Source organism: Chamaea fasciata, unplaced genomic scaffold, assembly GCF_029207755.1.
Source record: "Chamaea fasciata isolate MVZ Bird 193981 ecotype frontalis unplaced genomic scaffold, bChaFas1.0.hap1 SCAF_1, whole genome shotgun sequence".
Classification (NCBI taxonomy): Eukaryota; Metazoa; Chordata; class Aves; order Passeriformes; family Sylviidae; genus Chamaea; species Chamaea fasciata.
The window spans coordinates 68,388,457-68,460,545 of record NW_027094086.1 but is presented as its reverse complement, the minus strand read 5'-3'; the positions used below and the strand labels follow the sequence as shown (position 1 = coordinate 68,460,545).

At 35.9% G+C, this 72,089-nt stretch overlaps 1 protein-coding gene and 1 long non-coding RNA gene across 6 annotated transcripts in view; one reads left to right on the top strand and one right to left on the bottom strand.

Moving 5' to 3' along the window:
* LOC136302401 (uncharacterized) overlaps window positions 1-2,485 on the bottom strand; it is an 11,075-nt gene extending 8,590 nt beyond the window's left edge. Inside the window, exons 1-2 of the long non-coding RNA XR_010724055.1 lie at window positions 2,236-2,485; window positions 1-98 (exon numbers count right to left, since the gene is read on the bottom strand). The exon at window positions 1-98 is cut by the window's left edge and continues 24 nt beyond it. This is a non-coding gene — a long non-coding RNA (uncharacterized lncRNA). The remainder of the gene's footprint in view (window positions 99-2,235) is intronic.
* Window positions 2,486-20,536: 18,051 nt separating this feature from the next.
* On the top strand, window positions 20,537-46,891 carry VSTM2A (V-set and transmembrane domain containing 2A). Of its 5 annotated transcripts, none has more exons than XR_010721414.1 (6): window positions 20,537-21,049; window positions 23,339-23,505; window positions 24,411-24,461; window positions 27,803-28,139; window positions 43,944-44,081; window positions 44,204-44,287. XR_010721414.1 is itself a non-coding variant. In XM_066185543.1 (6 exons), the coding sequence occupies exons 2-6, from the start codon at window positions 21,019-21,021 to the stop codon at window positions 44,290-44,292; spliced, it is 675 nt and encodes a 224-aa protein (XP_066041640.1). In that variant the 5' UTR covers window positions 20,537-20,657; window positions 21,017-21,018; the 3' UTR covers window positions 44,293-46,891. The 5 variants fall into 5 exon arrangements, 4 of the variants coding, with proteins under 4 accessions (XP_066041640.1, XP_066041616.1, XP_066041626.1 ...); XM_066185543.1 differs by lacking the exon at window positions 43,944-44,081 and having other exon boundaries at window positions 20,537-20,657; window positions 21,017-21,049; window positions 44,204-46,891; XM_066185519.1 differs by lacking the exon at window positions 43,944-44,081 and having other exon boundaries at window positions 44,204-46,891.
* Window positions 46,892-72,089: the final 25,198 nt, after the last annotated feature.

Here is a 72,089-nt window from a genome sequence, read left to right as displayed (position 1 = left end):
TTAGCTGCTGACGATGTTTGTTGAATCATTTGCTATATTACTTCAGGGTTTGAGTGTGATCCTCTCTTTTATGGCAAAGCTGGGTGTGTTAATATACCCTGCAGTGATGTTAAAAGGTTTAAAGTGGTGATGCTGTCAAACTAGCTGTGTCACCACATTCAAAGCTTTAAAGCACAGTTACAGCTTGAAAAAATGGTTATAAACCCCCCATATTCCTACCCAGTAGATCTATTTCCCTGTCCTGGGTTGAAGTATATTCTATCACCATCTTCATGAACTGTTGAAACCAGGTGAGGCAGTGCTCCCTGCCTCCTCCACTCTGGCTTATCTTCTGTTAATGGGCCATCAGCACCTTTGCCACACAGCTCACAGATAACCCCCTCCTGGACTACCTCCTGTTAATGGGCCCATCAGGCCTTATCACATGACTCACCATCCCATTGTGGGATGCTCCGCCCAGAGGGAGAAACTAAGCATTCCAGCCTGGATATAAGCTGAGACTCTGAACACCAGAGGGGCGCTTACCCACTGGATTCCCAGAGGACCCGAGCTACCAGACCTTTCTACAGGATCACTGCTTCAGGAAGACCACCTCATCTGGACTGCTTCCATCACTACGCTCAGGTTGTATTCTGACTCTGTCAGTGGTCTTTTGTATTATTGCATCGATTTTATTTTACTTTCTTTCCTTTTTTTTCCTATTAAATTGTATCTCTGACTTGGAGCCTCTCATTTGTTTTGCCTTCAAACTACTACATTCCCATAAGTACATGATGTATATCTGCTTACTTTCCTGAATAAAACAAAGGTGTTGTAGTATTAGCACTGCAAAACCAAGACAGTTCTGAAAGACTGCATGGGATTTCACTCTGGTGCATATTTCACCATCGAACATGACAGATGAATTCCAGCTGAAGAATATTTATTACTGATGATGATGTAGAAGAGAGGAAGAGCAGAATCCTGGCTTAATTTGAACAGTTGGCAGTCATAAAAATTAATCTTTGGACTTTCTCTCACACACACACACAAACCTTAAACAAATCAAAATAAACAAAACCCCCCCAAAATCAAAAAAGCAATTAGGCAATCATTAAGAGACAATATTTATCCCACTAATTTTCGTCTTGAATGTCCAATTTATTCAGAAGAATAAAAGTGGGGAGCTCAAGTCCTCTGTCAGTCAATTACAAAAGGTAGTTGTCTGCCTCTGAGAAATAGGGAATGTGTGAGTTTTGTAAATGTGAGATTTCAAGTTAGATATTGATAATAATTTAAAATGTGGGATATGGATTTATACCAACATTACTCTTCATCGCTTCAACAGTCTTTTTCTGAAGTACCAACACTCTTATGAATATACACAGGGGAAATCTCTTTATCATAACCTTCCTTACCAAGAGGACTGACACTTTTTCTATGTACTTAATGACATTAATTTCTGAAGCTTTTTTTTTTTTAGTTAGTAGCACGTATTATTTCAATAACTAACTATCTACTTACCTACCTACCTACTTGTAACTGCAATCCTTTCTTAGTACCTGTATCAAGCAAAATGACTATGCCATAATAGTTTTACTGGAGTTAAGACCATTTACTACTCTTGCCTGTTTGTTCCTGCATGTTTAACACTACAGCCAGCTAAAGAGTGATACAGGATATGGATGCTGTGCATGTTCATATGCAGCTATTTCTGAAACTCTGGGCAACACTGTGCAATGCAAGTCTCAATACACATTTGTGTAGGTTCCTCAAATCTGGGACTTCAATGTGCTACACATTGGCTTTTGTTCATTTTGAACTAAACCCACAATCTTTGTACCTCTGTACCTTAAAAGAACCTTGATGTATTTCATTATCAGGAACTGTGTCAAATTAGTGGCTCACTGTAGCTAAAAAAATCTTAAGTTTTATGTATATAATCCAGTTTGCAACTCTCCTTAATGTGAAAAAGTGCAGAAAGTTTTTCTTGGACTGATGCAATCCACAGCTGAGACCCAAGGACTTTGTTAATTAAGCTACTTCATTTCTAACCAGTACCACTAATTGTGATATGAATGAGATTAGATAAGAAAGCAACATAAGACAATGACTCTTCCTTTTCTCTTTATACTCAGAAAAGAGATAAAATTGAAAAAAAGTTGCTTAGTATAAACTTCTGTCTTAAGAACTTACATGTCAAATTTCAAGTTCAGAAGAAATAAAGCACACAAAAAAAGGCTGGAGACAACAAACCTTAGGAAGAAACCAATGTGTATCCTTAATCAGCATCAGTTGCTTTATCTTACTGCTTCCATGAAGGTGTAATTCCAGCATCTGGAATTCAGGCTGTTCCCAGTTTAAGGCAAATTTGGTGGTCTTTGGAGGGTTTTTGGGATCAGATCTATCTCCCAGACATCAGTTCTCACAGTGATCGCAAGATCCTGGCAATAATGTTTTCTCACTATAACCAATAAATTTGCTGTGCTGCAGGAGGAGGTTTGTGAATATGGATCACAGAATTTGCACAGGTGCTTGGGTGAGAAATGACCTTTTATTGCTTTCAACGCTAAATACAAAATTCATTTATTTCAGCTGACACTAAATACAAAATTCATTTCTTTCAGCTGTGCTTTCTTCCATCAATTCTTCACACATGCAAATCCAATAACCCCTTACCCCTTTCCTACAAAAAAAAAAAATCAATCTGTTTCTCCTAAAGGATATAAAATAAAAAGGACTGTTCATTTCTGTTTTAAAATAATCAGAAGGTTTTAAAGGATAAGGACTTAAAAAGCATGAAGATTAAAAGAAAAAAAAGACACTGAAGCAAAAGCTAGAATCATTCACAAAATTAAGATGGAACTATATGTTTTCATAATGAATACCAGAAAAAAATATGGTTGATGACTATTTAATGATTTTTATTTCTTCTTGTTCTTTACTTTTTTTTTCTTTCTTTCTTTTTCTTTTCTTTTTTTTTTTTTTTTTTTTTTTTTTTTGGTAGGCATCTGACTTTTCTAGTCCCATTTTATAGATAAGCAATACAAAATATGATAAATGAGGAAATGAGGAAAATTAACTGGTTTATCTCTGGAAACATGTTAGCTCACACGTGACCAAAAGTCCAATAAAATTAAAAAAAAATCCAAAATGTAAAGGCTATTTTTTACTCTCCTAATTGGCTATTTCAGGGCAATACAGAATCCTGTGGGTCTGAATATGTGTTAGTCATATGAAAAAAATCAGATATAATGTTCAGAGAATTCAATTTGGAAAAAAAAAAAAAGATTAAAATTTTTTCCAGCAACTTGACGTACCTGAGAAATTTATCCTAAATCTATGTATACACACTTCTCACATTACATCACACTTTTCTCTCTGAGATCTTTTTTCCGGTTTCTGATTCACTTGCCCAAAGTATCCGTTTTTGTATGGCACCATCCTTTGGGTGAAAAGGCATGATTGTTTTGCTATGGGTGTCCTAATTTCTCTTTTGAAGTATATTCTGAGGCTACAGAAGGGCTTGTCTAGAAAACATCAAGCAATGTATAGAAAATATCAGGAGAACATTTCCCTTTCTTTTTCAGTGGCTCTGAAACTAATGAAGTGCACCCATCAAAAATTTTTGACAGATGGTTGGTGACACCAGGTGACTGGGAATCTACCAACTCCAGCAGCAACCTAATAAGTTGTTGTTGGTAAAATTGGCTTTTAGGAGCTTGAACCTCAATTAAAGAAAATCTTGTCTTTGGATAGAATTAACAAGAATAAAAAAAGTGAGGTCAAATTTTTCTTAAAAATAATTGTGAGCACAGTTAACTTCATTTTTATATTAGCTTGTAGGCATATTCAACATATATGCCATCTTAAAAACACCCCCAGCACCAGAAAAGAAAAGCAAATGACAGACATGCAGAAAAATCACCTCTGCAGTGTTAATTCAGTGTGGTGTTTTTTTATTACTTGGTCAATCCTTATACATGGCTAGTCTTCCTCTGTAAAAGGACAGGTTCCATTCAGGGAAGTAATGAGATGCTCATTTTTTTTTTTTAAATTTTCTTTTTCTGTAAAGTATGGCCTTAGGTCTTGTTTGCAAAACATTATTTAAACTCTCCTTTGAAGCCATTTGTTTAGACTTCTCTGTGGTGGCCATGACTGTATTTCATGAATGGCAATGCCTTTAGTTTTACAACTGCCTATAAAGTATGACTGCAATATTATCCTCATTTTACCCTGGGTACCTAAAGCACCAAGATTAAGAACCACTGATTTGGGGAACTCACTGTCTGGGCTGACTCAGACTTGAGTGCTCTACCTGCTCACCCTGCCCAAATCTCACCTCCCAAAGACTGCAGCCTCCACATCAGTCCATCAACACCAAATGCTTTGCCATTTGGGGAACTCCTACCACCAAGTATCAAAGGCAGGTCTTAGAGAAATGGGAAAGGTCATTAGTAAGCACTCTAAAAAGTGTATTTTAAGCAGCTTGCCTAGCATCAGGCAAAAATTCTGCAGCAGTATCAGGGACAGAAATAGAAATCAGCTTTTCAATGACCTCATCAGGAGGTAACCTTTGTAGCCTTGCCTCATGCATGGTACAAGTTCCAGCTTCTGTAAGAGAGAGGCAGGGGGCCCTGAGGAAGTAGCCTCCCTCATGCTCCAAGACATTTCATTCTGAATTTCCAGTCTGTCCTCTCTGAGATTGAAGTTGGGTCCTGTGGTATCAAAGGCTCAGAGATGTGTCATTAAGCAAGTTATGGAAACTTTGCTGGAACAGACCAAAGGTCACTCAGTACATGCCTAACAATGGTTAATAAAGGTTAGTTAAAGAAAACCCACAAGAAACAGTTGAAAATGGACTGACATAACTTTCTACCTTGCAAAAAAAAGAAGCCTAAGGTTTCTCCCACCCCCTTCCTTTCTCCCTTCTCTCTTTTTTTTTTTTTTTTTTTTAATGGCAGAAGTTGTGTCCGGGCCAGTGCATTTAATAGTCACCAATTCATGACGTAAAGCTGCCTAATTAATTTCTAAACACTTTTGTCTCCTGCACAATTTCTTACAGCAACAATCTTCATTAACTGAGAACTATAATAAATATATTTATCTAGAATAGCCTACAGACCTGTTTAGCACATTGTCCTTGTGGAGTACAACTGAACATTTGAAACCCTTGGGTTCAGAAGAGAAACTATCCCAAATCCTGCACATTAAAGTATGACTGCTTTAACCCAAATGTAAAAATCAAGATAGTGATTGTCATGTGTAACCTAAGACAGTGAATGACTCAGGTAAGCTGTTTGAATGTACAGACTGTTCTGACAGCCCAACTCCCATTACAGGGAGGAGTTTCTCTGATATACACTGTCTACAGGAATAACTTGAATAATGTCTTTTACATTTCCAAGCTAATACAAACACAAGATGTTCACAAATATTCAAGGGGCATTATAGAGTTGAAAGCAGATTATATCAAGAAAGCTTTGCTGATATTGCTTAATACACCTGAATGCCCAGTATGAATAGTCCCTCTTGCTTTCTCCCCTTGCATAAATATACATATTTACATACAGAAATATGTATATTTATACAATATGCATATTTATACATACAAAGAGTGAATTTGTCTCTGAAACAAAACTGGAATATATTAAAAATTCTTTAAAAATAGTATGTATTTTTAAGTGTCATCTGCAGATACACTAGATACCATTTCACCATATGATGAAAGGTTGAGAGCTTCACCTTAAATTTCTTTTATGGAGTCCATGGAGGTTGCTAAAACACCAAATAACTTGGGAATATTCAACTCATATGATTAGGAAGGTTCTGCTATGTAACCTTGAAACAATTATACCTTGCTGGTAGATCAGAGTAGTAGCCATACACCAAAACTTTAAAGGTATCAGTTCAATGAACCATAATTCAAGGAAATTATAAATGATTGTCCTTAGTCAGGTAGTTATAAAAAGGAAAAGCAATTACACATCACCCCCAAAAGCTTTGTTTTAAAATTTCAGACACTGCTAAGTCCACTATAATTATCCCAACTTATAAGCAGCAAAATGTTTAGTGGGACAACTTAGGGAAGGAGAATCTCTGAGAGAAATTATGCAGTTAATTGCTCAAGGTATAATTTACTAAATATTGTTGTAGATTCCTTGTGTCAGGCTGCAATAAAAGGAAGATGTTACTAAATTAGTTTATACTGGTTAATTAACTCCTAGATAATAACTAACTATACTTTTATGCAATGCAAATACAATATTTTAAGCCTGACACCTGAGGTTAGACATCCAAAGCCTCATAGTACCAGCTGCTATAAAGATCTTTAGCTTATAAATGGCTGAAAGCAGACAGTCACATTTGAACATTGCTTTGTCACAACACTGCTGTACTGATTCAACAATTAATACAATCTGCTACTTCATTCTGATTGGCCTCTGTATATCTGACATACTTGCTAAAAAATTTCCTGAAAAATGAAAGTAAGGATGAAAAATGAAAACTAGGATGTATGTGGGTTATTATAAATACTGCCTAAGAGTACAGAGGAGCATAGTGCCTAGTTATTTATTTGAGTGGCACATATTTACTTGAGAGTGCAGGACATTCTTCAATAATGCATATCACCTCAAGCTAGGAAAATGTGACTGACTAAAGGCAGGGATGCAAATGATGCTGTGCAAGCTTTTTTTTTTTTGTTTCTTCAGTCCTTTATTTGCAGTGGGGAGGGGGGCAGAGGGAGATGGGTGGAAAGAATTTATAAGAAAAGGCTTGGTATGCTACATTTGCTGTCTGGACTTGCTCCTGCTGTTTGCCCTTAAAGTGTTCTTACTTGGCTGGTGCTCTAAAAATAAATAAATAAAAATAAGTTTAAAAAGCACCACATTTTCAAAGAATTTGTTTTGTGAAAAGCCTTGACAGATTTTTAGAACTAGCTATGGAAAAGCAACAGGAAGAAAATCACACCTGCACCCTGGCCTCAAAGAGAATCCAAACCAGATATAGTTAATAGTTGAAAAAGTCAGTTTTGCTTTTTTTTTATTTGGGCATCCATTTGCCTGTTCATTATCCTTTCAAAATTTGGAAGAAATAGGTCCCTGATAAAACGAATTTTTGATATCATGAAGGTCCCAGTACATTTTTAATACTAAGTCTCTACAAGATACAAACTGAAGCAACTGACTGAAGCTGACAGGCCTAAGGATATCACTTAATGTTTTTGCATGTTGTTCCTCTGACTTGTGGCATTCCCAGGAAGGGCAGTACCATGCCAGAAAACCTCAGTTAGACTCAGACATTCCAACAACACCATCAGAGGAACTGGGCACAAAAAGGAATTACACAGTGCAACAGCAAGCAGGCCGTTTTAGTGAGTGACCACTGACAAGTTAGACGTAGGGCAAATTCATTAGCTTTCATCTGTGAATTCCAGAATTCTTTGGACAGAGTTATCATATTTAACTCAAATCTGGATACATATTTAACTCAAATCTGGATACAGGATTTCTGATTCTATGCAGCACTCCCAATGCAGAGAAAGTCAATGCCAGAACAGGGATCAGAGCTGAGCTCCTCTGAATTTGTGCCTGAAAGGATTTAACCAGTTGGCTGAACTGTGGGGTTTTGTCAAAACATGTCAAAACATTATAAAACTTCATTTTGACATGCAGATAGTTCACTGGAGGGAAGAAATTCACACTTTTGGTTGGTGTTTCCTGATACTTGCTGGGCATTTCAGACCAATTTAGGAAAGGATAATGGTGGGGTGGAGGCTGGCCCTTTATTTTATTTGTTGGTCAGTGATAGATTGGTATGATTTCACAAAAGCCCTCACTAGTCACAGTGTTAAAGTCATCCAGCTCTCTGCCCTGGATCCTTCATGTGAGCTGCTGGTAGAAGGCATTTATCTGCAAGCATCACTTTGTAGTTTTCCAGGACAAGAATGGAGCCATCTTTTTGTGTAAAGCAAGGGTAGTTGCTGCTGCTGGGCAACTTTTAACTTCCTTATTGCTCTTTGCAGTACTTGCTAAATGAGACCAGTTCAGAAGAAAAGTCCATTATTTTGTGCTTTCACAGTCCTGTACAATTTACTAAATGCTCCCCAGGGGTCAACTTGTGCAGCAGTGCTGTGCATTATGTGGTAACTGCCATGGCAGTACTTACACCGGCACTGGAGAGAATTACACCTGAAATGCTCCCTTTGGTTTTATAGTACAGAGCAGAGCCCTCTGCAATGCATCCAACTTTACACTACAAAGAGGTAGAATGATTCACTGTCCTACTTCAGATTCAAGAGAAAGCAGACTTTTGCCTTGCTGTTAAGGAAAAAAAAAAAAAAAAAGCTTTTAGGCATCTCCTGTTCCAGCTGTAAAGATGTGGCAGGCAATGTAAATTGAGCATTCTTGGCAGGTTGCTTCTTCCTAATGTTTATGGGTGAGGTTGTCAGACATGAACAGCAGGGTCAGCCAACTTCTTTCCCACAATAAGTGACACATATTTTTACTTGTAGAGATCTAAGTGATTTTTTGCTCTGGCCACCTTATCTCTGTTTTTGTTTACCAAGCAAAATTTTAAATGTATTTTTAAATTATATTTCAAATTATCTTCAATCAGATGGGTGTCAAGGTGCAAAAGACATTTTATTTTATTTTTTTCTGCTTCAAGTACTATGCCAACAATTAAGATTTTCTTAGCACTACTTTGTAATAATACAAACCAGCCACCACCAAACATATTTACTGCTTGAGTATGTAATTGAAAACAATTAAAAACAATTAAAACAATTAAAACGATTCACTAGATGGGAATTTCTGAAGGAGCCTGTATAGAGATGTGAAATCAAAGTTCATTTCTTTTCTCCAACCTGAAATTGTTTCTTCAGCTTCTTCTGAAATTATAGAATCAGACTACTACGAGTGTGAGACACACCTTGAATTCATGGTGAAACACCAATGATATGACATCTCTCCTAGCACCAGGAGACAAAGCTTTTTAAAGTTTAAAGACATAACTTTTTCTTCCAAAACCCTACACAAATCTTTCTGAAGAAAATAATAATTTTTTTTTTCTCTAAGAGAGACATCAGGGAGAGTCACTTGATCTCAGTAACAGATGAATAATTTCCCCAAAGCTTTCCTCTGTTACCAAAACTTGATATCATGCATTTCTAGAGAAACAACAGAAAAAAATTCTGCAATTTTTTTGCAGAAAATATTATTTCCATAAGGATTTTGTTTGATTTTTCATATATTTCTGTATCTACATATCATCTTATGTTTTTTCATCCTTTTAAGGGATATATTAGTATAGACAAATGTTAATGTGTTTCTCTTGGGCATTTATTTTATGGAAGAATGGACAGAACCATGGAAATCTTATGAGTGCATTGGTTGCCTAATCATATGTGCCTTATGCCTAAACAGCACCTTTGGATATCCTAGCTCATGTCTAGCTGCACTTTCAAACAGATTTAGGATCACCCACTCTGTTGTGAAACTGCCAACCTTATGCCCACACCTGGGATAATCTTGGAAACCTAATAATATCAGTACTGACACCTTTAGGATATGCAGCTGGGCTGCTCTCCTATTTCAGAGAAGTGTTAAAGACCCAAGTACTGCCAGTAAAACATGACTTAAGAGTTGTTACTCTCATAACCCTTGTACCTAGAGAGCAGTGGCAGAAACAAGGATGAAGTTTGAAATACCTTCTGGTTCTCCTTTTAAAATACATCTCACGTAGTCAGAGGAAAGCCCATTGCAACACAACCTAGGTCCCAGAATTAGAGAATTATATTGGACAGACATCTTTTCACTCTTCCAAATGCTGTATTAATTAAATTCCCTTGTAATCTTCTGGAGTGGCAGCAAAAAGCTGCTGTTGTGGCAACCCTAGAGCTGTCTCTCATGAACAGGCTCATCCTGAAAAATTCAGTTTAGGTCCATCTAAATAGCTCAGATACTTGGCTTTAATTGGTATTGCAGTTTTCAGAGTAATTGTGACATTTTATTTGTATGACTACAGAGAAAATATAAATATTTCAACAGAGGGATGGAGCCAGTTTCCATTTGGATCAATTAATATTCTCAAGTTTTTCTTCTGAAATTGTATCAAGCCCTTATTAAATAAAATTTTATTTTAGATAAATGGATTATGGAATAGTAGTATTCTACAAAAGGTAGAAGTGGCCTTTTTTGTTAAAATGTCTGTATCTGCAGTTTTCTTCCATTTTGAACAGATGCATTAGCTTCACATTTCTGTTTTGTACTTAATGTCATAATATGATATAAAAACCCCCAACTCTGGTTTCTCATTATGCTGAGCTTTACTAGCATAATTATTCTTCAGGCTTCACTTAATTATATGCCACACCATGTGTTACTTTTCATCATCCTAAGTGGTACCACCTTACTGCTAGGAATATAATAAACAATGAAAGGCAACACTCTTTTGTTTGGTTACACAGCATACTGTGTCTGAATTCAGTCTCCTCTCATAGATCCCCCCTTCCATCTTCTGAATTATATCCTTTAGAAGGTTTCAAAGAAGGGCGCTTACAGTCATACTTGCTCAAAAATGTTAGGTTTGTGTGTAGGTTTGTTTGTATTTCCCATATCCCAGATATCCCCCAGTTATTCAGAAAGAAATTTAGAAATATTTATAGATTAAAAAAAAAAAAAAAAAGAAAAAAGAAAAAAAAAGAAGAAAAGAATGAAAAAAGAAAAAGAGAAAATTTGAGAGAAACTACAGAGATTCAGAAGTTTTATTTCAGGTCATTCTTTTCTTACCCTGTCAAAATGAAAAGCAAGTAATCAAGGTGAAAAATAAAGCACTGGAAAAACTACTTATCTGCAAATGGTATTTCTTAGATACCTAATATTGTGTTTACCTTAAAGGATGGAAATAGTTTAGAATAAATGAAAAAAAAACCCAAACAAACAAGAGAGTAATTAAAAAGATACCAATGTTCTTGATCCAGTTAAATTGAATCACAGAATCAATTAGGTTGGAAAAGAACTCTACAATCATAGTCTAATCTAAGACCTAACACCTTCAAGTCAACTAAACCATGGCAATAAGTGACCTGTCCAATCTTTCCTTAAGCACCTCCAGTGTATCCAATGTTTGAAGAGAGTTCTAATCAAGCCCTTTACATGCCCAAAGTTTTTTTGTTATAATCCAAAAACACAGAACATTCTGACCACACAAATGTTAAACATCGGCAGTTTGACTAACCAACCCAGAAATGCTACTTTTAAATAAGTGTGTTTTCTCCTGAGAATAATTTTGAAGAGTTTGATTTTAAGAAACTTAGTGTCCAAGTAAGTGAGACAAATGGAATTTTTATATAGTTTATCAAAACTGTCATCCAGAAAAACTGTGAACCCTTTGCCGCTGAAGTAAAAAAAGTCTCCCATTAGTTAAATCAGCTTTTTTGTCAAACTGAGAATGAGGAGATATTAGGAATGTCAAAAAGACAGAAAGCTATTTTAATAGATTAGCTCAAATAAAGTTCATTTTGTTTTATTTTGGGGCCTATTTTCTCTCACAATATTACAAGTCATGATTCTAAAACATAACCTCTCCAAAAACAAAAAAAAGGAAACCAACCAACCAAAAAACAAAAGCTCAAATTAAATCTTACTGATAAATCATCCTGAAAAACAAAGTAACCTGTCAATCATTTCCAATCAACAAATCATAACATTTAATCACAAGCATATTCACACTTCAACATGGATCCACTTCTGTCTTTAAGCTTCTAATTAATAATTGTGTTGTCAAAATGCAGAATCATGAATAGTCCTTAAGGCTTTTCCTGTACAGAAGATGATGAATACTTGTACTTAGCCAATCAAAAGTTTATTAAGTTGTTAAAGAATATTTGTCTTTAAAGTAGAATCATTTAATTATAAAATTGTTACAATTGGAAAAAGCCTTTAAGATCATCGAGTCCAACCATTAACCCAGCCCTGCCAAGTCTACTAAACCATGTCCCCAAGTAGGTTCAAACATTCAAAAGTGCAGGTTTTTGCCATTTTAATATAATTTTGAATGCTAAAGAAAGCAAATATCTAATTAATGATTATTGAAAAAGGCACTTCTCTCTAGGCTGTGGACTATTGTTCCATGGATCCTACTTAGTACAATGGATTTATTGCACCAGGGTGGATACTATGGGGCAAATTATGTCACCCACACTGATGCTTCATATCAAGGATGTAATTTTCTTTGCAGAGTGTAGATGCATAAAAAACCAGTGGAACAAATTCTTACTGATTCATTGGATAATGAAGAGGAGAGAGAGAGAGAGAGAGAGAGAAATGAAAACCAGGTTGTTTCTAAGGTGAGTATGTCAAATACTCAACAATTTCTTTCTGCTAAAGCTCAGATGAAAATCAGTCTTTGGTGGGTTTCTGCTTAGCATCTACTTTGAAAGAAAATCTTTCTCATTTTGCAATGCTCTCTGGAGCTTCCAGTTCCCTCTTGGCTTCTCAGTCCTGCATCATGAAGGATCTCCCAGTTATGAAATTTACTTGAAAACTATTGTCTCATAGGCAGGCAAATGCGGTAAAATAATGCCCAGAGGCAAATGCTGACACTCTTGCTTTTTGCCTCTCAAGAAAATTCCTTTCAGAGGCTGAAACTGCTATGGTAGCTGTTTCATTGATCTATATAAAAATTAAAGCAAAAAAAAATTACCTGTAGTTAAAGTGATGAAAGTGAATTTATTTACTGAAAAAAATTGAATAATTTTGTATGCAGATAACTGAAGCTTTGCCAAAGTTTTTCATCATTTCCTCTCTGAAGTTTTCCAATGTGTTGAAAAGGCATTATAGTAGGCATTTTGCATTGTCATTGGCTTACCTCAAAGGGATATGCAATATCCATTGTTGAAAAATATAGCTATTTTATTTTGAAATTCTTACATTTGCTCTCATCAGCTGCATAATGAAAGATTACAGTTTTATTAAATCAGAGATCTCTCCCTTTTCAAGCTAAATGTACTTCTCTACACTAGTTTATGAAGCATTCTTTTGTTTCTTTGTTGTTTTTAAAATTAACAAAATTGCATAAAGTCATTTGGGGAATAGCTAAAAGGAATTGAATCCTTTAGCTGAAAAGATTTGCACATGCTTCACGTTTTCCTGGATAAATAATCAGGAATAGTGATCTTGTCCTGGATGATCACAGACTGATAAAGATCCAGTGGTACTTTTCACAGACTGTCTTGGCTGGAAGTTGCACTGACTGTCTCAGTTTCCAGTTTCCCAGCTTGCCGGAAAAAGTTGCAGTAATCTGTTCCTATCCTCATCTTTCTCATTCCTTAAAGAACTGTCCACAAGAGGGCTAGGCAGAGCATAGATTAAAAACACAAATCCTTAAAAATTTAATGAAGACAGCAATGTCATAATTTAATCTTGATGTCATAATTTAATCTTGATATGAACTGGGATTTTTCTGAAATTCAACAGTTATTGTAGAGAGAAGTTCATAAGACTGTAATATGGTTAAATTTGTACAACTTGTGGATGTTCAGAAAGCTTAACTGACAACTGAAAATTACAGCATAGCAAAAATGACTGCAGAGCTGCATTGTTCATAAAGACTTATTTGACTAATATTTTGTTTCAAAACCAAACAATCAGATAACAGATACTATGAAACAACAGAAGTATTTTCAAGTGCTAAATAAGGAACTTGCAAGAAAACAGTTTTTCCCTAAGGCTACTCTCTACCTTCATGATTTATTGTAAACTTTCAAAATTGGAAGCAAAAAAGAAAAAAAAAAAGGCAAAAAAACCCCCAAACCAAAACAAACCAACCAACCAAACAAAAAAACAAAAAACCCCACAAAAACAAAGACAAAAACAAGAAAAAAAAATTAAAACAAAAAACCAACCATCCAAAAAAAGAGCAGAAAACCAAACCATAAAACAATCCAAAAAACCAAAACCACCAGAAAATATCCCCAATGTAACATCTATTCTGCTTTCTTTGCTGGTTTTCCAGTGTGTCCTTATACCTAACATGCCTGTGCTGGTGAAGACAGAGGAAAAAAAGAGAAATTAACAATGTGAAAATTATAAATTCACCAGGATTTATATCCATTTGTTTTACCTTTAAGAAAATTAAACATGCTATTTGAGCCCTATAAGAACACTTTTTCCTTCATCAAAATGACAGGTCTTAACAAATCAAGCAAATTTTGGAGCCAACTCTATACACAAAAGAAAATATAATTCTTTCATGGACAGAATGTTGTTTGCTTTAGCACTATCCAAAGAAGGGAATTATGTTTTCTGTCTGGCCAGCCTGATAATTGTCTCCAGCCATCTCCTTTTTTTTTTTTTTTTTTTTGATAGGTGAGGACATCCCTCACCAACAGCATTCTAAATAGCATGGACAAAACAGCCAAGTTACTATCCTGCTCTCCAGTGTGCCTTCCTTCCAAGAAACCCCCCCAACTTCTATTTTGTTTGGGACCAACACCCTCAGTGGTACTTATAGCCAAAAAAAGGGGAAATCAAACTGAAATTTCAGTGAAGATTGAATTCAGAAAAATTGCAGTCAATATGCATAAATCAGGCAGTATAAAATCCTACCATAATATTTCTACATCTATTTTGTTTGGTTTGTTTGGTGTGTTAAAAAGTTCTGATCATATGATTCTAAGCAACTTAGGAACTCCAGGTTTCAAAAACTTTTTAAAGTCAAAATGGATGTATCATCAATGAATGATGATCATATCAAAATGGATGTATCTGCAAAGATACTTCTACATAATTCTGTGTATGAACCAACTGGGCAAAAAAAACCCTAAAACAAACCCGTTTATAAAAAGGAAGAGGTTTATAAGAAAAGTAAAAAAGCATCAAGGTTTTCTCTATAAAAATCTTAGTTTCACATATTTTCCATAAACTCAGGCTACAGACTATGCTTAATCGGCTTTTTTTTTTTGTTTTTTCTCTCATATAAAAGAAAAATCAGGAAAAAGCCTTTGGATTCATGCCTAAAGTCTCATTTTAAGGTTCTGTGAGCTTTTCTCCCAGCTGCCTAATGGGAGAGAGAGACAATGGTAAAGAGAGAGAGCTATAAAATGTTCTACCATACATAAAAAAGCTGTATTGAAAGACTATTTTTAAAGTTTGAAATCAAGTACTCAAGAGACAGCAAAGCAAGAATTCCTCCCTTCATATCCAAAATCGTGTAGTCTTTAAATATACCATGACACAGGGATTTTTTCTAGATCCTCCCCCACCTCATATTGAGTATGGGAAAAATGGAGTTAAATTAATTAACTAGTGAAATAGTTAATTAAGCAGGTTTTCAACATTTTGCTATTTTTTATTTTTCAGTGTGTGTTGCTAGGCCTCACCCATGCACACCACTCTTACACTGAACTGAAGACAGAATTATTCATCCCCTTCTGGGCTTCCCTATGGTGCTCATCATGCAAAGCTCTGAGAGCTTCCCGAAGGTTAATTCAACTTAACAAAACCTCTCCGAAGTGACAAGGTAATATATTCCACTTTACAGACAGGCAGCAGATACACAAAGACAACAATCAATGCTGAGCTACCCAGGGTCCAGGCCATAGGATTTTGCCACATTTTATAATAATCTGCATCTTCAATCACAGCATCCATTCACCTTAATTGCAACTGTGACTTCTCAGTGCTTCTTCACCTGAGCCATCAGAGTCCTGAGGTGGGCCTTAAGAAATGAAATGCACACTGTTATTGACCCTATGTGAAACATCTGGTGTAAGGGACTGTGGAGAGTCCCTCAGGAACTCCAGTGGTCAGAGACAGACTCTTTTTCTAGGGCGAATTCACTGCCTGGAGAGAGAGGAAGGAATTCATTCTCGACCAATGCATGTAAAGCATAGGTACCACATATGACAGCATTCCCTACCTTCCAGGCCTAAGCAAGAATTTGTTCTTAAACTAGCAGAACTTTGTCTAATGAGTGAAGTATGAATCCAGGTTAAAAATAGTGGGGATTCACCAGAAGTAGATCGTAACTGCCTGGAATGAAAGGAATGGATTAAGATAAAGGAGAAACTTCATTATGATATTTTTTAACTTTCAACCTTTTAATTGATGGTTCATTTTGTTGCAGAATCTTTCTTTTCTCTTACCTTTTTCCTGTTTCTCCAGATACTAATTGAAGGGGGGTTGTGCAGCTAGTCCCTTTTCATGTCTGTTTGCTCTGTGAAAATGTCATATATGTGCTAAGTCAGCATTCAGGGCTCTGAGGAATTCTGGCACCATGAATGAACACAGACTTTTAAGGGATGTGAGCTGCTATTGAGCAAATGAAACCCATATTTATTTACATTTTTGATAATGGCTAAATTTGCAGGAATTTTCACAAGATTGAAATGTCCAAACACAATTATCAACTCTGTAAAATATCATACTTCTGATCTGAAGACTAATAGTGTAAGAGTATTTAAAAGAAAAGATCTTAAAAGTAAAATAGAACTAATTTCTAACGTTTTTATAATCCTCTCCTCTTCCACTGCTGGTTTCACAGATGATTGATATACATTTGAATAAGTGGAGAAAATCCAAAGGTAACAATGACCACTTGAAACCCTGAAAGGCAGATCAAGCATAGAAACATTACAACCCAAATGTATAGTTTCACAAAGTATGGATCTACAAACTATGAGTATGGCTTGTGTTTATGCAGAACAGTAATCAGAACAAGCAGCCTCAAGGAAGTAACAAAAAGCATCACTTGGCAAGTGCTCTTCAAACTGGCACTTGTCTCAAATACTTCTAGTTTTGAAGGATTCTACATTTATTCTCTTTCCTGAGTGAGGTTATGATGTTCTTTTCATCATTAAATAGTGGTCAATTGTATAAAAATTTTGGGGAGCCCAAAGTGACATCACATACAAATGTGAGAAATTCTTGTCCCCAAAGAACTTAAGACATAAAAAATTTGTTTTGATTTTCTCTTTGTAAGGATCACAAATTCTCTGAGCATAGACAAGGCTGTCATTGGTTTGAGCACTAATAATTCTATGTGTGTGTTATCTCCTTCAACTGAATAAATATGCAATTGTGTAAAAAGTCCCTGGTACTCTCAGGTTTCATAGTTAACCCTGCACAAGTTCTTTTCCAAATTATTACCAAAATAATTACTACTGAGTCATGGTGCTACTTCTGATATATAATTACATACTGTTGAAAAGATACATGCTGGGAGAGGCTCATATGAGCACTTGGGTTAACAAAACCAAAGAGTGTTCCTCAGTGAGGAGAACCAACCTCCATTTCAGCTTTTATAAACCACAAATTTCATCAGATAATACAAAATTGTAAAGAAATCTCTGAAATAATGATGGAAAAAGAAAAGCTGAAAATATCAAACAATCAACATTAAAAAAAAAAACCCAAACAACTTGTTTTGTTTTCATTTTTATTTAGCTAGTTGGATAGCAACACAGTCATGGCCTCAAACATGAGCTGATCAGTTTCCTGCAGGGCAAGGCAGCCCATGTCAGTCCATGTCCTTATGGGACAAAAGCACTCCAACATTATTGCTAATTAGATGAACAATAACTTCAATTTCTAACCTTTACTGAGCTTGGAATCACAACCTCCATAATCACTTTTTACCTTAAGAGCTAGAACATATGCATGGACCTGGGATCTGCAAGCTGGGCAGAGTGATGAACATGCAGAGCCATTCCTGTTTTTGAACGAGCATTTGATCTGGAACATGGACTGAAGTCATAATAAGATATGGAAGAGGTCTACATAATTCAGCTCCAAGGCATCATACATAAGGTCTTCCATTATTATATATCATTGACATGTTTGAAACGTAATTCCGCTGTGCATGGACTTTTTTTTTTCTGACCTGGGAGGATGTCCAGTGATGTCTCATCTGTAAGAATCGTTGAGAGGGAGGAAAAAGGGCATCAGGAAGCTCACATGAACCATATCATTGGTGTTATAAAGCATAACTGATACTTCTCACGTAAGTAAGACTATGTTAAAGCTCTTTCTACAGCACAAAAGGCAGAGATTTCATACAAGGTAACTAGACAAATTCACTGCCTAGATTCATACAGCATGGTTGATTGTGGACAAGTCACACCCATCATGGTGAAATTGAACATTGATAATGCAAGGTGGATTATTTCTGCTTTCTATTTGAAGTATTTCATAGAATCATATGGCTTGTTGCAGCACATGAATAAAATAAAAATATTAAAAATATAACCAAATTATAGGATTCTTTCCATTAAATCCATTTCCTAATACATCCTCTGTTCTGATTTTTTAATAACCATATATACTTTTTTGTACGTCCCTGGGACAGTAATTTAAGATTTCATTAGTTCCATTGACTACAAGATATTTGGCAGAGTTATTCTTGCTTCTAAATTACAAATTGATTAAATTAAATTTACCTATCCAGTGTCTTGAATTGAAATAAGGCAAATAAAAGAGAAAAAAGTGATCTGATTTTTGTTTTCTGCTTTCCTTCTAAACCAGGTGATACTGCTCGAAATCTTTTTCCTCCTGTCTAATTTGCATTTAACTTGGCTGCTTATAATATGTCTCTAATTTGTAATTTCATGTGATTACTGATGACGTACATGGGTTTGAAGTGAATCCTATAATCAGCCTTCATTTTCAGGAGTGACTTAGGATTTTGGCTAACCATCTGAAAAGGAACTGATTTCTTTTACAGAAATTATTGAAACATTCACCGTCTGAACTATTAAAGATCTCTACAGTGTGCATTTAATCATTGAATAACTGACAAACCTTGACTATTTCAGATAATTTAGGTCTACCACCTTTAAAGACTGGTGTTTTTCTTTTGTTTGACAGGCTTTCTTTGGTTTTGAATATATCCATCATGACCTCCTTTAAAGTAATTAAATCTCTGTGCTAATAAGAAATCTTTCAAGTAACACAATTGTTTTCCCATTTGGGGGATCATTTTAATAATTTAAATTATATTTGATTTATTGTATTAATTTGTTTTACTCAGAATTATTGCTAAGTTTAAGTTATGACATGAGTGGAATAGGCTATTGCCATGGAGAAATGGCTCCCTTATTTTCATACATAAAAATGGGAACTCACAGAGTTATGAAAAAAAAAAAAGCTAAAATTTAGACAAAGAGATGGTTCTCCAGTAAGATATCATTAGTTCTGTGAAAGAGATTTCTGCAGCTGTGTCAGATGTCTTCTATGCATGCAATAATTTGGCTAGTGCAGTGAGTAAGGTGAAAGTTGCATTTTGTGCCATTGTGCAACTGCTGCACTCCCATTGCCAGGAATGACAGAACCTGTCCTGTTCCAGAAAAACCTACTGCCTGTGCAGATAAAATTCTCTTAATTTGGTACCATCTTGTAGCTTTTTTTAGTTTGTGATTAGCAGTTAAGTTCAGCTGTTTGGCTGGCTGAGTGACTATCAGGTGCTCTTTTCAGTTTCTATTTTATCTTTGTCAGCCTTCAGAAGGTATTTGGTGATTGCTTAGTGCAACAAGCACTTTCTAGATGGCTTCTTATTGCAAGCAGCAGGGCAATTACAGGCAGAGAACTTCTCTCAGTGGAGATGTGTTTCAGGGTGTTTTGAATACCTAACACAGTCAAGGCTAGTCTCTTATCCAAATATTATTAATATACATAGGCATAAAACAGGGAACAAGGAAGAAAATATTCACTGCAGGAGGAAGAATTCTTTAATATACTGCAAACACCTTCTCTGGTGCACATAAATATATCCATTAATGTGAGTAATCTGTAAGATACAATATCTAGCTAAGTATTTTTCTGCAGAAATGTGCATAATGCAACCTAAGCACACTCTAAAGATCACCCTCTTTATCTGCCTTTGAAGACAAAATGAAGTAATTTTAATGTAAGATGCTAGAAGCAGAGTTATTTGGAGCAGGCAATAGCAAGTGCGACAGGATTACTGAGTAACTATTTTCCCCTTAGATCCTGCAAGAGGGAAAGAAAAAGGAGAAAACAGAAACAGCTTAACTCACCAAAAATCAAACCACTGCATTGCCCTCTTATCCACTGAGTGTTTTGGGATGAAGGACTGAAGACTACATCAAAAAAGAAAGACGCTCCCTCTGTCATAAGCTGTACACTATCCAAAAAAAAAAAAAAAAAAAACCCCAAAAAACCAAAAACCCACAAAAAACACACACACACACACAAAAAAAAAAAAAAACCAAAGCAAAAACCCCACCTAAAAAAACCAAACCAAAACAAAATAATAATAAAAAAAAAAACAACCAAAAAAACCCCCACAACCAACAACCAAAAACCCCAAAGAAACAAAAGAAAAACCCACCAAGAAACCTACAGATCTACAGCAGCGTCAGAGGCAGTAGAAGTTAGAACAGGTAGAAGTCTAGAGTATAGGGAGAGGGAGGGAAGGGTTAAAGGCATTATCGCAGCCATTAGAAAGAAAAGTTGTAGCAATACAAGCACAGTAGACTTCTCTTCCCCCCCCTGCCCCCCCTCCTTTTCTTTCCCCTACTCGTCTCTTCCCAAGCTGGATCAGTGTGTAGGGAGGGCAGTCATCACGCCATCCTGAGCAGCAAGAGCTGACGTTGGACGAAGCTGCCAGGTAGCTGAAAAAAGGCACAGAAGGCAGCTGATACCCACTTTTCAACGGTTTGTGGTTTTTTTTAGTCTGTATCTGGACTTCAAGCAACACAGTGCCTGAGACAGCTCATCTGAACCACACTGTATTGCAATACTCGCTCTTCTCAAAGAAAAAGGCTCCACTGAGCAGCAGAATGCTATGCTGCCAGTGTCGCAGCTAGGGCTACAATACAGAGCCTTTTTGTAACATTGCAAATTTCTTTCTGCTCAGATATTTGAAATACATACATACACCTATATATCAGTTTTTTCTTTTTTGAGGACACCTTTGGCTTTTTTTTTTCTTTTTTTTTTTTTCCTGATGTGACTTCTTTATCTTGGAATGATGGGGATCTTTCTAGCTTATATTGGATTCATTTTCTTTTCAGTTATGTATATCCAACAAGGACTTTCTACCCAAGGTAAGATCACTTATTGTCAAATATGTGTGTGCCTGGTTTGCCATGCTAAAACAGACTGAGAACAGAAGTGGGGTGGGGAGGGGAGTAAGGAAAGGAAGAAAGGGGAAAAGAAGGAAAACAATGAAAATTTGTAAGAGATGAGGACACCAAGCATCAGGTTTACATTTAGTTTGTACAGGCAAAATTGTCTGTAAATAGGAAAAGAAGTGAGAAGTTTCCCCAAAGTAGAAATATAAAAGGCTTCCTTTAGTTAAATGCAAAGACGGAAATAACAGGCACCTTGCAGAAGAGTGAAAGGGTGCTGGGGAATGGACATGCATGTGTTTGGGTTGTGTATGTTGTTATACAGGCATATTTGCATACAATAAACACCTACCCGTGCATGCATAATTATTGCATTCAGACCAAGTACCGGCTGGCTAAGCCTACTGCTTCTCTTAAAATATTGCAGTCTCCTTCCGTGCTGCGTTCCCTTTCCTCTCTTATTATCCTGCAATCTTCAGAGTCAGACCTTCATTCCTATTCCCTGACTGTGCATTTCTACCACTCTCCCCCACCAAAGAAAAAAGAAAAAAAAAAAAAAAAAAGGAGAGAAGACAAAATCTACTTCTTTGAATACCTCCCCCACCCCATTCGTCTCCCTCCCTCCCTCCCTCTCCGCCGAAAGGCGCGCCTTGCATTTCAAGCAGCCCCGGCGCTGCAGGAGCCGGTTGTCCGGGACCCCAAGGCTGCGGCGCCGCCGTCAGCACCATGGACAGATCCCGCTGCTCCACCCCGGTCCTGCTCCCGTCGCCCCCTCCCGCCGCCCCCTGCCCGCAGCTCCCCGCGGCTTTGCGCTTGCCGGTGCCACCGGGGGGATGCCGCCACTATTACCCTCCGTGTCTCCACGCCGCTCACTCGCACTGACCAGAAGGGGAGAGAAGGAGCAAACCGGGAAAAAAAAAAAAAAAAAAAAAACACCCAAAAAAACCACCCCAAAAAACCCCCAAATAAACTTACTAGCCCCGACCACACAAAATGCACGGTCCTTTCGGCAGTTTAACTCGGTTACTGGCAGTGGCTGGCTGGTGGGGGTGGGGGGGGTCGTAAAAAGGGGCACCGTGGAATATAAATCTAGCAGCTTTGAAAGTATTTGTTGCCAGGCACGAATGTAAGGGGAAAGAGAAGTAACACTGGTTACCAAATTATCCCACCAATTCCAGGTTGGCTAGGAAGACTGTATATAGAGAGGGGGAGAGGGGAGGAGACAATGAACGATATTTCTTTCGCATCACATTTCCCTCAGAACATAATATGCTCTAGTCAATCTGTAGCAATTCATAACAGACAGAGATATTGCAGAGTCTTTCCAAATTTTCCTCTTCTTGAACCACTGTATTTATTTATTAGATTGTTTGTCTGAAGTCCCCCTCACTTGACTATCATGATTCATTATGTTGCACAATTTTAAACTGAGTGATAGGGAGGATGAGAAGGAAGTAAAGACTGAGACTTAAAGAATTACTGATGTCTTGGACAACATCTATCAGCATTAGCTTTTAAATGCAGCAGTGGTAAACTGAAATGGACAGATTCTGTTTGCTGAAGGACTGAGATACAAATACGAAGGTTAGTTTTAGAAAGTGTCTGCTGGGACTGAGAAACAGAAGGTGAATTGATTTTTGGTCTGATTATGCAAACAGAGGTTCTCAGAATCTGACTAAGTCAGGTAAAGCTTTTGAAAAGGACATTTGACGAGTGATTGCAACACTGACTCAGAAGAGCACCCAGAGGTGCCTGTGCCAACAGCTGCTTCAGCTGGCTGTGGAACGTTTAACAATTTAAAATCTACAGCTCAGCCCTACAAAATGCAATAAATCTGATTTTTTTCCCCTCTCCTAAAGCGGTCTTGTGATCCCCTCAGTGAATCTGGAGAAATACTGCATTCTGCCCAAGGGTATTCGGACCTAATTATGTGAAACTTCACCAGCTCATGGGAGCAAGCAGTGGGATCTGTGGCATTTCCCATGAGAAGAATTGAGAGTGTAAAGAGGGTGGATTTGTGCATAGGGGAGTAAGGGAGGAAAAACTTACCTGGGAGTGAGAAAAAACAGAGGAGATAATGTGTGGGAAACTCGGGCGGGGGGGGGGGGGGAACGAAAAGAGTGGGAATAAGAAAAGAAAACAGAGCATTTAAAAGGCGGGGGAGGGGAGGATGGGGAAGGAGGGAACAGTAAAAAAGACAACACAAGAAGCAGAGCATAATCGATTAGTAGGTAGCAAGCAACATGTTATGCATTTGTTTTACAGCAAAATTCACAGAGTTTCCCCGAAATGTCACGGCCACTGAAGGACAGAACGTGGAGATGTCTTGTGCTTTCCAAAGTGGCTCTACTTCGGTGTACCTTGAAATCCAGTGGTGGTTTCTGCGGGCAGCTGAGGACCAAGAGGCTGGAGCTGAGGTGACAGGCACTCAGGTACTGATCTTCTGCCATCGGGTCATAAAACCATGCGGAGAATGCTACAGAAGGAATGGCGAGGAAAGACGGGAAGGAGAGAAGGGAAGAGCAGAGGGAAGGAGCAGAGAGAGGTTCTGTATCTCTCTAGGGACTTAATTTTGGCTATTGAAAACAACAGAGCAGGAACCTGCAGAGAAAAATGTACACCTCAGGAGTTGGTGGCTTTGGTGCTGTTCACAAAACCACAGGTTTTCCAAAGTCTATTTCCCCACACACCTTCTCTCTCTCTCTCTCTCTCTCTCTCTCTCTCTCTCTCTCTCTCTCTCTCTCTCTCATCTTCTCTTGGAAAGCAGTTGTTCAAAGATTGCTCCTTGTGGGAATTTTATATCTCCCATGTGGCAAGATCCTACACGTGCCTTCCAATTTCCAGCTAGCGCAGTCGAGCTGGCAGCCCTAACTCCGTATGCAGCTGCCACAGGAGGGCACATGCAGGAGAGGGCGGGGGAGGCAGGGGGAACCAATACCCCTAAAGAAGTAAAACCCCCAAATCAGTCAGCAGTGTCACTTCGTCCTGTTGAGCGGGACAGGAAGAGCCATGTCCACTCACACTGCCATCAAGGGACGCTCCTCCCCATGGCCGCTCCTATCTCCTCACCGGGCTCGGCAAAAGACGCCCCTGCGAGGAAGGAGGGCGGAGGGTCCGCGTGTCCGCGCCCCTCGGCCGCCCATGCCGGCTGTCCCCGCGTGTTCCCTGGCTGTCCCCAGCTATCCCCGTGTGTCTCCCGGCTGTCCCCGGCGCGGCCCGCAGGTGGCAGGCGCGGCGCGCCGCTCCCCGGGCTGCGCGGCGGGGCGGGAGCGGCGCGGAGTGGGCCGCGCAGCCGGGCGGGGGCCGGAGACCCACGGTGGTGCTCCTTTCCCTGCAGGTGGAGCTCCTGCCCGAGCGGGACCTGGACAGCGACGGCACGAAGATCAGCGTAAGTGTCGACGAGGGCGCGGGCAGTCCCCGCCGGCCGGGGTCCCTTCACCAGTCAGGGCCCACCCCGCCTCCGGGCGCCGAGTCTGTTCCTGCCCCGCGTCTCCTCCCCATCCCCACCCCACACTGCCCGTATCCCGTAGCTCAGCGGTTGGGCTCGATGACCTTAGAGGTCTTCTCCAACATAGTTGATTCTGTAATTCTGTGACTACTTCCTTGACGGCCCTGGCAGAGGGTGTCAGGGCAACATTTCCCCTGCAGCCCCCCACAGCCCGGGACACGGAGGCATGGACCTGGCTGGCCGAGGCCAAGTCCATTGGCAGACCCTCTTTGTACCCTGTGAAGGATCCAGCCTGCACCCATGATTGGATTTCTTGTTTTCATTTACCCTGGGCAACTCCTGAGTCTGCCTTATCTCTCCAAAGTTGTTTTTAAAGCTGAAATTTGTCCATGAAGCTGCACTTTCTTTAGCGGGGTGTGCATCTGCTTAAATGGGTGTTTTGTCAGGTCCATACCCGCTGGCAGAAAGAAAACTCTGAAAGGCTTTGGACAAAACCTCCCGACTGGGAACAATCTCAACTCTTTGCCACTGAAACTCTGTTTTACGAAAGTGAGATTCTGACACCAGAGTTACCAGTCTGCTGCTTAGAGATTAAACCAGAATCTTATCTCAGAATTACAAAACAGCGTTGCTCCATTCCCCCTCCAGCGGTTCCCTGCAGGGAGAGGATGCCTTCCACAGCCGGCTCATGTCCTGAGTCAGGCACAGCCAGAAGGCTGCTTCTGACCTCAGAATAGGTCAGATCCTCTTCCCTCAGCACTCCAAGAAATGTATGGTGGTGGGATGATGGTGTGGTGGTGCTCACTGCAGTGGAAAGACACAGATAAGTAGCAGATTCTGCAGCATGAATATTCCCTTTGAGCCCAGAGGGGTTTTCCCTTTCTCTGGCACAATCATTTTGGAAGTGCTTTTTAGCTGCAGACAAAGCTCTAAGTACCAGCAAAGCTTTAGACAGCAACAAATAAATGGGAATAATGTCTGAAAAATCCTTTACTCTGCTGTTTTTTGATGCATACAAATAACAAACCAAATAATTCCATCATGTCCAAGTCCACCTAAGTATAGCTGAAGGGCATTTATAAATGAGAACTTAGGTATGTTGTGTTCAGTACAATACATATTCTAGCCATACTTGCATTTTCTGTGATACTTCTCACCATCATCTAGAAATGATTTGTGTCATGGACCATAACTTCAGTTGCATTTGTAGACTGCCTTACAAATTAGGCTCCCATGTGGTTCTTGGATACTATTGCACTAGACATAGGGCTAGGAGATAATTCATTCTTTATCAATACTAGTTAATTTGAAATCCCTGAAGTAAGCCATAAGAACTGAGACACAATATAGACTGTAAAGCTTGTCTCATCTTCGAAGTTACAAATCTCTTTCATTATGTATAATAATAATTCATGAGACAGTATTTACAGTGCTCCTATAAGCTTGCATAAAACATTTATTTTGTATTTTTAGTAAAAATAGCCAACACTATGTAGATGTCTAAATCTACTTTTTATCTACTTTTTACAAATGTTGCCTTTTTTTTTGAAGGCATACACAGCTCCATTAGTACTAATGTAAATTATCATCATAAAGAGAAAACTAAAGTACATTTAATAAATATTTTTAAAAATGCTAGATGCATGCTGAAATACACCATTTCTGTCTGTTCTAAATGATAAAACAAACTGAAAACATGCATATGTGTTGCCTGCAACAATTTCTAAATTTCAAATGCAAAAGTCAAAAACAATTATGTTTCTCACCAGGACTATGCAGAACTGTTAACTTTGTGGCTCTTGCATAGGAACAAATGAAGGCACGATATGACCTACCAGTCCTCTTTCCATTCATATGAATCTTCTTTAATCCTTTTGCTGAAAATGAATTGTTCAGTAGAGATATATTATTATTGAATATGATTTAAATAACTATCCAGCACTTTCTGTGCAATTAATATTGCATACATTATGCCTGTAAGTATGTAATCCATACTTTCAACTCAGTTTGCCAAGTATAAATTCAGAGCTGGGTACAACACAACAGGCTATAAAGTCCGTCCAGTACCTTAAAGCAATGACATTTTCACGACTATTGCTCTTCAATTTATCAAGAAGGCAGAATAGGTGGCTTGCCAACACTGCTTACTACAGTAGGCCAAGCTACCAGAGGCAATATATTATACAATCCCCATAACACATGTCTAGCTTCAATCTAACAGTTCTCTGCTTTTGTGATCTACCATGTATTCATCATCTTGATGTCTCCTTATTGGCTGTCATTGATAGGACACAAAGCAATATTTGCATCCCTGTTTATGTGATGATGGAAGTAAAACAGGTTCAGAAGTTCTTCAAAGCTGAAGATTTGTATCCCACTGGCTACCTTTTCACTGGCTTCCTGTGGGGCAACAGATATTAATTCAGATAGAGAGTAATAGAAAATTAATGAAATATAAATTCTATAAAGTGATGAACCTACGGAAAGGAATCTGTGTTAACTTTTCCCAATGCATCTTAATATCTATCACACATTTCTGGATGTATAATTTACTCATGTGTGTTTTAATTATCTGAAATAAAAATATATTATGCTGGACTCAGATACTAGATATAATTAAAAATAAATCATGAGTCTTATTTTAGCTGACAGCTCTTAAAATAATTCTGAATATGTGCTTTTAATAAGTACATAGATAAACAAGACAAAAGAAACAACCTGACACAATATCACTTTTTATCATTAACAGAAAAAAATACCAAAAGTTTAGACGCACTTGAAGGAAACAAACTGAATGCAAAATACAGTTTTAATGCAGTGAAGAGTACAAGCTAATCTATTAATTAGTTATTAACATAGTTTAAATTTTGGCAAACATCTCCAACAAAATAGTTAATGCACTAGTTCAGAAACTGAATTATTCAATAAAGCCAACTAACTGGAAAGGTTTAACCAATAAAGTGCACGGATACTAGGTTTACATAAGAAAGTTCATGATCTTAAGTAATTAATTGGAATGAACATGGTAGTTCAGTTTTTGGTTTTTTTCTGAGGCTAATTAGATTCCAGAGCAAACCATCTAAGCAGATTTGGAAAGAAGATGTCAGGCATCCTCACAGATACAATTACCCATACTCATCCTTGATGTAACTTCCCTGCAGTGAACACAATCACAGCATTGAGTAAATCGGTGCTATGCTCACAGAGATTTTCCTAAGAAAGAAAAATTCATGACAATGTTTTTTTCTCTACTTTTCCCCCCCACCCCTGAAAATTTGCAGACAGTGAAAGTACAAGGGAATGACATCTCCCACAAGCTTCAGATTTCAAAAGTGAGAAAAAAGGATGAAGGCTTGTATGAGTGCAGGGTGACCGATGCCAACTATGGAGACCTTCAGGAATACAAGGCGCAGGCATTTCTCAAAGTCAATGCTAACAGCCACTCTCGGCGAATGCAAGCCTTTGAGGCATCCCCCATGTGGTTGCAAGACATGAAACCTCGTAAAAACATCTCAGCAGCTGTCCCAAGTAGCATCCACAATTCTGCCAATCAGCGCGGACGTGCCACCTCCAGCCCTGAAGCAGCAGCCAAAATCCCCAAACAAAGTCCACAATCAGGTATGGTAAAGCATTTTGAGCTTTCATTTGATTGCTTACCAGCATGTAAAATGAGGCTAAACCATAAGGTAACCAGGAATTGTGACTAGGAAGAGTGTGGTGCTCATTTGTTCCTCCTTCTCTCTGGTTCTATTCTTCCTGCTATCTTTTTACTTCCTAAAATCTGAAGAATAAATTTCTGAGCAGAAGAAGCAAAAAAACCTTAAACTTCTTTACATGGATTTTATCTCTACCAGTTTTACCCACCTAAAGCTAGCTCTCAAATCAAAACTTAGTTTTCCCTGTAGTGTGTGTGGACAGACAGGGGCATGTAAGCAAATGACTCATCTCATTTTAAGATGTCTGTGCATGATAAATTAAATAAAACACTCATCCAGATGTGTTTCTTCCTAGGTTATTTTACACCAGTCATCTAACATATCTTCAACATTTGTTAAAATTAATTTACTTTCACTGTCAATCCTATTTTCATAAGGAACTTGACTTCTAAATCTAAGCAGACCTTAGACCAGATAATTTCTCTGTTGTGTAGGCTTTATAAAGACCATTGGTGTGTCACAGAATGTGTGTTTGTCATCTTCAGGTGCTTGATCATTGGCTTTGAATCAAGGGTTAAAATGGCAGTGCCTCCATTGTCTGTCATGTAGAAATTAACATACTGCACATTTTATTGGGGGGATTTTGTTCAGCACTGCATGCATGTCTTATAATCAATATCAGTCTTCATTTTCTACATGGATACTGTAAAATTCATATTTATGCAAAGGTACATGAATATACAGGAAATGCAGTTCTATATGATGGCAATAGAGAAATGGACAAGATAAAACCCTGAGATTTGTAAATGCTTAAGTGTCCTCTGGAAAACAAACTGCAAGTTTAATGGTTCCTGAGTTACTCCTATTTATACTGAGGGCCAATGCAAGGCACAAAATCACAACCTACCTTAAAATATGTAATGGAAGCTAATTAACTGATGCATCATTTCTCTGTTAGTGTGTTGTTAAATTAAAAACTGAATACAACAAATTTCGTAGCATACCTCTTGTGAAATCACTTCAAAGTTACAGACAAGACAAGTTAGAAATACTTTTTATAAGGAAAATGCATTTCCTTACCGATTGGAACAATATGATTATTCATATGAAAATTCTTTTGGCTGTTAAAAAAGGTGTTGCATATACTAGCACTGTTTTACCTCTGTATACACTTTTTGAAATTTATGTAAGTTTCATTCAGTTTTCATTCCCTGAAATGGGGCCACTTTCATTTTTAAGCTCTTCCAAAAAATATCTAAGCTGTTAAAAGAAAATAAATATTTCACTTGATTTAAAGCCACCATTCTACCATGAATTTCCTTTCAGATAAACATATATACTTCTTATTTTCCATTGGACTCATACATTTCAAAACGGCAGACTTTTCCATAAAGGGAAAACTCTGCTTTCTATTCCATCCTACATGAAATTAATTAAAATAGTCAGAGGTTTATGAAATATGTAGCAACAGACTATACTGCATTGCGGCCAAAGTGTGCACAAAACAGCTAATCCACTAAATCATTTTGGATATATAATTTATTCTATAATATTGTTTATGTTCTTAGTCCAAGCAATGTCTTGACTGAATAATGGACATTTCTTATATGGGATCTTGTAGGTTATTACATGGAAAGGTCCCTGTTAAAAAACAAAAACAAAAACAACCCCAAGCAAACAAAAAACCCAAACAAACAAAAACCAAAACAAAACCGAAACTAAATAAAACACAACAAAAACAAAACAAAACCGAAACAAAACAAAAAAAACCCCAAAAAAACCAAAAAAAACCCCCAATCTTTAATTTTTTTACTTGAGCAAAGATTAATGCAGATCAAGTACAGACAATCCTAATAAAAAATAATTTTAAAGTTAAGCAGATAAAATATAATTTAGTTTATTAGTTATTTTTTATGACAAAGCACAGACAAATGTTGCATTCATCAGAGGTGTAGCTTATGTACTGAAGAAATAAAAGTGTACCAGGAATCATTTGTATGCTTAATTTCAATTTAATGGTCACTTGCTCCACAAATGATTGGTGATATTTTTGACATCAGATTTTAAACATCAGTTCAACTGTTGAGAACCAAGGTTTGCTTTCCTTTACTTGAGAATATCTTGGCCTGGCTCCTCCAGCTCCAGTGAGTGAGATTTGGATTTTCATTGGATTTTACGGTTGTTCTACAGTAATAAAAATACCCACAGGAGCATAAGGAAGGGGGAAGTTTTAGTTTTATCTAACTTAGAGAAGCAACTTCAGCTGAGGAGGTGATATGTCAGTTGTGAAACCTCAAAGAAAGCGGAAATGAGGTGTTATAGATGTTAATAGATTATCTTTTTATGATGCAGAATCAACACAACCTCCTTACTTAATCAAATGAGAAAGTCTTCCCCTCTCTAACATCATGCTAACTATTTATGCATGCACAGGACTGCTGTGTGATCACCTTATATGTAAGCAATGTCTCCATCTAGCCTAGAACTTAGAAACATGTTTGAATACAAATGTATCATAATTAAGTACATATTTGTACTTGAAAGATGTACAGGTTGTGATGTTTGTTCATGTTGAGTAAAACATTGACTTCAGCACTACTGCTTGAAGAGAAAAGTACTATTAACCATAGGTAATTGTATCAAACCTTCTCCAGTATAGAGAGCTGGTATGTAGTTATTTGCAAACAATGAATTTTACTGCTCACAGATTATTGTGAAATACATTTACAACAGTGGGAAACATGACACTGTGGAATGAATTATTGGGAATTCTGTATTCAGCTACTGCTGAAGAACCCAGCTACTAATATATGAACAAATGGATTCTGATTATATGAATATTTTGTCCCCCAAATTAATTTTTAAAAAGTAGATAACACTCTACCTGACGCCTTCTATCCTGAAGTACACTGCAGAATTTTGTTTATTTCTTAACAATAGATATTTACTATGTAGCTCTATGAAAGCATTTTACAGTCACTACCATTTTAAAACATCAGCACTTTCCAACAAATATTTCTGCTATTCTCTTAGTTTGTTTCCAAAGTAAAAATATCGGTGATAACTGTCAGGGAGCTATATAGTCACAGCTGACAAATTAAAGTGCTGCAAGGCCCATTCAGTATTTTGCAGTCCTCTGAAAAACATTATGTGAATGTAAAAAAGAAAAAAAAGTGTATTTATTACTGTAAGCATAATGGAGATTCAATACAGGAAGAAATAGCTAATGAGAACATCTCCCACAGAGAGTCTTCATATAATATACCAAGAAGTACAAAATTACTATCTCAAAGTCAAAAAAGTCAGGAAAGCAGAAGTTAAAGCCAACACAGCTTGACCCTTTCGTTTCATAATTATGGGCTGCAGCAAATGAAGTAACCCATCACAGCTTAATAGGAATCTGAGTAATTTGACAGAGTAATCTACATACATCCAAAAAATGTCCTATGCAGGTGGAGTGACAGACATTTTTTTTCCTGAATAATATATAGCAACCTATCTTCATCCAAAGGTAAAGGTACAGGGTTGTGACAAAGCTTTGCAATTCTAAGGAATTAAATAGGATCCAAGAGCTAAAATGAAATCAGGTGAAAGGAAGCTAAATAATCTCCAAGCTGCAGCAAATGCCATTATTTCATGGATACAAATCTAAACTAACTCTGCTGCCTGCATTCAAATCGCTCAACATTTTTAGCAACAAAACCAGCTGAAGAATTTGTTGTGCTGAGGATGAGTATTTCCCCCAAGCTCTTCTTGTTCTGCCAATGCTCTGTTAAAGCACTCAAAGCTATTAGTTGCTTTTCAGACTGAAGAAGATCAGTCTCAGAGAATTAAAAATGAAGAAGTGACGATTAGGTCAATTTTCTGCCTGCTTATATACAGACTCTGCACATTTCTAGCAACTTTTTGTTCTTTCATGAAGTAACAAATTCATCCATTAAGCTATCTACATGCCAAAACTTCCTGTGATGATGGCAGAGTTCCAACATGTGACTTGAAAAGTAACTCGGAAGAGAAGGTGGTACTTTCCTAGGCAGAATAACCTGGATTCTTGGCATCATAAATCACTGAGAAGCTTATCAGGCATGAATGCAAAAAAAAAAAAAAAAAAAAAAAAAAAAGAAGAGTATTTTTTTTTCTTCAGTCTTTTCATACTGATAAAATGAAGACGTTACTTCCCGTCTCCATTTTTATGTAGAGAATCTAGGAAACTTATCATCATCCCATTTCAAGCACAAATTTTATGTCCAGTTTGGAATCTTTCAGGATATAAACCAGTTTCCATGTCGGGATTTTTATTCTTTTTAATTTACGTTCCATCTCCTCTCAAAGCAAAGGAAAAAAATGTCTGCTCTAGCCTCCACCAAGGTGACAGTCACCATTACTGTTTTCTTTCCTAAAATAATCTTTGGCTTTCATAGTTATTGTTTTAGAAACTGATTATCCATAAAGTTGGGAGGCAACAATCATTACTGTGATTGTGGGAGAGCAAAAAGTCAAGTCTCTGTTTCCTTTGGACTTCGTGAAAGCAAAGGTCCGAGACGGTTTTGTTCTTCTTGTTCTGAACCTTACTCAGCTGTTCTCAGAAATATTGATTGCAAAAACACTATTCCAATTTACACCTGTATACAATTTGCAACCTCTGTTTTTACTTGAAATACACACTTTGATTCCCTCTTCATGAAAAGATGATGCTCTACTTCTTTTAACTTCTCAAAATAATCAATTCAAACCATGGTACTTGATGTAGCCCTAAGAACTAGTTAGCTCTTGACCTTGAAACTGTAAACATCTTCTGAGAAGTGCTAATATGCTCTGAATAAATTAATTGACAAAGCAACATCTTTACAGTTTTTTTAAGGCCAGGATTTCCAATGCAAAATCAACTCAATAATGCCTTATGCTTCTTTTAAAAAACCCTACATATTAATTTCTTATCTGTGTGTATTTATTGATAGAACAAAGTGCATACAAGTACTTAAAATCCTGTTCCTAGTGCTTAGTTCGCCTAGACCCAGAAACAAACTCTTCTTGGTAAATCTGCAGTTCTAACACCTGTAACAAGCACAACATTATCTACTTTTTGTAGCCATCCCTCATTGCCATTGCCAGTCACTGATATTATACCACTGTCAATTTCTATTAATTTCTATCCCTCATATAAAAACACAGGTTTGAGAATTAAGAAGAGAAAGCAATCACCGGCCACTACTTGTTCCTTTATCTTGTTCTGTAATTTTTAGCAGTTGCGTAATCCCTCATGTCCATACCAGACTGAGTACTTGGGTAACATACTCCTTCTGAAATCAGAGGTATTATTTTTAACCTTATTTATGCCCATGGTTAAACACTCATAATAAATCAGAAGAGAAAATAATGGTCTTCTGAAATTTCTTGAGACAATAATGGGATTTGTGGTTAAATATATGGCAGCATCATTGTAACTCATATTTCTGGAAAAATGATGGTATTTGGATGCTGCATTAGTTATTTTTTCTCTTATGAAGCCAGTCATGAAACAGTGAGAACAGACACAGTTGAAACTAAATGCACAAAGTTTAGGAAAATAATTTTACCCTTTACCCATCTACATTGTAGTTCATATAATGCACATGTACTGAGATCTTTCCTATTCTTTTAGTAACATTACCAGTGTGTTTCACTGTCATTGCTACATATGCACTTCATCATATGTCTTCCTTTCTTTCAGCTGCTTAAAAATAAAACTTTCAGACTAACCTCACATTTAAAACAAAATTCACATACAAAAATCTGGTAGGAGACCATTCAAGAGCTCCCAGAGTAACAGAATCACAATAGTTCTGTTCTACATGCCTGATACAACTTTCTTTGGTAAAAACCACTGGAAAGATTGCAGGTGGACACACATTCAGTAAACAAAGAGAAGAAAATAAAGGAAGAAAAAAAAAAGGGGGGGGGAAGCTGTGTGTGATTTGTTTGTCAGCTCACTCAAATTGCTTTTCATTGCTTCACAATCAGACAGATTGCACTGGGTCATCAGAGATTGCAGCATATGTGACAGGGCCTGCTCTTGAAATAACTAATGGGATTTCCTTGCTTCAGAACACAACCCATTTGTTACTTGACAGATACACAGCAAAGCAGAGGATATTTTCGCTTTTTTCAGATGAGAAGCAGGAGGTTTCCCATCTATGGTGCCCTACTTCATTATGAAAATCCTTTGCATCACATAAAATGAAAAAGAATGGATGCAATTATCTGCTGGCTGGAATGGATACAACTCTGCTGAAGTCTAGAGGATGTCATTCATCTAAAATAGCAAAAAAATTGGCTAAAGGATGAGGATGAAGATGAATTTTCGTCTACTCATATTGTGAGTGTGAATTCTAAGAAGAATTGAGGGTGTGCCCTGCTTGTACCACTGGAAAAAGTTTAGGACAGTGAAGGTTTCTGGGAAATGAATGAAGGGAAGGAAAACACCTGAAAATTGCTCTTTTCACTTTTCAGCTCAGAGATTCAGGGGGAGAGGGCATTCTTGATGGTGGGTTTTGTTCCTTCATTTTTTTCTGTGTGCTTTTTCTTCACCTTTGATCAACTTTTTTCTGGTGTTTCCTTTTGAAACCTTAGCCCAGATCAGCAGAAAGCTCAACAATTTCATTATCTTCTTATTCCCTAGAGTGGGATTTTATATTTGAATAAATAATTTTAAAGTTTCAAAGATATTCCAGGGACTGTTATTATATTTGCACTACAGTAATAATCAATTAGTTCTTCTTTGTTGATGATAAAGCTGGATGGTACTTGAAGAGCAACTAATGATCTTGCTGCCTACCTTGAGAAGAGAAGACTCTACTCCAAACTCCATTTTACCCTATCATAAGGGAGTTGCCACTGTACTTTTTGGCAGTGCAAATTGTTATCCTGCCTGTGTGTGGGTGTTGTAGTCAGATCCATCTCACTGAAGTTTGTTCCTCCCACCTACTCACAAATGCTACTATCTTGGAAAAAAGCCACCTAATTTTCTGTGAATAAAAATGTGAAAGTTAGTTGCACAGCCCCGTTTACAGTGCTTCAAATTTGTGTGTTCATCAACCAACAAAAATACAGAGCAAAAATCTGGATGCTACTTCTGCTGCCATTCCTGTTTCCACTGCTGTTTTTACCTCAGCTGCTGTTGTTTCCTGTGACACTGCCTTGAGGATTTTGGCCACCAAATCACGGCCACAGGCCTATAAGGATTATAAAAATGACTTCAACAAGACTACAGAAGATGGTGTATCCATCTCCAGTTCATTCTGTGCCATTGAATGAGAGTTGAAAAGACAAGATATTTTGTCAAGGAGCAACAGTAAATGTATCATATAGCCAAGAACTAGCAGTAGGTCTCACAGAGAGCTACACATTCAGAGCATGCAAGGCCCTTTACTAAAATTATAGTGTTAGACATTAAGACAATATAGGTTTGTGCCTGTCTGAAACACTGAGAAAACAACATGTCAGTTATCTATTTTGTACTTTTCTGAATTATTACCACACATTCAATATCTACTCTTCAGTGACCCTCTTTTACCTGAAGAGTCTTTGAATATTGATTAATGATATTTCACGGTTATGATTGATCTCACATCTCAGATGTTTTTGGCACAAATACTTTGAGCTTCATTCTCACAATCCACCATTTTCAAACGAGTGTACTATAGTTGTAGGGGTGATTAAAAAAAATTGCATCCTTTATTTTTTTTTATTTGCGAAACAGAAATAACAAGGGTGAAGGTTTTGGATTGGGAATGCTGATTTAGCTCTAGGAGTTTAAAATATTTCCACACAAAGTATTTGTCTTATTACTCCAATCAGAAATTATTGCCCCAAATCTGGATGGCAGGAGGAAATAGGTGTCCACTGCACAGCTTTCCTAGCTCACAGTGTCAAGCCTCTATATTGTCATAATGGCATCTTTGACAGCTGATAAACTAAAGCAGAGCTCTTAAATTGAGATAGGTGAAGAGATTACATGGGGTTTGCCTGTATCACTTTTTCTATTGGGGATTTAATTTCCATAAGAGGGGGAGGCAGAGAGATGGAGCCACTATCATCTTAAACTGCTCCAGCTAAACCCATTAAAAACTTGTGAGTCATAGCTCTTAGACAGAGGCACCTTCTGTTAGTCAGAGACATTGTTCTAATCTTTATAACAACAGCATTATTCACCAGGCAAACTAAGGATCAGAGGAATGGTCCCTGCCTCAAAACACCATCTAGGAATCAGACAGAAAAAACCCCACATTCATCCAGTGGAAACCTAGCTGAATTCCATGAAAATAGCTCATATAAATGATATAAACAAAAGGAGACCGGATTGAATGTATGTCAAACACAAGCCTAAGTGACAGGTGTGAAAAATGTGAAAAGGGGGACTGCATGTCACATGCTGAAATAGTTACAAAAAATGATAATTTTTATTCTGTTTTAATACCCTCTTTGTATATGTTTTTCATGACAGTGCTGTTGAAGATGGTAGTGTAGTATCACTCACTTAAATTTTCTTTCCAATAGATAAAAGGATTAACAAGATACAAAAACAAAGGGCCAAAAAGACAAATGCAATTCTCTTTTCCTTCAAATAAGAGTCCTGTCGTAACTTTATGGTGTCTTTCAAAAATGGCTCCATTTACTGTTTAATTAAATGTGGCGTATATCAAGTATACACACATTTATGTACACATTACAAAAATGCTGAGCAGTTTCTGTTGGAGTCATATTTAGTTAGAGCAACACAAGCTGGCTACTGAAAAAAGAGTTAATTCAAGAATTTTTGTTAACAGCCTGAATTCCACCTTCATTCAGTATAGGGCATAATGATATGAAAGTATAGGATGAAGAAGAGTTACCACAGAACAGTCAGAAAAAAACTGCATTTGCTTTAGAATCAGCCATTTCATAAAAATAAATACAAATGTACCAGTTTATATTTTTTCTGTCACACTTTAAAAATGCTCTAAGATATTTTTAATCCATGCTTATGAGAGATAGGATGAAAGAGAAGAATGAGAAGGAAAAGTGCCCAGTGCTGATAACTGCAGTCAAAAAACCTACTGCCGGTTGTTCTGAAACACTAACAATTACCAGTTATCATTTGGTTATGCTGGCACCCCTCTCCCTCAGCTCTGAACTACTGCAATAGACATTGTTTCCTGGACTGTTTCTCACACAAGATTATTTAAATAGCTAACACTGATATTTCACAGATTATATGCGAACACCTCTTTTAGCAACCATTTTCCTAAAAAGTACTCTCTCACTGAAATAGAAAAAGCTGAAGTCAATGCATTACTTACACATGTGAAAAGATCTTAAAACTTTGAAAGTCCAAACACCAGCTAAAGCAAGCAAGAGAAATAGAATGTCTGCTATAAATGGCTGATGTTTGGACATTTGTGACTGTAGGCAGAATGTCATTCTCCTGAGAAGGTCAGGGAACGTGGGGAAATTGGCTACGTCAAGTATGCTATCCAGTTAATCTTTCTGAAATACTGTGTTCAAACTCAGCAGTCACTTTTGGCTGTTTTCATCAGAAAGGTACAAACATCTATAAATGCTGATAAACTGCCCATTTTAATTATATGTTTAAGGATCTCATACCTCCCTCCTGTCTGTTCAAGGCAAAAGGATGACAGGGTTGAATCATTTTGGTGTTCTCATTTCCGTCTTTGAGAAAGACATTAGAAATTCTCTTCGCTTCTTCATAGTGCATGATGGCCCAATTAGGAAGCCTTCTTCTATGCATGAGATTAAAGAATGAGATATGAACAAGTGCACTTTTTTAAGAATTAAACAGGGAATTATGACTTTCAGATATGTTCTGGTAGAAAGACAAAAATGCTAAGAGTTAAATGTTTCTCTAGGTAGGAGTTAATGTCAGGAATGATGTAGAAAGTGATCTGGATGTAAAATTCCAGGTTATTTCACATCAGTATAACCTTAACTCTACTTAAGTTCATCTTGGCATGGTGAAAATGCAGAATTCATTCAAAGTCCCACTCCTCTTTCTTTCTCTTTTCATACTGCTATTCGTTGTTCTTCTATAGTTTTACTATGGCGTGTTCTGGACTACTCCCTGAAGCCAAGCATCATTATTCCTACACGCTACCAATATTTGAAGTCTCCACTAGTTTTTTCTTTTCCAAGTATTTCCATCTCAAATTTGCATTAGAACATGACCTGAGGTGTAGCTGACAGCAAGGTGAAGGCTGTGACCTGCCTTAGCCCACAAAGGGCTCCAAGAAGTTATTGTGGCTCAGATTTCTGGAAGAACTCTCTCCTCTGTTTAGGGTTGGAAACTTGTAACTTTTTTGTGCCCCATTACAGGACTGAATGCCTCTGGGTGCCTTATCTAGTAAAAGTTAAGGATTAAGCCTCATTCTAGAATCCCATCTCTCTTTCTCATCTCCTCCTCTGAGCATCAGAAAAGGAGTAGACATCAGATGAACAGAGCTACATGCTGAATGCAAAGTCTAAGTAGACTTCAGGGAAATTCAGTACATAACCTGTTCTAAATTTCTTCTGCTGTGTGGGACGAATTCATTTGCCCTCTGCAGTATGTAATGAACAAATCACACAATTTCAAGCTGATTATTGTACAGCCAGTGGAGGAAAATGGAGTAAAGTCCTAAGCAGAAGGGTCTTCATTGAATATGAATGATACTCACTGCTCATCTTCATTCAGTCATTCAGTTCCCCAGAATCAAACACAGATGACTGAGCCCTAAGAAAGAGTTGAGAAGTCATTCCCCCAGAGAGAGAAAGGGAGATTTTTCATTTGTGGATAAGAAAATTTCTTCCTGAGTGTGGGTATATTTATCCCATAGCTATAGAAGAGATACATACTATTGTGATTTATGCAATTCAGAGGAATAAGAATGATAGCAATTGATAGGCCAGAGGGAAAGAATCTATTTATTGAAAACCTGTGTGAGACATATTCAAATAATTTTTTTTAAAAAAATCAGCCGTACTTGGTTTTACCTATCTTTATGGAAATAAAACTGCAAATATCCTCCAAGTAATTTGACGGTTCATTTATGTTCCCAGTAAAATTAAGTCAGGTATCACATGAACTTTTACTTACTTTACATGGAAATAATGCAAAATTATGGTTTTGTGTGGTTTCATCTGGGGTTGACAAGAAGAGTATTTCAAATCTAACAGTATAAACCAAAGCTAAATGTTACAAAACCAGGCACTAAAAGATGGAAAATCTCAGCACAAATTCCTGAAAAATTAAATCTCCAAGGTTTCAACACCTCTGTGATTTCAGAAATCAGTAGAACAATAAAATTAACTCATACCCAGCACAGTCCAAATATACGTCTCTGAAATATATGTATTGATATTTGGCCTCATGTAATACATACAGAGAATTTGGGATGAACTTTTGTGTGACTGGCTGTATTTCTCCTGTACTGGTCAGCACAAAGCTAGGACTCTACTAAGGCATTACTCTTTCCTGTGATCAGTGGGTTACTACTTAAAGAAAACTCAAGAATACCCTAACTGAATTTACATGTTTAGTAAAGTACTAAAGAAATGTTGTTGAATTTTCAAATTCCTTCTGGGGTTTTTTTCTGTATGAGCACACACCATGCATCATACACACAACTGTAAGGAGACAATTTTCAGAGGCTCTGACAGGTATTGAGGCTCAGAATGCTGGATGCTATTACACCCCAGAGAAATCTTAAACCTTAGTAAGCACAAGGAATGCCAAACTTGCTAAACTTCAATTCTGGCAGATGCAAACTGTTTGAGACCCCGGATGATTTACTGTGTAATAGAAGATGGTAATATTTTAGTTCCTGAGGCAGCTGCTTTGTTCACAATTCAGTGTTTCATCCAGTTGTGAAAAATAAATGGGCAAAATTATTCAACCATCCCATGGCATCTCCAAATCCCATGTATCAGACACAAATTTTGTCTGATCAATATCTTAGTGAAGGCAAGGCATCATGCCTGATTGCATGCATGGAATGATGAACTACGTTTTTGACCAGTTACATTTCACTAGGAATTTATAACTTCTGGTGGCTTTATTTTATATTTAGATCCTCTAAAATTAATTTCATTAACAAAACAAAATTGTTGTTTAGCTGTGGGGTTCATACACTATAAGCGTTGAAATGTAAGCATTTGTGACTTTATTTTAAACCATCTAGGGTTCCAGGGTCAGAACTATTTATCACTGTTTTTTTTTCTTTCTGTTCCTAACATTTAAGTAAATCATAAATTCCAATAAAACGCAGTTTCAAATACTTTAATGGCATGAACTAATCTTTCATGCTGTTGCTCAAAAACTTATCATCACATGCCTTTGGCAGCATAGCATTTGTTTACTGGAGAAAGCTAAGTATTTCAGAGACACTTGCCCTTTTGGATATATGTTAGGAGCTGGAAATAAAAGACAACTAATGGGAATTTGCATATCACAAGAAGAATTTAACTGGATCCCCATGGCTGACAGGTGAAACTGTGAGAGTGGTGAGAATGTCTGACCCACACATCACATGTAATTTAACTAATAATGTAGAAATAATACACACACACATTACATGACAGTTCTTCCTCTGAGTGACTGTCTTTGAGGATTACATAATTGCAGTCCAGCTTTACCCAGTGTTGTTGATCTGCAATAAAATTTTTTTTAGCTCTCATTACGTTAATTAGAAAATAATGCTTGAAATGGCGGGATAATGAGTACTCAGTTTAGCAAATCCACAGCCAGATAGACAGCTGTTAACTTACATTAATACATTCACAGTTCAGGTGATACTATTCAAGTCCTAGTCAGAATGGTAGACTAAAACCACATCTGCATGTATGTCTGAACTTGAATACAGTGGAATTGAGTCTCTAATGTAAGTGCCCTATGACTTCCAGATTATAAGTCAAAATAGAAATTTATGAATACTTTTTGTCTCTTGTTTTTGTCAACATGAACAAAATATGAGCAAAAATTACGAAACAGCTGCTTTCAGTTTTGCTATGTTCTTGTTCTACCTTTGCAGCTTTCACTCTTGCAAAATCGAAACAAATACTTAGGTTCATGAAAGAAAAAATACAATTCTTTTGCTCTGGAAAAGAAAAATGAAGCTTTAGTATACTTAAACTTCAATTTTATTTCATAAAGCATCACTGAAAATATGAGAGCACACTTAATATCCATACGTGTCACTGTCTATTTCAAGTCAGTTTTATGTGGGCTGATATAAATGACCAAAAATTTCTCTGTTTGGATTAAACAGCATTTTGGAAACTATTAAATCAGATTAAGATCTAATAACTAGTTCCCAAGACCTTGTAGAGGACACCGTCTATTACAGGTTTTTTTCCAACAATCTTAATAGCCACTTTCTTCATGTATAAACTGAAATTGTTTTAGTTGTCATTTCCCCTATTTTTTTTCCAATATGTTCAGAATTCTTTAGCTTGCACTTACTGCACGTTCTCTAATCTAAATCCCCTGCAAGCTATACAAACTTGCTGTTTAGAGAAGAACATGGATGTAGAACATGTGAAATGAATTGGAGGGAAGTCATGGTTTGTGCAGAAACTGAACATTATAAATAAAAATATCATTATATTATTATTATTATTATTATTATTATTATTATTATTATTATTATTATTATTATTTATGTTATTATATATTATTATTATTATTATTATTATATTATATTATATTTCATTATATATTATCCCCTAATTTGGGTATCTACAGATTGAATCGTTGAAAAAAGCAAAATGAAAATAAAAATCAGAGAATATTTGGTCTGCAAATACGGTGCTGCTTTCCCCATTGTGACATATTTTAAGTTAAACTTATTTCATATCATACTTTTTCTCTTTTGCATATTACAGCTTTAAATTTTGCAAATTGTAACATCATTACTTGTTATAAAACCTCTTTTAAAATACATTCATGAGATTCTTTGAAGTCCCATTATATGTATTTTGTGCAGATGAAATGTGTCTCCAAAGGAATCTTTGGAGTTGGATTGAGACATATTTCCTTGGTTCAGAAAAAAAAAAGTAAAAATAATTTAATAACATCAGGAAATGATCTAACACTAACAGAGATTCTAACTAAGTTTTGATAACTTCAAAAGGGAAAGAAAAGCCTTCATAAAAATCTGTCAAATGACAGATTTTGCAGAGAGAACAAAGTCATGCTGCAGTAAAACCAAAACCAGAAATTGAGCTCTTGAGTTAAAGATCATAAATACTATCTGTGTGAGAGCAACATATAGGAAAAAGTTGCAGCAAATTTTGTTGTGCATTTGCTTGTTTGTAGTACAGAATGAGTGTCCTGAGAAGCACAGCAAACTACGGCACTGTAGTACAAGTAATGTTATCAAATGGGCCAGAGAGCAGTGGGCTTCCCACTCATGTCTTTTTTCTGTTGAAACTAAGCTCAAAGTTCCCTTGGACTTCTCTTGGAAAAATGTTAGTAATCGCTTTGAAATAAGTTAGTAATGGCTTTGAAATAAGTTTTCATTTAAAAGTTCATATGTATTTAGCAATTCAGTTCACACATGTATAATTGAAATAACACTATTGCTTAGAAGGTCTTGTGAATGTGACAGAGGACTAAGAGTGTTTTATGGCAACCACTATATATGTAACATCTCACATCATGTATTTATCAAAGCAAGCAGTGTTTATCTAAAGTCTGTGATTTAGTTTAATTCCCATTTCAAGAAGGAAAAAAAAAATTCTAAAGACAGGAACAGAAATACTTCTTGCTTCACTTATAGCTAGCAGATACAGAGAATGGTGTTACGTCTGAAAACTTTAAAAAAATGAGCACTTTCCTGGATTTCTTTTTGCTTTCATTGTGTATACTCCTTATAATAGGATAAATGTGCTTTTGGGGGCTGCATTGAAATCCATAATTTAATTTAATATAAGTTCTTTGCAAAAATTTCTTATACGTGATTAATAGATTAAAAACAAAATAACAACAATTTATTACAAATCCATCATTATCATGGATTGCTTGTAACACTATTGTTACCCTGTTATAGGACTGATGGCCCTAACCATCCATAATGTTTATGGTTTTCAAATATATGACAGATATAAAATCTATTAATCATGCATCGACCTCTTATAATCTGAACTTCTACTTACAGTGTTACCAAATTACATTTATGGATTTGACCTCAAGTAATTAGTTTCAAATTCTGAATGAAATTCTAGATGATAATGGGGGGTTTTCAAGCACTGAGACTTGGCATGTAAGACAACTAAATACTCGTGCCCATGGTGCATGAACATTTCAATTTAAAGCCCCAAATGGTTTTATTATGCTAGCATACTAAATATAAAGTCATGGGTTTAGAAATATATGGATTATTATTTTTTCATAGCTTTTTAAAAAGAAAAAAAGTCTGGGATAATATAATTTCTCAAAAATAAATACTCCAAACCTTTTGGCAGTCTGTTTCCCCCTTGTAAATAGCAGAGGCATTTGCCTGTATCTCCTCTGGTTTAAAAGGAAACACTCTTTATCCACTAGATGACTTTTTTGTGAGCAATCAATGATGTGATGCTAGAAATGATTTTGTAAATAACACTCTGAGGTGGAAGGTGTTTGGCTTTGTTCCTCTTGGTTTATGGCCTCATAGATAATATTGTATGAAAAGACATAAAAGAAAAAAAAAAAAAGCAAATCAAACCAAAAAAAAACCTCCCTGGGACTGAAATACTTTGTATGTGTTGTTATTTGCAGTGCATGCCAAGACATTCATGGGCACCAGAGCCAACCTGGCGAGCTAATTAAATAAATAAATGTATGTGTTTAAAACAGCCTTATAAGGAGCATTGGAAATCTGCAAGATGAGCGAATATCTTATAACTTCTTCCGCAGGTGCGAGGATAGCTACAAGCCATGGACTTTCTGTCCTGCTTCTTGTTTGTGGCTTTGTGAAGGGTGCTTTGCTTTAATCTAAAAGTGCTGACTTTTTCCAATATCACTTTCTCTTCTTAAAGCAAAGAGCAAATCGCCTGTAAAATCCACGGAGCGGACAGCAAAGTTGACCCTAACCTCCAACCACCACTCTGCACCCAATGTACTCTAAATCTCTACACAAGGAGCACCTTCTTCAGGAAGTACAAACAAAATTACTAAATAAAAAAAATAAAATAAAATATTATAAAAAAGAAGAGGATACCACGTTTTCTTGATATATCCTATTTTCTTTGGCGTATCACTGATATTTTATTTGAAGAGAACTGGTGTGATGTAATCAAACATTTTGTAACAGCAAGACCTAGTTTTCCTTTTCTTTTGGCAAGGAGAAGCCTCATCCTTGACTTCTCAGGGGTTGGCCTGTGAGTCCTCAGTATTACAGAATTAACCATGGATGACAATTGGTTTCCTATGCTGAAAGAACCATTCCAGCCTGGAAGCAAAAAGAGGCCAAATAATGAAACAAACCATAGTGATTTAACATAAATAGAAAAATAGAATACAGACAAACTTCATCAAAAAGCCTTTTTTTTTTTTTTTTTTTTTGCATGAGGAACAGGGAGGAGAAAATACATTCTACAAAGCAGCTCAGCAGACTAGGGGATGTTGTTTCTGAAAGACATATGAGGATATTTTTGTTTTGAGATTTTTTTTCTTTTTGCTTTTTTATATATAATTCTTTTCTCCCTTTGAGTTTTTTTTCCTGTCTTTCTGATTGTTTCTTGTTCAATGGTGGCAAGTACCTACTTAGGCCAACCCCTGATGACTATGTGGAGGTTTATATATATACATCCTTTTTTTTGTGTGTGTGCGTTCTATATTTCAGTGTGTTTTCTCTAATTTTGCAACTTCTGTATATGCAAAACTAACTTAAATTCTGTAAATTGCTTACAGTCTGTGTGATATAACTTCAGAGTAGACATACTTTGGTCCTCCTGCAAGCCAGTTTTTAATATTACCTATATGTCGTGCCACCAAGAAACATCTTTATTTCATTTTTTGACAAAACACCACTTTTTAGTTTGTAATTCAGTAATATGTGCATTTTGTAATGGATATCTTCACTTTGACTGGTTTGACCCCCTTCAGCCCCCTGTTTACTCTGTAAATGCACATTAAAATTTGTTATGGTCTCTAGACAATGAATTATTTTTCGTTTGTATGTTGTGTTGGAGTTCAGATGCTGAAAGCTCTTTGAACTTGTGATGTTTATAGAAGATGAAGTGATTCAATCACTAGAGACTAAAATGCAGGTGTGCAGTCAAGTACTGCATGTAAAGGAAGATAAGAAACAGAAAACAGACAAACTAGAACATATCTTTAAGGATGTTCTTTTGCTAAAGAGTTTTAGGAAAGTTAATTTATTACACTGATAAAATATATTTGCATCACAGCTCCTTCTACATGGCCAAAGAAGTGTCTTTGCTTTTTTCTGAAAGTGGATTGTCATTACTCATTGATATTCTTAATTAAAATACTTTTTGTCTGTGAACTGAATGTGAGAATTTTGCTGTTGAATGATGTAATATGTGTTACATGAATTACATTCATTAATGCAGGAAGCAAAAATTGCTACCATTTGCAGCTGCAATCAGGAAGGTTTTTTCTTTTTCCCATCTTTCCACTGATGCTGAAAAATTCACACCCTTTCATTTATCAGCACAGACAATCACATACACCACATGCTTATTATGATCTATTTATAGCAGCATTAAGTAGCTGCAGTGTGGTCAGCTGTGTGATTTCTCCTCACTTTGTAAGTACTGCAGAAGAAATTTTAAAAGTGTGTTTATTATCTTGCCAGTCTGTGGTCTACAGGCCTAACATTTTATTTCAAAATGCTCATAAGTCTGATGTCTTTCCCCATTACTTTCAAAGGATAAAGAACAAATAAAGGCATATAATCAACATTTTGTTAACCTAATGCTTTGGAAAAGGGTAACATATTTATGCAGACCTAATTTCCTATAAATTCTATAGTATAAGCTTGACTGGAAGTAGTCAGTCTTTCTTCGGTTTTAGACAAGTCTTAGCAGTAATAACGAGAGCAGAAGTTCAGCGTAATACAGACAAATCAGGAGTAATCATCAGGAGAAAAAAGGTCAAAATTTATTTTATTTCAACATAAAGTTTATGACCCACTTGGAGTGTTGTATATTGAGAAAGATTTTCTCCACAGTTATAACAGTTTATCAGCCTACTGACAAAGAAATTAAAAACTATACCCATTAAAATGCTCTGAATCAAAGCCAATATTGTGGATCAGAGAGGATACAAAGAGGATAAAGAGAATCAAGGGTCAGAGCTTTTCTGAAGTCTCACTTTCTGAACACACCTGTGGAACCAAACTTTGAAAGTTCTGGAAAAAAATCTCCATTTTCCCTCTGAAACGGACGTCTGTGACTTGATGATGTGAGAATCTCCTGCTTGGAGCTTGGAAACTTCAGTTTCCATTGGTCTTAACTGGAACCAAATGCTTAATGTCACATGTTTCATTTGTTTAATGTATCCATGTATCTTGTATGAATATTCCATGTATGCACATAGAGACTACCCATCATGACATATGGCGTTTGACAGCACAGTAACACATTGCTAAAGTTGTTACTATGTTAAACTGATACTGTGTTTTGCTTTATGCTGTTAGCTGCTTGGATAAAAATCACAATGTATTAGGAATTCAGATTAAAGAACAAGCTGAAATTAAAGCAGAATTCTAGAGCACTTGGATTAGTGTGATGCAAGTCAGACGACATTCCCATATTGTGATTTGGTATTCTACAACTGTGTCAGGAAGAAAAAAAAAAAAAAAAAAAAAAAGACAAAAGAAATCTTCAGGACTTTTGAAAAGCCTTTAAATTTTCCATGAGATGCTAAGAGGACGCAGAAATTGTCCTTTCCCTCTCAAAGCAATACACCCAAATTCTTCAGATAAAACTGATCCAGCCCTTCTGGTTGCAGATCTAGAGCACAGCTTTAGTTACTGCAAATCTATGTGGATGCAGCAGCAACATCTCCGAACAGGAACAGCTATTACATTTCTAAATTTTAAACTGTGTATTAACAGCTGTTCCTCAAATTGAGAATCCACTTGGAGCTCCTAGAATTTCTGAAAATGGAAGTTATAATACAGTAGACACCCTTGTTTCTAAGCATTCTATTGTGAATAATATTTGGCATAACAATGAAACTACTACCATTTTCTGCCAGGTGCACTTCTAGTTTGGATTTAACCAAAATAGATTAAAAAAAAAGTAGCTTAATTAAATCCTGAAAAGCTCCCTGTTGAGTAGAGTATCTAGAAGGGCACTTTGCATCTAGCAGTCGTAACATCTCTCAACTTAATGTCCTTAACCTTTTTATAAAAAGAGTCTGGTTTTGAGGTGGTCTTTTACCTGACTCATTCTTCTCGTTTTGTGTCCCCAAAGCCTCATTGCATATGGTGACTTTCTTCAGGTTGTTCCTACAGGTTTTGTTTTTAGTAGAAGAATAACCATGGGTGAGTATGAAACACTTCTGTATTTCAAGGTATTTGCCATCTACAGTCACACACTTTGCGATCTGATGTATCATCAGGCTAAAAGAAACATGTTCCAGTTCCATGAGCTGTCAGTGAAAGCCTTTGTGTTACATGAAAATAAGACCCGTGGCAGTTTGGTACTACTGCCAGGGATTAGTACTGCAACAGAGCCTATCTCAAAAAATTTCCATTTCTGTGGGTTACCAATATTCTTTTAAGCTCTGGAACCTCGTGCATAGAAATTGCTGCATAACATGTTTGAACATCTTCTTAATTGTATTTGGTAGACTTTGCAAAGAAATTTGTGGAGCATGAGGAAGGCTCAGACCATGGATTTATAAAGTTTGACAGACTAATTAAAGATTGACAGTTCCTCAGAGCTCCTATTAAGAAAGAAAGAAAACTTGAATGGTAAACACTGAATCTATCAGAAGGAATTGTTATTTCTTTTTTATTCTCAATATTGAATATTTACATAACAGCACTACCTGAAGGGAAAGATCAGAAGTAGGTATAAACATGAGACACCGTGGCAAAAATGATAATTCATACTTTTTCATCTAATTCAGGGCTACTGTGATTCAAGAGCAAAACAAACCCTAGAACCTTTTTTTGCACATTCATTCTTTAAAGCACTTCTGCTTCATTCAAATAAAATGAGGAAACAGTGACCAGAGCAAAAATCTGAATGCTTGCCTGATATTTTTCAGTGTTAAACACTTCTAATGATCTCTAATTTCTAATGATCTTTAACTTCTAATGACCTTAAGTGATGTCATCATTTAAGTCATCATTAAAAAAAAAAAACCCCACACCTGCTCCCCCAAAAAAACAAAACTGGCACTGCTGTCAGTCTTAAAGTATTTCCTTAAAAAAAAAAAAAAAAAAAAAAAAAAAAAAAAAAAAAAGGAAGGAAGAAATAATATATTTCAAACCTTTGTCATTTGCAGGGTATGGGAACATTTGTCCATGACATTACTACTAGTAAATGTCAAATGTTGTTTATAGAGCTAAAAGCATTAGGAACCAAGGATGGGATCATCATGCTTTGTAATACAAATTTTTAAAGGTTAATCTTCCATGATTATATCAGCTAAACAATGCTAAGCACACAGTAAATTGATTAATGCAACTCACTAAAGATGCCTTCAGTCTTTTGTTCTGAGCTTCCTAAATATTGATTTATTTGATTTCACAATCATAAAGTTTGCATATACATTGACATGGTTGAAAGATGAAACATAGTTTTTTCTAGTTTTATTCATCCAAAAAATGTAAGTAAAAAGTTCAGTTTGTTTGTAACAATGAATTACAATCAATTGGTGAAGATACTTGCAAAGGAACAAGTGTGCTTTCCTGAGACTCAAGTTTAATTGCAATTCATTATTTAAATTCTCCATTTCAGGCCATTCTTTTTTTGCCAACATTTCAATCAGCTTCTGAAACCATACTATATATCTTATTACTCTCTACAAGGTGACAGAACAAAGTAATGTCACCTCTGTTATGAAAAATCTAGGAGGGAGAAAAACAGTCTTTTCATTTAACAACAATCTAAACTCTCATTGTTTACAGTGCCCTGTCACCTCAAAATATCTTGAGAGAGATATATAGATATAGATATATACTGGTATTTATATATATATAGTTTGATTTACAACTCTATCATGCTGATAATAGAGATGGCATTCAGATAGGAGCAAATGAATATTTCAATTATTGAAATGCTCCTTTACATTGATATTGCAGCACAGAAGTCTTATGTGTTATGAGACTATTTACTGGGTGAGAGCTCATAAGAAAGCCAAAATATACATAATAGACTATTAATTCCTTTCTTATTTTTATATGCCACGAATTTGTAAAACAAGAGAGAAGATTGCATCTGAAAACTAGATGCTTAAAATAAACCATTTCATTCAAATCTTTGAAGAAGCAAATTCCTTATTAAAATTACTTGTATAACCTTTTAAACTATATGGGGTTTAGATTTTTGAGAAAAGTTATATATATTATATATAATATCCTTGTGTATATAAATTGGGAAGGAAGGAGATAATAACTTCTTTTGCTACATCTGATAGAAGATTATGTTCATTGCTGCTGATGGTCTTCAAAACCAAATGATTTAAAAGACTCTTTAAATCCCTGGCAACCATACTTTAAAAAAAATACAAATAGTTTCCAATTTTTCTGATTATCTACTATACACTTTAGTTTCTAGGTATTAACCAGCACTGGTTCAGGTTTTAAAAATGTTTTTTTCATCATAAAAGAAGTAATCCATACTTTATTAAAAATAAATGTCAACGTGTTTACCAAACCTCCATAATGTCTTTTTCTTTTGTGATTCAGGCACAAGATTTTTTTTTTTTTTTGTTGTTCATATATTTAATCTGCTTAATGGGGCTGAGCACTGAAAAAAGACAGGGTATAGTGGTTCCTAGTTGTTCCACCTACTAATTGAAATCCTGTGTAGGAGAGAGAACACAGGTGTGACTCTTTCTGTTTCCCTACAGTGGCCAAAACAGAGAATCTTCATAGGGTCTAATGAAACAAATCACTGCTATAAAAGATGACAGTGGTAGTTCAACTTGACAACAAGGTGAAAAACAATGAAATTGAATGCAATTTCCTTAGAAAAATGCAAAGCTTTTTCTTCCAAAACTATTACTGTCCCCACAGGTACGAAATAAGTTCTTGCAGTTAGGGCTTTGAACAGGGGAAGTATTTGTCCACCTCTTGCAACTGCACAGTGGCAACCCCAAAGAGACTCAGCTGTCTCCCTTTCACCATCTCTGTCCTAGATATTAATCATGAGGGTGCTCAGAAGATGAATATATATTACAGAATAATACTTTTCTATGCTGAGACTGTTTTATTTTTACCATTTTTAATAGAAAAATCTTTTTGTCTCAGTTAACTTTATTTTAAAAAGGCAATGATTACATAATTCATAAGCACTGCAGATAGTTTACTGAAGTTTTATTTCTAAATAGTTCCCATCATTCAAGATAACAGAAGAAACATAAAAATCTCCTAGTAGTATTCTAAAGCTGTTTATGTGTCAGAACTTCTTGCATTAATTGAAAAGCAAAACAAACAAACAAAAACCCAAACAAAAGCCTTCCTAATCTGGAATTCCTTCTAATCAGGAATGAAAGTCCTGAGGAAAAGAGGTGACCAGAAGAAAGCTTTTGGAATGATTCCGGTGATAGTGGTCTGAACTTTGCCTTTAACCTTTCCAGTATTCTTCCTGGACTTAGCAAGGGAGCAAATTTTGAAAGAACTTATGATGGACGTACAGCAGCAGAAATAATGAATGCAATACTGCTGTTAACCTTGTGTGACCTACTGAGCTTACATATGAGCACTGGGCACAAGGGCAGAATATCTGACATTGTCTGGATTCTAGAAATCTTAATGCCAGGAGCTGCTGGATACGGGCTACTCCCACGTCTGGACAGGATTTGTGTAACTAGAAAATGTGTTTCCTTTCTAAAGCTCCCAACCCGTAGGACAAATAAAATATTGAATATTGAAAAATAATGAATATTAAAAAAAAATTCCTCAAGAGTATCCCTTACTCTCTTTGTGATTGACACTTCTAATATCGAAGTCCAATAAAACTGATCTCAACAATAACCTCCCCAGATGGACTTGGAGAATACTACTTGACCCGAAGTTTACATCTCAACTTTATTTCTTTCAATTTTGAAAGTTATGTCAACATTGAAATAGAATATAGAAAGAAGCCAAATCACACATTGTGCCAAAATCCTGAGTAAAAAAAAAAATTAAATATGAATTATCAAGTATATCTAATATTAAAGAAAAATTTTATTAGACACTTAAAAGAATCACTGATTTATAATCAGGAGATTTAAGGAGAAATCTGGGAATTGTGTTCTATTCATTTTATTTCAAAAAACAGCAAACTTGGGGCTGTTTGCAAAATTAAGTGCTATTAGAGTGTTTATCTATAGAGGTAAACAATGTAGATGTTTAAGGTATTTGTCATGAAAATGTACATAGAACACACAGAATTATAGAGACAAACCTGATAATGGTAACACAGTTCCTTTTCTCAGCAGATGGATGAAGCAGATGGAAGAACTGTGTTTTCTTCACACTTTTCCTAGTGCTCAGTAGTTGTCAGCAATAATGTCAATTCTATTCTAGAAATATGTATGCAGTGATTTTTTTTCTTCTTAGCCTCTTTTTTTTTTTTTTTTTTTTTTTTTTTTTTTTTTCTTTCTTTTTTTTTTTTTTTTTTCTTTTTTTTTTTTTTTTTTTTTTCCCGTCAGACTGGGCTTTTGGTAGTCCTTGGAAATATGCAATACAGAAAAAACACCACGACAGTTGTTTAGAAATATGTGAGCCTTCACAAATATTCATCAGACAAATACAATCAGGTTTTCCTTAGGAAAAGAAAGGCATAAGATGAAAGACATAAGTACGGTAAGATGAAAATTTTATATACAAGTAAGTTTTGAGACACTGTTCATTAAGATTTGCCCTTACATATGCCAAAAAAAGGAGGATCTACTTGCAACATTTCTGTGGCAAAATTCTAAAATATTCTATTTGTCCTCATTTTCTTGTGGATTGCTCTATTGTAGTCCATATTCTCTTTGAACAAGTTAGAAGATTAAGGTGTACAACCTTGCTGAAGTGGATGAGAAATAGTTTTACAATCTGTTTCACTGGGTCACCTTTGAAGGCTCTGACTTCCCAGCTGTAAAGTGGCAACAAACAAGAGGAGCAGCAGAAATGTTTTAAAACAATCATAGCCATCAGGGGGAGATTTCAAAAGAACACTATTCAGGAAAGTGACACAAGATCTGCTAATGAACCAGCATACAAAGTTCCTAACATTGGAATAATTTGTTTCTGTACTAACTGTAGATACTACTGAGAAAGACGAATGTGCTCAATGTGTCAGAACCAATGAAAACCCCATTGTAGTGGTTAATGGGCAAACAAGCAGAAAATATATTATGACATATAAGAAACAAGCTACATAATAAAGTCTGAAAGTAATAAAATGACATGACATATGTTCGTATTGTATGCTGCTGAAGAAAACTACCTGCAGGTTTAAACTCATTATTCCTGACAGCACTGATACCAGAATGTGGTAGTGAGATAAAGATCTAACTCAAAATGAACCTGTGATGTCTGAAACCACCATATCCCTAGAAGTAACTGTATGAGTAATAAAGATAAATAGTAAAATTCTAAGTGAAACTGGACATTTAAGATAATAATAAAACCTACAGATCCAGTAGAAGCATTTTTTTAAATGCTCGGATGGTTGTGTAGCAAGCAGGACTGAGGAACAGTCCATCCCCCTGTGCTTGGCACTGGTGAGGCTGCACCTCAAATCTCGGTGTTCAGTTTTGGGCCCCTCACTGCAAGAAAGATATTGAGGTGCTGGAACATGTCCAGGGAAGGGCAAGGAAGCTGATGAAGGGTGTGGAGCACGCGTCTGATGAGGAGCGAGTGAAGGAGTTGGGGCTGTTTAGCCTGGAGTAAAGGAGGTTTGGGAAGGACCTGATTGCTCTCTACAAGTACCTGAAAGAAGGCTGCTGTAAGGTGGGGCTCAGTCTCTTCTACGAAGTAACAAGCAACAAGGTGAGAGAAAATTACCTCAACTTGTGCTGGATGAGGTTTAGTTTGGATATTAGGAAAAAATTCTCACCAAAAGGGTTGTGAAACACCAGGCTGAACAGAGAAGTGGTTGAGTCACCATCTCTAGTGGTATTTAAAAGACATTTAGATTTTGGGGGATGTTTTAAGGGTATGATTTAAGTAGGGGATTTGGCTTGTTAGGTTAATGGTTGAACTCAATGGTCTTACAGATCCTTTCCAAATTAAATTATTTTATAACTTTGTCAATATGTATCTCCATGTTTAAAAACTAAAGATAACAAGCACCTACTGCTGGTGAGGAATGAAATGACCCTTAGACATATAATTCCATGTAAAAATTATTCCAGAAAGTAGTTCTGATTGTCTCTGAGAAGCATATAGATATGGCTACCACTGAACACTATATACTGAATAAGGTGGACCTCGTTACATTCTGCAAAAATGGACAGTGCAGAGATGTCAGCGATTTTTCTGACTGGGAACACAGGAAGGACCATGGCAATTGCTAAGACTGTGATGCTGTACTGTGCCTTTTTAAACTACTCTTCCAACAAAGCCTTGTTTCAAAATTTTCAATTTTTTACACTCTAGTTCCTATTTGCTTTTGAATAGAACTGTGAAAAACAATATGCTTTTCCAGAGCCTTGTCTGTAGGAGTTTTTAAGCTTCAAAACAAAGACACTGGTAGTTTATGATCAATTTACTGCCAAAAATTCTTAGTTGGAAGAAAGGTAGATGTAGTAGTTACTTCAATAAATCACGAGTTGAGCATAAGTACTTTCTCTTTAAGGGAGAGACTCATTTAAAAAATCATAAGATGCTGTAATGAATTGGATTGACAGTATTATTTTGCTTTGGTTGGAAGTACAAACATAATTGTCAGATGCCAAGAAAAAGTGTCAACTTGACCTAAGATGTTGGGCCATTCTGCTGACTACATAGAATCCTATTTAGGAGAAACATACCTTGTACTGATTTTTAAACTGGCTTCTATCCCCATTAAACCCCATGTATTTTGGGAAAGTCTAGCCTTAATCCTAGTGCAGTTACAATAGTCTTTCCACTGATTCTTTTGAACAAGAGTGAATGGGACATGTATGATAATGTAGAAAGTTATACATAAAAGTTAAACTCATGTAGATTGGCATAAAATTTACCGTCACTACCAGCTCATGTCTTTCTGGCAGGATCTACCATACAAGCATATTTTTGCCTTTTTCTCCCCTGCCGCCTTAATTTTCTGGTTTCTTCCCATGCATCTATTGTAAAGGAATGTATAAATATGATGTGCTCAATTATTAATCATGTATCATTCAAGCCTGGCAACCAGCTTCAGAAATAAAAATGCAGAGAAGACTTAAAATTATATCCCACTTCATGAGTTTTACCTAAAAATAGCTGGCTCTTATGTGAGCCACATCCTGTTGATTTTTATCGCAGAAATACCATGCTGGAATTCTAAGTATTCACACACTGTAAGTCATATTTGCTTTAAAAAAAAAAAAAAAAAAAAAAAAAAAAAAAAAAAAGAAGTAGTTTTCTCTTCTGCAGTGGTACAAAGAAACCACACAGGAGCAGAACAAATGAAAAGTAAGGAGTGGCTGGAGGAAACCACTATGTAGACTTTAACTCTCACATACACACACACACACCCCCCCAAACTTGCATAGAGCATTGCCTCATTGTAGGGACTGAGTGTAACTTATGGCAATAACAAGGAGGAAACAGGAATTTGGAGTGAAGTTGAGTGTGGAAAACAAGGGGAGGAAAGTAATGTTTGGTTTATTGTACTTTTCCTTCCAATTCCCATATAAGTAATTCCATATTTATTTTCATTGACAATAAATTTATTCACCTCAAATAAAGTTTGTTTTGTTGACAATGATAATTAATAAGTGATCTTCCTGACTCCATACTGATCCAAAATGTTTCTCATTCCTGTTTTTTCTTGTCTTCCCCTGTCCTACTGAGGTGGGGAAGTAAGAGAGTAGCTGAGTGTGAAATTGCCTACCAGCTGGGACCAACGTTTCATACCTTACCTTTTTCTGGAAAAGAAGAGTGAGAAAAGAAAAGAAAAAAAATAAAGTCTTCTCACATATTCTTAGTTGCAGAATGCGTGGGATGACTAGTCAGACTTTTCTTTAATTGCAACAAATCCTTTCTGGTGGTTTCCGATGTTCTGGAGTGGATTACTGGATCTCAGAGGCAAGTGACTCAAAGGTATGTATAAGACACTTCATAAGTTGTGTCTCCCTGCCCAGTTCATTCCAGGAAAATGTAAGAATTGTTTAAGCAGTTCTGGAATTTGCATTCAGATGCAATCTCAGATTGAGATAATTCCCATTCTTTCAGCAGCAAAACAGGCGACCTCCTTCTTTGTCAGTGTCAGAGGTTTAGAGCACTCAGTTCTAGACTACACAAAGACATGATGTCTCAGTTTCTGGGTTCTTGTTTCCTTACTTTCAGTTACAACAGCTTGTGGGGAGGAGATAGTTCTTTTCACCCTGCTGCAACACCTCTGTAATTTCTCAAGAGAGTTGCTGGTGTTAAAATATACAAGATTAAATATCAGGTGTAGAATAGAGGTTTGTTAACAAACTGGTCATCTGTGAAACTCAGCCTTCATAAGGAATCATCACAGAAGCAAACTACCAATGTCTATCCAGATGTCCTTGCCATGTATTTGCCATGGGTGACTACCTCAAACAAGTTATTTTTTTTCCCTGATCACTGCCTGCCGATAAACATGATGGCTCTTTTTGGGTTCTTCTCTGCATTGCTTTCCTTCTGGGTGATTTGATGCTGGATTCTCTAAATGCTTATTTATTGATGCATTTATTTTTCATTGCAGTTCTTTATGTCTCTTGTAGGAAGGAAGACAAGGGAAAGGGAAGAAGATTTGATTTGTCTCTTGACTAGAAATATTTGTCCCCAGATGGAAATGAGTAAGGTTCTTTGCATGGGTAGCTGGCATTAGATGGCAGTCAGTGCCAGGCCAGAGAGACAAATTAAGACTATTTTTCTTTAGAACATTGTCTTTTAAAAATTAGAGAGTAGCAGTATCAAAAAAACCTCTCAAGGACGAAGATTTGGTGAACAGGGAGCTCCAAAGCCAGATAGAGGCTGGAATTTTTATCAATGAAGGCACCTTGTCAATATAAAACGATACCTTAATTAGATTCCATGAGAAGAAGAAAGATATGAAAAAGAAGAATTATGTTTCTAGTTTTTAAAATAATAGTCACTAATCCCCAAAAATAACACTAGTCAAGAAAGGGCATTCAGAAGAAATAGGAAACTGAATATTTAGAATTTGGTCTTGAAATACAAATTCTCATGTCTTTGAATGAATGCTTGTGGTACAGTTTCCCTTCAGCTAAGGGATTTCAGTAGTGATAACAGGAAAGTTTTTAGCTGGTAGGTGGTTTTTCAGGGTCAAATTCTTCTCTTAAAATTTGTTCTAGATTTTATAGTGTAAATGGCAGGTATTGTTAATTGCCTCCCATACTGCTGTAACAGGAGGTTCAACTTTTCTTCAGAGTCATTCTGAGCAGTGATAATGATGGTTTTAAATAGCATAGAGGAAAATCACTAAAACAGCTTCAAACCAACAAGGGTGAAAATGTATGAAAATGATTTGAGACTGTGGAGAAGGGAGAAAAAAAAAAAAACTTCACTGGTCTGCAGTGAAGAGACAAAAAGCAAAAAAAGGGGAAAGTTCTGATAACAACAAACCTATTATAAATGGTTTAGAAGAGCAGGAACATTAAACACAAAATACTCTAGTTTATCTGATGAGAAGTTTGATTAGCTCAACAATCAACTGCCACTGTACTTAACCCTGTTCTCTGGCACTGGTTAAACTATGTAACACCAAAGGAAAAGAGAGAGATAAAGAGAAGGCATTCTTCATCACTTGCTCAATTCTGCATGGTAAAGGAACAGAAATTATCACAGAAATCCTTCATACAACCAGTGAAATCAACAGAAGTTTATTGATCCAGCTAAATCTCTATGAATATGTCACAATTCTTTCCAATTATTCTATTTGGTGAGTACTAAATTAGTAATCACACCATACAGTTAATTATGCTTTAAGTTTTCCCACACATTAGAAAACTTTAGCACTTAATATATATGTTTTTATTTAATTAGAAAATGTCTCAGTGATTTCTGTATACTGACCTATGAAGTGACTCTTCACTTTTCCTTGTGGAAAAGAAAAACATGAAAAGAGAAATGGCAGAGTCTAATAAAACTACAAGTGGCATAAAGTGAGATGGACAGAAATTGTTCATTTTCTTTTCCAGTGCAGGAAAGAGGAGGTGTCAAATTAAGCCAGTAGGAATACATTTCAAGAGAGAAAAAAGTAGGTGCAAAAGACCTTGTAAAAGATAATGTGGATTCAAGAAGTTCAAGTAGGTTGGTTGATTGGGAGACTGAAAAGGTTTATGGAAGAGAAATTCGTGTTGGGTTGCAAATTAATAAGACCACATAGACTCAGGAGATTTTCAGTGTGAAAATAGCTGGAGCGTGAAATTAGCATTACACAGAAGTGTCATTTTATAACCTTGTCCTGCTCTTCCTTTTTCAACCCATTCACTTGTGGATGTTGAGGGATACAGAACACGACTCGGCCTTTGGCCTTAGCCACTACAGCTGTTAAAAGTGTATTAGGTTCTACAACTGCTGTCACTCACTGATGTCTCCAAGTGAAACTGCAAATGTGTCTTCAAATTTATTGAAGAAATTAATTTATTATTATATCGATGAATCTTTAAAACCTTTTTAATAATCTACAAACTTTACTTATATCCTTACTGATTTTTTTAAGACATATTTATTTATCACATTTTGTGTGTATTACCCGCAACCTCCATTGTGACCATATCTCCTCCCCTTGTTTCTTCTGACAAAGTTTTGTCCTTCTGTAATTCCTACCACTCCCAGTTTCTGAGAGTTCCTGATCTATATGAATTGGGTTTTACGATTGAGCTGAAATAATACTCTGTTCTGGCTTTTTTTCTTCTATCTGTAAGCTGAGAATTGGCAGCACTTTTCCTGCCAGGTATCATCTTTAATTTGTGAACAGTTTTTCTTGGATTCAAATTCTCTTTTTAATCCTGTATCCTTTATTAAGTAGAATAAATTTTGGATTGGTAACTAAGAGGAGAATCTCGTCAGTCTCTACAAAGCACATAAAGTAGAGAAATATTTTAAAGATTTGATGGCCCCTGAAAAATTCTGCCAGTAAAATTTTAAAAATAAAGTTTTATCTCAATTTTAAAACAAAAGTTTTATTTCCATAGTTTTATCTCCTGACAGGAAGCAGTCTGCTGTACCTGCCTTGTTTAGACAATATATCTTTGGTCAAAAATTTGTCTCTTGCTGGGCATACACATTGAGCTATCTGTCTTGCCAGTACTTTCTCTTATTCGTTCCTAATGTTCTTTATAAACTCTACATCAGAATCACTTTATCCTATCCACTTTTATTCATATCTCATCTGAAACATAACTGTCTAGAAACATTCTACAGCACCTTCACAGCAGAAGAGATCATCGCATTAAGGTGGAAATGCAAGGATAAGTTTTCAAATGTACCCCAACTAAGTACCTAAATTAGTGTAATGATCAGTATACTATCTTTACACTTAAGGAGAGCACCAAGAAAAAAAATATTAAACTATAATAGGCAGAAGTCTTAATATTATTTGACATTTTACTTTTATCACTTAACATTCAGTAAACAAGTCATTTTTTAAGAGCAAACATTTACCACTCATTTATAAGTTATCATACTTATTTCTTTCTTCCATGTTAGAGAATTATTATGGTATTACGATACTTCCTTATGGTAACTCTGAAAACACTTACTCATCCTGGTAACAGTGCTGCTGCACCAGTTCCAAAACAAACCCAGCTTTCAACATTAAGCATTGCAGTTGCAGGCAAGACTTGTTTCCATAAGTGTCTCCAGGTTTCTAAAATCAAAATGGGAGGATATTTCTTTAATATTAGATTAGTAAATAACCTATAGCCTTGCTTTATAGAGTGTTTGCTTTATACAATATGAAACAACATCCTCTTCACTGACAGCAACCAACCATATATACTATGGAAACTCAAAGTTGCCTACTTCCTTGCTTCTAAATGCTGAAGAATCCAAATCAAGTTATTATACCAGCGTACTGTTAATAAAAATCAATTAAGTTCACCACATGGAAAAACAGCTATAATAATTTTCTCTCCCATCTTAAAAAACAGACAAGCTTTTACATAAAAATAAACCTAAAACATTGGAGTATTTTTAAAAATTATTCAATATGTCAAAATCTAAGAAAAAACCCCCAGAACTTACTTCAAAAACTATCATCCAGAACTATTACAATCAGCACAATTTGTTTCTAATTTGTGCAATACTATGGCTTAATAGCATGTATCCATTGACAGCTCTAAATGTATTTTTTCCTTACTGTATCTACGTACATATACAGCCAGACTAGAAGTGGTTCAATGAAAAGAGTGTGCACTGTACAATGAAGACCTCTCTAAGTAATTATTTACCTGCAGAACTTGGATAGTTCAAAGCCCATTTTCCGCAGTGTCCTTTTGTTTATCACTGATTTACTGAATGTGATCAGAGAGTCTCTTTCATTAGAGGCTTTAAGAAACAGACAAACAATTATCAGAAATTTTGTTGTAATACTTGTCTTGTATGGGAGCAGCAAAAAAAAAACTTGGTGACTCTCAAGGTCCCTACATCCTATGTGCTAGGCTTTTACAAAATTCAGCAGCAAACTCGAAAGTGAGAGAAGACTTTGCTATTTTTGAACATGAACAAATGCCTTGTGATAACAGCAAGAACTTTTTTCAATAAGTTCCAAACTGTATAGGATTAAGAAACACAACATTGATCATTCTAATCCATGTTTTTACAGTCTGTAATATATCTTTTATTATTAGAGTGGAAATTGACAAAAAATTATTTTAATAGATATTGCAAATACATTGAAAGTGTATTTGGACACACATATACATTAAAAGTATCAGACAGCAGTGTGTAATCTAAGTTGTGAAATATGTTTTGAACACTTTTTATAGCTAAGAGAGCTGCTCAATAATTTGTAGAAGGGGAGACATCTGGATCATTATAGTATCTGTATGAACAAAAAATAGAGAGATGATTTCACAGCCATTTTTGACCTCTCTGAATAATTTTAATCTGACTATGCAAAAACTCTTCCCCAAGCAGACAACAGCATTGTACCGATGTCAATTATTGTAGGCAGTCAATGTATGGCTGCTGAATAAGTGATTCAGTCCTTACAGAATTGGTATTTAGATCTGGCATCTGTTTTTCTTGGCTTCTTTCACTGCTGATTCTGCCAGCTTCTTAATCTTAGTCCCTTGCTTTCTCTTATAGGAATAGACATTTTCCCATTACCTCTAAATTTTCTGCAGCAAGCAACAAGTTGACCTGTCTTCTTTTCTGTTATACTGTTTTGTTCAGACACAGTGTGCAACACATTCTGTAATCCTATCGAGGATATTTAAACCTTTAGCACATTGTTTGATTTTGATTCTCCTCTCCATTGCTCTGTACACAAAGGACTGTGAGACAAAATGAAGAAAGATCTGAATCCACCATAAAAGATAGGACACTTGAGGTAACAATAGGAAATTTTCCTACTAAATACATATTCCTTAAACACAACAGAAAAAAATCCTAGGACACCACAAAAGACATTCAAAACCTGAAGTTTCAAAACCTGAAGTTTCAAAACCAGAAAGGCTGCAGAGGAATCAAAGTCTTGCTGATAACAGATTTTTCACAGCCATGTCATCACTTCCTTCTCTTCAATTTAGAGGCAGTAAAGGCCTTTTCATCTCTGTGTGTCCTGAGCACCTTAACAGCTATCAAACTTATACCCAGCAGCTGCCTAAACATTTACAGGCAATTTCAAATCTAGCCATGGTACTGAACGATATGAGGCAAAAGAGTGTACAGTGTAATATAGTGTAATACTGTATTACATAGTGTACACATTACATAGGGTAACTCAATATAGTGCAATACTGCTTAAAACTGCACAGGATCCTCTATTAACCCACCCATATTCAAGCACAGTAGTTTAAAATTCAAACCCATTGATAGTGGCCAAGGTCAGAGACAAAATGCGATACTTAAAATCCCTCAGCTATCACCCTGAAGGGCATTTCTAATGTTAATCCAGAAATCTAATTAGGCAGCTTGACTAAAAAAAAAAAAAATCCCACTTGAAAAACCATTTAAGGTCATTAAATTGAATAGATTCCAGCTACCATGTGGAACAACACTAATCATATGGAACTGTATTCACTGTTCACTTTAGCATTACCAAGCAAAATATTTGCATGTAATATAAACAGAAAGAGAAGATAGTGCAATATTAAATCCTTGGAAATGGAAAACAGAAGAGCAGTTAGTAATGATGGCCAATATGACCAGCATTTCCTATACAGATATGCATGCAGGTGACTCACAGACACGAGTAGATTAACTCAGAGAATGTTTTTGGGAGGGCTTTTAAAGATGGTTGAAAGACTGCTTTCCATGATAATGAGAGGATGGAAAAGAATTTCTAGAGGAATCTGTTTTGCAAGGATCTTATGTATATTTATTCCGATGCTGTGGATCTCTAGCTGTCACCACCAGTGGCAACAAAAAGGCACTGGAAGAAAAATAAAATCTTAAAATAGTAAAGGAGTTAGTTCTACAGAAATATTTTATTACTACTTATTTGGCATTGTTTCAAGAAAGGTCACAAAGCACTTGAAAATATTATAAAGTTTCTGTGAATCTTTCAATAATATCAGGGCAAAAATAAAAACATAACCTTACTGATTCTTTCAGAGACTTCAGAAAATTACCTCCTTATTTCACTGTAAGCTTGCCTACTAGACTGAAAAAAAACCCCAAAAAACCCAAAAACCAACAAACTCATAACCACCAGAGATATACAGAGTATATTTTTTTATCTTCCCTGTAGTATTGCTAAAGTTCCACCCAATTAATCACTTACCCGTTAATCACTTTCAAAATCCCTTCCAATTTATTGCATATTATTGAATGCTGAAATACAAAGGCCTGTTGAGCCAACCGTAATTTCTTCTACTGGGCTGCTCAATTAAACACTACTAGTTTTCCATGTGCAAATAAAGGGATATTTTTATTCATTCTAATTTTGTAGGTTTTTTTCTCATGTTCAAAAAAGTTTATCTTAATTAGTTTGAAAGCTTGGTGGCATTTGAAGTGGTACATCATTCACTTTAAGATCTGAAAGTAAAGTAGCAAGGCTGACTTTGGGAATTCCATCCAAATCCAACAATTCAACTCTTAATGTCTGTGTGAGCTCAACAGACTTAAAATTTTCTTCCATCTGCCAAGAGAGCAGTTAAATAAAATAAAATTAATTCCTGAAAGCATATGTCAGGAAAATCTTCCAGGGCTTTTACATTCCCTTTAATAAAAACATTTCTTAGAGGTGTGCCATATTTTTCTACCTTCTAAGTGAGTTATTTACTGACTTTTACTGACTATAAGATACCCTAGTAACATTTCAAATACTAGTAGAATATTTATTTTACTAGCCAGCACTACCTTTTCCATTTTTCTACTGTATATCACCTTACAGAAAATTAAACAGGTAAAATCAATATGCAAAGAATTCTTTTTGAGAAGTCATATCATATTCAGATGACTGTATTCAGGAGAAATAGTTTTGAATTTAGGGGAGAATCACTGTTCTCTTTCAAATCTTTCTTTTCTGTCTTATGTATACTCCCAATACTCTTGTGATTCTGTACTGAATTCAATACTGATAAATTCTGTACTGAAATTATATTAGGCTTTTAGAGGCAGTATACTGATGAGAAAGAAGGATAGAAGGATCATCATTCACTTGCTGTTTCCATGTTATGATTTCTTTGGGATGAACTCTCTAACTCAACCACCTGTGCTATTCATTAGATAAAGTGATTAATTAATGAGAAGGCTAGTCTGTTTCACCTTGGCTAACATTCATAGATCAGTATAGTTCTTCTGATGTTTATGAAAGTTTCGTATCTAAAATATAATTCCATTTAAAGAACTCAAACTTCCACCAATATGCAAAGTTTGCGCTGCCAAGTCACTATTTGTAATTAAAGGAACTTAAACAGTGCTTCAAAGAAAAGAGATTTTCTTACAAGTTGATTTGTAGCTTCTATATGTGACAGCAATATACAGATATTTTTATCTGTAAAAATATCCAATGTCTTATTCTGTAATATGTTTGTACTACTTTGTGTTATTTTTTTCCTGTGGTTTACACAAAAGCAGCTTGTTAAATTGATATTATGGTCTGTGAGTCCCAAGCCTAGTTCTGAGCTAGAAGCAGGAGCAACTTTGAATCCATTTGAACAATATCAAATTACAACCTTAGGGTCTTATTCTTTCTTAGTCATTTAGAATTTAGAGTGAGACTGCCTCCTGAGAGGCCCAGGTTTATTTCAACCTCTGATTTGCTTCTATCATCTGTGTCTTTTTGTGGGCTTGCAAGATCACAACCCCTAGATGCTCAGTTGACATCATCACTCTAAGTAAAGCCTTTTCTAATTTCATTTTATAGATTAGATTTTGCAGATACTCAAGATTTTGATAGCATTGACTGCATATACTGGCATTAGCTTAGGCAGTTTGTGAACCTGCCTATAAGTATGTTATGAAGCAGTTTCCATGGACAAGGTCTGCCAAGTAGCAGGCATTTACAACCTTACACATAACCTTCCAGATCCCTTTTTTTAAACAATTAAATATCTTCTGTAACAGTACAAATACAGCTATTTGGTTTTTTTATGTTACTGATAATATTATTCATCTTAGGTTACACATCCTAAATCGTTGAAAAGTCTATATCTTGCTTAATCTGCCACCAGATGTATAACATATCTTCTCTAATCATTCCTTTCTACTTCTGATTTTTATCTCATTTATATAGTGCTGAAATTTTGGTGGTTTTTTTACTCCCTTGGATTTACATATTTCAGCTTGATTAGTTGAACTGGTATATTGCTGCTAAATCAGAATAATTACAATCAAGCACATTAAGAATAATAACTTTTTCCCTGGTGTTCTTGAACTTCAACAAGTCCTACTGCAACAATTAGCTGGTATGCTTCTCTTGCTGCCTTTTAATAATGTGCCAACATTACAGGAGTTTTATTCAACAGATTCTTAGCGAAAAAAATGTCTGCTGCATTTTCATGAAAGCTTTGTGCCTTTCTTCTGAAACTGTGAAGACATCTTCTGTGCTGCTTTATAAAAAAGGAACCACCAGGAACCACAGGTAAAATAGAATAATTATTTATTTTAAGTAAAGCCTCAAGATACTATAGTAGAAGGATATCACTTCTTCTTCTTCTTTTATTGCCTTGTAATTTCTACTGAAATTTAATGCAAGTGGGTTATAAAAGTAAGTGTCATATTTCTGAAAAGAAGAATAAATGAAAAAAGCAAGAGATTTTCTTTGCTGTTAGTTGAACTTTATTATTTTAACTAGTAATAAAGAGTCTGGGATGGATAGATACATTTAACTTAAAAGAGTTTGTGTTCTATTGCAATAAAGGAAGCAAAATATTCAATTGATTTCTATGATTTGATATGGCAATCACCCTCCACTGAAATGCTTGACCAGATGACACGCCAAGAAGAAAGGCACTTTCCATAAGCTACGGCACCTGCCAGCTTCCTTTTGGAGAAGGACTTAGGAGAGAAATCCAGGCTATTTCACCTACAAACACAGAAACCTGGAAGTAAACTTAGCTAAAGAAATTCAATTTAGTGCCTGCCAATCATTAACTATCTCACATGAGCCTATGTGAAAGATTTTGACTTATGGATAGCAGATGGTGAAAAAAGGATTACACTTCTTTAAAGAGATAATTTGGTTATTTGATATGGCATGAAATTTGCATACAAAGTTATCCAAATTTACAAAGGAAAAAAGACATCAATTTGCACACAATCTGTAAAATTCAGAACTATTTTGTAATTTTAATATATCTATTCTACTCATTCTAGCAAAAAAATTTAAAATATGAAAGACAGAAAATTAAATTGAATTTTTTCTTTGTCAACTGATGTATGGTGAATTTTCTGTTGATGTCACATGCAAATCCATCACAGTCGCTCTTGAACAGTGGTTATAGGAACCCCAACGCTCAGCAGTTAATCTTTAAAAAAATTAAAAAAGAATAGACAAGTGTATATAAAATAACTTATCCCACTATTTGAGCAGCAGGCCAGTACCCAGTATGTCACACCACTGTCACTCAGGAGTAGTGTTATGTCCAGTACAATCCCAGTGAATATCCAATGTATAAGCAGCTTTATGCAAAATATCGGCTATAGAATAATTCACTAGATGGCTTTTTCTCTTCCTCAAGTTCTTAATGATCATTAAAAGACATTTAAACACTTCAGACAAAGAAAAAGTTCAGACACAGAAGCACAAAGTGTTTTCATAACTTTTTTTTTCTAAAAGCTTTGCATGTAATTTATGTATTTGCTCAAAACTGCTGTTCTGCTAATCAGTTGCATCCATTGACAACATTTCCTCTTTCTTTGTTGCAAAGGATTTGACTCTGAATACAGCTCTGACACATTCAATTCAATGTGACAGCATTCTTAATTGTAGAGACAAGAAGCTCTGGCAGTCTTCTGATGATCTATTCATATGAGGTTCTTTTACATACTTTTGCATTTTTACTGTGAAGAAAAATTAACTCTTTGAACTGGAGTATGAACTCTCAAAGAATCTCCCCCTCAAGTGTTAGGTTCCCCAAACTCTGATTCTTATTCTGGTAATTTTCTTCTTTTGGAAGAATTTCTACTCTTTTATGGAAGACACCTCCAGTCTGAATGAATACACTGATGTGCAGGAAGCACCATCACACCCAGAGTCCACTAAATGCACTCATGGTTGTTGTCAGCATTCTGTTATGGGTAAGTAGCTAAATGAATATTTACTTCTCAGGCCCTGTACTTCCCTTCTTATCAAAATATTCAACTGGTCCCCTTAATTCTGTAGAACAGAAGGAAAAAAATACTTTGTGATTGACAATTTTGTCTGTTTTTCTAGAGAGAAAACTCCATGTTGATATTCCATTACAACTTTGGTATGAGATGGAAATTTTTATGAAAACATATTAATTTTTTCAGGTTTTCATTACTGCTCTTACAGTATTCCCTTTCAGAATACCAACATGGTTTGCTGGTAACAGCTGCCTAAATATGAACCACAAACACCAACCAAATGAAAAATGCTGTGTAACGTTTAGCAAAACCGGCTTTTAGATGATGATTGGTGAACTGTTTCTGCACAGACATAAGATAAACCGCAGAGCAACTGCAATGCTTCATGACCCATCATGATGGTGTGTTTTCCCATTCAGAAATTCTGTAAAAAACAATAGCCATTACTTTTATGCAAGGTGGAAAGAGCCTACAAATTTATAATAGTTGTACAATTCCAGAAGCTGATGTTCAAACTGGTAAAAAGTAATAACTGCTTCATGTATTATGTCAAATCAAATTTTAATATACTTCATTTGCCTTGAGAGCTCAACCACACAGAGGTTAGAAACATCTAAATTGTTCTCTAAAGCTTCTCTGTCTAATTATTATCCTATAATTATCTAATTGTTCCATGGTCTGAGTAACGTGTGTGACCTATCAGTAAAAACTAGTTTTCAGGTTTCCAAGATGATTGTGTATATAAGGTATACATTATATATTTCATACATATGGCAAAATCACTTCAGCTTTAAGGGTTGTGAAGGGAAGGTGTGATGTCTTGCATTTCACCCACAAAAAAAACTCATCAGCTTCATATACTGCACAGCATAGAAAAAACCTGTCATTCTTCTGTAGCTGGCAGTTCCTCAAATGTCAATTAGCACAGGTGGTCTTGTGGCAGATGACAGTACTCATCTCTGAATGTATAGGAAGGGAACAACACAGATGAGTCCAGATGTAAATCATGAAAGTGAGCTCACGGACATCAGTCAAGTATAGCCTGTAGTGCTAATATACTCCTAGTGACACTGAGAAAGAGCACAATTCTCACAACAGTGTCTTCAAAGTCAGCACACCAAGTTGTGGATCAAAACAGAGTACAATACAATTGTGGGGATCTAATAAGTTATAGAAAAAAAAGGATTAAGAATTTTGGCTCCGAAATGAAGATTTTAGAGTATTATGCAATTTTTGTTGAAATATGGTATCACATCCAAGCAAGTATGCTTAAAAAAAAATTAAAAAGTCTCCCATGTGTTTTCAGTGTCATCATTCAAAGTAATCTTCACTTAAAATAAATCAGAAGCTAAGTAGGATACTGTCTAGATCAGCAATCACAACTACTAGAGTGCCAAGGAATGGAAGGTCATTGGGCAAGTTCCCCAATGTGCAGCATATGCTATGGTCATGAAAGCTTAAGGCTCATGACCTGCTATGAACACAAACTGTTCCCAACTAGTGGTCAATAATTTTCTGTATCATTTGCAATAAATATTAAAAAACCACCAGCACAGTAAGAAATTGTGTCCACCTGCTTTCCAGGACATATTTGCATATTTGCTAAAAGAACAAGCATTAGTAAAGAATCTCTCTGTATCAGATTTTAAGGAGAAATTCTAGAAGCAGTTAAATCTTAGGAATTAAATTAGAACTTAAAGCTTAAGACATATGGGGTTTTGGAAGTCCTAGTTAGCCTTTTCTATAAAAATTTTACTTCAAATATAAATCATGGGAGTTTTGTCATTATCTCTAAAAGAAGTAAAATTACATCCTACTTTTGCAACCTCTTATTTGTTAGACCATAGGAAATTCAAAACTGTGTTTCTCCTCATGAATAAAATATTTAATAATCTATAAAACACTTTTTTTCCTGTATACTATATATTTTATGTTTCTGATGTGAACACCTGTGTTTCAGAAAAAGCTAATTCTACCAGTTTGTATTGAGCTATATGCTTTCTTCTGATGCTTCTAGTTTGTTCCCAACAGTACTAGATCTTAACAAAGTATCTCTCCAGTGATTCAGACTGGAAAACCATTGTATGTCAGATAGTTAGTGGTTTATACAATTGTTTGAATGACCAAAAAGAGGATTTGCATCCATAGAGAAGATCTGCATAGTGTGTAATGAAAAAAAAACAACATTTGGGGTTAATTCAATGCTGCATGAAAGCAGGGGTCCCAGCCTCTGGAGGGATACAAGATTTACTTGCTATCTGCATTCCTTTTTTTCCTCTATTTTCTTAAAACAGCCATTTTATTGAGCCATTTGTTGTCAGATCTTTCTTACCAAGATCCAGAAAGAACCCTGAACCATCTCTCTTTCATCGCCTTTGCCTTGGTACAAAACTATTTCTCAGGACTGCTCTTGGCTCATCTGACTTTTATATTTTTCTGTTCTTCAAACAAAAATGGATTTGCAGAATGCTACAAGGCTGGTTAACCTTGTCCCCCAAGAAAACAGCAAAAATTGCTATAGATGCAGAGCTTTAGTTCTGACGTAATTTACTCTCAGAGACAACAGTCTGAAGGTTCTTTTAACTTTTGGTGAAAATAAGGTTTATTACTACACTATTGCTGAGGGGCTACTACATATTCTAACTTAACCTGATTCACCAATAATCTTCAAAGACAACCTAGTTGAGAAAATAGTTAACTAGAAAGGGAAAGTCTTGGCAGTGTAGAAGGTAACACTTTTCATAGTCAGTGGTCAGATGACAAAAAAGATCAAGCAGTATTATGGAATCCAGCTTTCAAAACAAACTATTAATGGGTCATTTTCTTTCTCAGAGGCTCACTTTGAGCAGAGGAAAGATAGTTTAAGTGTCCAGCTTCTGAAATACCATTGCAAAATGCACAGCTGACAGAGTTCAGGAAGGCTGGAGAATGAAGACTGCTAAGCAAAATCTATCAGCAGGCTCCTTTAGATTAACCTAGAACTCCATTAAGAGGGTTCCTTGGTTAGCAAAAATACATTTTAAAATAATTATTATTTGGGGAACTTCACAATCAATCATGCTGATAGATGGTTTCATTTGTCTGGGAGACACTGTTTCAGTGCTGTGACAGGGCAAAAAGGAACAACAGCAAATTTGGCTGTGAGCCACTTGGCACAGTGTTTCAGCATATGCTGCTCTGCATCACAGTTTTAGAAGGACAGAAAGCTCTTAGAAAAGTAAGTGGACAGAATCAATCTCATATGAGGCAGCCAAAGGCATAAATGCCATTTTCATCTGAAGATTTCTTCACAAACTGATTCTCCCCATTAGGCAGCAGTCTTTGCCAATAAATGTAACTAGTTTTGTTCAAGTATTCATGGAGTATTACTGAAGTAGCAGATTTCCTTACTGAGAATATCCTGAGCAAGTAAACATTGAATTACCTGCACTTAGAGACTGGGCCATGAACTCTTGCACATAGAAGGGTTCAGAATTAAGCTATGACTCCACTACACAGTTTTCACTCTGTGCAAATGATGACGGTCTTTAGAGAGCAGATATTCCTCATCTGACAATCTGCTCCATGGCAACTGTAATGATAGTGACACTGGCCTTTAATGAAGCCAATGCCACTACAGGATTCATCTGGAGTGATGAAGGTCAGCTACACCACTCTCAACATGCCTGTTACCAGCACAGGACCCGAAGGGCAAAAACTGATGGCTCATCAGTGGCACAGATGTGCCTGCAGGAAAATGTTCCTCTGGTTATTTATGGTTGGATAAAGTCATTTACAGAGTCTCAGTGGAGCCAAAGGGCCGTAACCAGACTTGAGAATCTATTTTCTTTTTTAATCTTCATAGGAATTTCCATATACTGTAACTACATTGCATTCATGGAATGTTTCCCTCAAAGAAAAATCTGTTTCATCCAAACCCATTATTTGAAAGAGGTTCCTGAAGGGGGTTTTCTACAGAATATTTCCCACTAGAAAATCAGGGTGAAATGAAAAATTGACATGTGTTCAGTTTAATCTGTCTGTTTAGTTGGGGCAAAAGAAAGCAGGAACTATAAAAAAGAATGAGATAAAAGAGACAATTACCCAATGCCTTCAACAGTCATCAGAAATATCTGATGAAAATACAATTTAATATTAATGTTGCTCAAGCAAAATATTCTAATATATAGAAAGGTGTTTTTCAAACAATTTTCCATCAGAAGAAAGGGGGTTCTACATTTTCACTTTTGAAGAGATTGCGGACAAAAGAGCATTACCTCAACACTTCCCATGTGACAAATTCCTTTTACAGATAATTTCTAGCAATGATTGGCAAGGAGTTCTCTTTGATGACTGTAAACAGAAGTTAATCAGAAGAAAAGACTAGGTGAACCTTGAGATGGACAAAGCTGAGGTATTCAGAAGATGCAAAGCGAAGACAGAAAGAGGACATAGAAAGAGAAGTCAGCATATAAATGAAGTGCAGGGTTGGGAAGCAACTGCAAAGAGATAGTTAAAGATTAAGTAGTCTCCCTGCTAGTGGTCTCAAGTATTTTTTCTGTCTTAAACCTCCAAACTTCATTTATTAAGGATTCTCATTGCATCTACATGCTAGTCCGAGTATATGATATTTATTAGTATTCGTAAAAAAATTGTTCCTTAACTTCCATATGACTTTTTGTCGTCCCTACTTGAACAGTGGAAAATGATCATTCTTTAGATACCTTCATATATTTAGGAAACTTTCTACACACAGGTGCATCAACATTGAATTACTCTATTAATCTTCGTAATATTTGTCATACACAAAACAGTGTATCACTTTAAAATTACAAAACATCTGTCTCAAAATGATTTTACACAAACTAAATCAGCCCTGTTATTAAGTGAATCACCATTTCCTTCAGCCACCACATCATAAGTTTTAAGAATTAATATATGTTCCTAATTTCATTATTCATTCTTCATTAGCCTTCTCTAAAAAGTCAAGATAGATCCTGACACTTGTGCCATAATATATATAAGGAAAGTATTTTTGTATTATTTCTCAAGTTCTTTAATTTAAAACACTGTCTAAATCCTGTGTTGCATTATTTTATTTAACTGTGCTTAACAGAAAAATGCAAACTCATAAATAAAAACATTTTGGCTTTCTACAATATGGTCAATCTACTTAGTCAGAAAGTACTAAGAAGATCTGTTCTCACAATGCTCCCCAAAACAAAACAACAACCATATACAACAAACCAACCAACCAACCAACCAAACAAAAATCTTCATAAGTAGGATATATGTGTGCATAAAACAGAGGAACCAATAATTACCACTTTACATGTAGCACATATGTTCATGACAAACCCTTTCGTTCTCTACATAATTTCAATAAATCCTGCAGACTGTTATTTTTTTGAAACAGTGATTAGATTACCCTATTGCAAAAATCACAAGTAATTTAAATATATTTTGAACATTTGTGTGCAGTTCTCAAATTTATGTTTGTATTTTAACTTATTAATTATTTACTTATGCATTCAAAAATAAAATATGGAAGCTTTTTAATTGTTAATGAAGACAAGAAAAAGTTTGAAAAAGTTTAAAAAAGTCAAATCTGGACCTCCTCCGTCAATGAAAACAGTAAAGAAACTTCTGCATGATTAAAACATTACCCTTAAATGATGCTTTTCAGAAAATGCATA

Bases quoted from the DNA above. Each gene is read 5' to 3' on its own strand.
- VSTM2A (XM_066185519.1), top strand. From the start codon at position 20,971: ATGATGGGGATCTTTCTAGCTTATATTGGATTCATTTTCTTTTCAGTT. The intron at 21,050-23,338 runs GTAAGATCACTT...TTTGTTTTACAG, and splicing joins ACAAGGACTTTCTACCCAAG to CAAAATTCACAGAGTTTCCC. The intron at 24,462-27,802 runs GTAAGTGTCGAC...GAAAATTTGCAG, and splicing joins GCGACGGCACGAAGATCAGC to ACAGTGAAAGTACAAGGGAA.